At 28.8% G+C, this 72089-nt stretch overlaps 3 protein-coding genes across 6 annotated transcripts; all 3 read left to right on the plus strand.

Moving 5' to 3' along the window:
- Nucleotides 1–15866: 15866 nt before the first annotated feature.
- On the plus strand, nt 15867–29143 carry LOC129964055 (DNA-directed RNA polymerases I, II, and III subunit RPABC2-like). Of its 2 annotated transcripts, none has more exons than XM_056078728.1 (6): nt 15867–15990; nt 18051–18084; nt 20849–20918; nt 23067–23191; nt 26150–26221; nt 28858–29143. In XM_056078728.1, exons 2-6 carry the CDS (start codon nt 18059–18061, stop codon nt 28946–28948), a joined length of 384 nt encoding a protein of 127 aa, XP_055934703.1. In that variant the 5' UTR covers nt 15867–15990; nt 18051–18058; the 3' UTR covers nt 28949–29143. The 2 variants fall into 2 exon arrangements, with proteins under 2 accessions (XP_055934703.1, XP_055934702.1); XM_056078727.1 differs by having other exon boundaries at nt 15922–16058.
- A 131-nt stretch (nt 29144–29274) lies between these two features.
- Nucleotides 29275–57587, plus strand: LOC129964054 (uncharacterized). 3 transcript variants are annotated; one of them, XM_056078725.1, is made up of 6 exons: nt 29275–30191; nt 48505–48657; nt 50402–50631; nt 50716–50859; nt 52853–54289; nt 57219–57587. In XM_056078725.1, exons 2-6 carry the CDS (start codon nt 48557–48559, stop codon nt 57371–57373), a joined length of 2067 nt encoding a protein of 688 aa, XP_055934700.1. In that variant the 5' UTR covers nt 29275–30191; nt 48505–48556; the 3' UTR covers nt 57374–57587. The 3 variants fall into 3 exon arrangements, with proteins under 3 accessions (XP_055934700.1, XP_055934699.1, XP_055934701.1); XM_056078724.1 differs by lacking the exon at nt 29275–30191 and adding an exon at nt 42929–43052; XM_056078726.1 differs by lacking the exon at nt 29275–30191 and adding an exon at nt 48099–48149.
- A 7462-nt stretch (nt 57588–65049) lies between these two features.
- On the plus strand, nt 65050–70096 carry LOC129964176 (monocarboxylate transporter 12-like). The gene is made up of 5 exons (XM_056078889.1): nt 65050–65228; nt 66158–66375; nt 66460–66603; nt 67374–68843; nt 69584–70096. Exons 1-5 carry the CDS (start codon nt 65191–65193, stop codon nt 69727–69729), a joined length of 2016 nt encoding a protein of 671 aa, XP_055934864.1. The 5' UTR covers nt 65050–65190; the 3' UTR covers nt 69730–70096.
- The last annotated feature ends 1993 nt before the right edge of the window (nt 70097–72089 follow it).

Raw genomic sequence — 72089 nt, forward strand, 5'->3', positions numbered from 1 at the left:
CCTTTTAAGAAAACTTTTGAATGCTTGCGAGACTTGCTGTCAGCTCTGTATTTGGCTTTATTCAATAAGGATTTTTGCTTCAATTTTACGGTCATCGCCACAGTATCGACTAGTTGTCTGGCAGACTGAAGCTCAGAATTTGATTTCTGCTTCATCTTTGAAAGTGACTGCCAAAATTGCTGGGAAAAAAAAGGATAGAAATATCTATTAAAAACTGCTCGGTGGAATGACTTGGGCTTGATAATAAGTAACTGACCCTAATCATCCCCGCAAATATTCATTATTGTACAGTTCTAGAGCAGAACAATAAGACTTCTTTTAGAAAATTCAAGATACATAAAGTTACATACTTTAATTTTAGATATTCAAATAATGAATTTACATAAAACATTTTTACTATTAATTTTTAAATGCACAATTACTGTCTACTCCGAAATGCTTAAGAGGAGAGCTCTAAAGTGGTTTGTTATACTCATCTTCAGCTTTAAAAAAAATTGCAATTCAAAGCTCAAAATCACAATACTATCGCATTCATAGTTAGCCACCATATTATTTAAGTAACTATTAGATACTAATTTCAAGCAAAATACTAAAGATTACTGACTTCACAAGTACATTCACTATTTAGTTGAAACAAAATTCATTGAAAAATGTTAATTTCATAAGAATCTCTTAGTCTTACTTTTGACAAGTGCTTGGTAGAATGAGGAGGAGGACATAAAAGAAAAAAACTAATTAAGAAATCGTTATTTGCATTTAAAGAAATTATCTAAAAACAATATGCCAATAAAATATTTTAAATTATTCTGTTAAAGCTTGAATTCCTGAAATTATTTGATTCTGCAATGTACGAAAAATCACTATTATTCTTCCATTTTAACTAATTTGTCCGTACATTTCTGAATTTTAAAAATCATATGTTCACCTTTTGTTTTTTATATTTTTATTTGAAATTGTTTAGCGCAATGTTTTTATTTGAAATTAATCCGCAATGTTTTTTTTTTTTTTTTTCTCGTACTTTTCAACATTTTGAAACTCTAATTTTTGCTTCTCCATTTTATCGACACATTTAGAGCTGGCGTTTTTCTGTATGTTTAAGTTTTATTTTTATGTGTTTTTAAATTTTTCTGCTCCACCACATCTGTTCCAGTTCGTGGAGGGTTTCTTCAACTCCTCAGTCCCCATCGGAATCATCAACGCTCATTTTATCTTTGAGTTTTCAAAATTTTACAAAGAGCCTACGAAATTTTCAACTGTGCCACAGCATTCTGTTGACTTATTTTAAATAAACTTTTATTTTCTATAAAGAATTTCCCATTTGTTTTTAAAGCGCAAAGACATTTTTTTAAAAGCAGTTTTGCTATCGTTATTCAATCACAAGCGATAGTGGCTATGTTTGTTCGTAAGTCAGATTTCAATCCAGATCTGGCAGCTTAGCTCTCTGTTAAATTAATCCAAGAGGGAATGTTGCGAACAAAAGAATGTGAGCCTATAGCATGGGAAAGATGCCTCCCAGATGTTTCCTTACAAAGAGGGCAAGAAATTCCACGAACTGGTTGAAAATGATTGATCGGTCAGTTCTCCACTTCACAACTGATAACATTTTACTATATAATGATCACAATATCTGGAAGACCATGCTTTACTCTGCAGCTTTTTAAATTATTATTTATTTATGTTTTTTTTTTTTTTTTTTGAGAAAACATTTAGATACAAATTATATACTGATTACATGTGAATATTTTTCAATCCTTCCTACATATGAACTGATCATTAACAATAAAAAAAATCATGAGTAAACTTATTTTAACACGTTATTCGAAACAATTTGTTATATTACAGTAGACATCTTACAGTTTATCTATCATTATTTGTATTTTTGAACTTACACAGTTTTACCATGGTGAAATCAGGTTCGAGATGACGTTATATGAACATCGTTAGAATGAGAGCAGATAGAAAAAGTCTCTAATATTTAGTTATAAAAATTGTTTTTTTTTTTTTTTTTACGTAAAATCTCCGTTTTTAAAGAAAGACATATATATTCAAACTATCTTTTCTGGGTAAGGGAGGATTATTAGGATTTTTTTAATTCAAACTTGTCTGTAATAAAATTTGATAGTTTGAAATTAAAAAAAAAGTTGTTAGATTATATATTTTAATCCTGAATTGTTTTTCTCATTCACATTTGTCTATCTTTGTTTATTTTATTTTAAATAGTAATATTTTTGATCAAAGAAGCAATAACAAATTTCTCATTTTTTGAACTCATTAGAAGTGAACTACACTGTTTATTTAAATATCTTTTTGTGCATTTGTTTCATTCAAAGTTTAATAAAACAAAATAAAATGACGATTTGTAAGCTAAAAAAAAGCATTAAAGACTAATTTTTAATAATGAACAACTTTAGTAAATTTTAATAATAAACCATCAAGATTCAGTAACTTTGAATGAAACAAATGCACAAAAAGATTTTTAAATAAACAGTGTAGTTCACTTCTAATGAGTTCAAAAAATGAGAAATTTGTTATTGCTTCTTTGATCAAAAATATTACTATTTAAAATAAAATAAACAAAGATAGACAAATGTGAATGAGAAAAACAATTCAGGATTAAAATATATAATCTAACAACTTTTTTTTAAATTTCAAACTATCAAATTTTATTACAGACAAGTTTGAATTAAAAAAATCCTAGTAATCCTCCCTTACCCAGAAAAGATATGTAGAATTCAATAAATAAATAAACACATATTTCCTAGAATCAAAGGGCAGAAAATTTGTTGAAAAATTATGATAGTTAATACTACATAAATAGAATGTCACTATCAAAATTGATTGTAATAAAAAGATAATGCAAAGCACAGAAGGAAATTTGCACAAGCCCATGTTCTAGCTAAGAAGCAAATATATTAATTAACAGAAAATTATCTCAACATTTTCTATTCAAATTTTTTCTTAGAACCTTAAAAAAACTAACACAAAAAGGAATATACAAATCAGAATAATCAAATTAATGTTCACTTACCTTATTAGACAGTCCCATATCCAGCACTTTCTTGGAATCCAAACGTAAAAATGAACTTTAAAAGTGATTGAAGAAAGTTTGCTATCTGTGATGGCTTATCGCTCCCTACGATACCCACGTGGAAATCTTGTATTTGAGTGATTAGTTCGCTCAGAAAATGTTGGGGCAGTTTGGAAAATTCCAGCTTGTAGGGTCGTTTCCTAGAATACTTGAAGTGAGCTTAATAATTCTTCAGGGACAGCTTCCTTGAAGGGCAAGGAAAACCCACCCCACTAAATGTAAGGATTTTTCAAAGGGCAGTTGAAAATTGCAGTTGGGAGGGGGGGGGGGATTCGAAAGTCGTTCTATTTGTAGACGAAGGTTGGTTCTTCAAGGTCAGCCTAGTCCCGGAAGGGAATTGACAGAACTATCAAAAAAGTTTATTCACAAAAAATTCGCGGGTCTCGCATTTCTAGTTTTGTATTATTGATCACACTTTTGTGAAATATCAAAAATATTGACCTAATCATTGGAGTAATGAATGGGGCAAGGCTGATTTATCAAATAGGCAATTTACTAAAGAATCTCCAAAGGGGACGAGACATCACTTTTTCATTATTATAATTACTTTAAGAGTACTTAAATTCTGTATTCTCGATATGATTTAAAGGAACTCTTGTATCGCTTGAAATTCAAAACATTATTCCGCAAATTATTTTTTATCTTTCAAATTTCCTTGCAGTGACTAGTGTAAATGTTTTTTTTTCTTTCTTTCTTTCTTTCTTTTTTCTTTTTTATTCCCCTCAAATGGTTGAGGTTTCACAAGCTGCAAGCTTTGTAATAGAGTCTTTAGGTTGTGTTAAAAACTTTTGAGATTTTTTTTCTACATTTATTTAAAATCAATTTAAATTTCCAAATAAAATTAATTCTTTTGAAGATAACCCAGAAGAAAGTGTTTTGTTACATCAGATTTTCATAATATTTGTTTCTTAAAGGCTACTTGTCTTAAATTAAACCAATAAAAAAATGGGTTTTGGATTTTGGGGTGATGAAGGAACGTGGTTGAGAATTTAAAGAAAGTGGTTACAAAACCAAGATTACTAAAGGTTGCGCAGATTAATCTTGCTTCCCCCCCCCCTCTGATCCTGGTCTATAAAAGAATATTTTTCTGAGATTTTTTTTTTTTTTTTTTTTTTTTTTCTGCACAGATTTGACCCAGACCTTTTAAGTAAGTATAACAAAAATTATGTTTCAATGAAAAAAAAAAAAACTTTATTGATGAATAGTGTTCATATAAGTATTATTCATAAAAAATGACTAAGTGCATCCCTAAAATAATTAAACTGAAAGCTATAAGAATTTTTAATTTTTTTTAAATTATGCATTTTAATCAGTCACAGAAAACTTATTCTTGTTTATATATATTTTGCACTACACATCATGTCAAACTAACTCTTAAAGGGTCCCTTTTGAGACCGCTCTTTCTGTCCTGCACTTTTGTGAATCCCAATTTCCCTCCGTTCCTACTTTATTTGGTCCAAGGTTGCAAAAATTATACATCACAAAAGTTAAAAAGTTGAAAATAATTAAAATAAGTAGTTTCTACAGTTTGATACACCAATGGAAGTCTATTAAAATCTTGTTTACCGAAATTTATTCAATTTAAATTACTTAATATTCCTTTTTTCATTCATTAGTACCGTCTTGTAATTAATTTAATGAATGTATGTCTTGGAAAAATGTTCAAGTCTTATTCAAATGTTTATCATGTCCATATGTTTGAAAGAAATTTCAGTAGCTGAAAGAAAAAAAAAATCGGACTTACCGATTCAGAGGAGAAGCGTATTGGAAAAAACACATAATATAATATTATATATATATATATATATATCATTCTCTTCATACGTAATCAGTGACTTCCCAAATGTAAATAACATGATGAGTAGGTATTATTTCTTCGCTCTTTCATTATTTTTGGCTTGAATAATATTATTTAATTATGGTTTGAATATTATTATTCTCTTTTAATTTGAATATTATATTGATGGCATGAAATGTTCTGTACTTTGTTTTGTCCCTTAAATGCCCTTAGTCATTACGCCGCTGCACAGGAATGTTATCAGTTTGATACGAGTCTATTATCTGCTTCTAACGTCAAACATACCTTAACACCCAATTTTATTAACAACATGGTATATAATTTTTTAAGCAACCTATACTTAATTAAATTTTTCTGGCTTTTTTAATTCAAAATTTGATTTTTTTTCAGAAGGATTTACTTGTTAAATTTAGAATAAAAACAGAATGTATTAATAGAATATAAGTTCAGTAAAATAAGAATAAACAGAATGTAAGTTTAGTAAAGTAAGATTAAAGTAAATTAGACATATATTTATCTTTACATTCTAGTAAAATTTATGCAGACATGTTTTAAAAATCCACAGACATAAAAAAAAATATTCGTATCTCATGTACAAAAAGTTGCATAAAATAATAATCAATTGCATTTTCCGGAAAGACATTAAATATTGGAGAAATGGTGAATTATCAAGAACAAACTGGTCTTTCAGAATATTACCAATGATTTTCTTTAGTCAATGAACTATCTAGAACAAAATTTGTCTTGTAAAATGTGAATATTACTAATGATGTTCTTTTGTTAATAGCCAGCTATAAGATATTTGAATATTATAGAGACAAATAATTTGTATCCACAAGATCAAGTTAATGAAAAAGAATCCAAAATTGTATAAATATAAAATAAATAAAAATAATATAATGAAGAAATTGTAATACAGTTTACTTCTAAAATAATTTGCTTAATTTATATTACTAATTTACTGAAATTAAAATATTCATTATCCTCAAAAATTAATATAATGTTTCAGCATTTCTCACTATATGCCATATTTTAAAAAACATCACACCAAAATTTTTTATTAAAATCCAATTTAAAAAAAAATACAGTGCATTCATTTATAATTATATTCTGTTGAATTGAATAAAATCATTATTTTTAATATTTTTTTATTAATTAATTAATATTAATTTGAATTATTATTCACAATTAATAATAATTCTTAATTGTATTACTCATACTTTACTATAATAATAAACAGAACATAAATTTACAAAAGTATTATATGCAGCATAATACATAAATTAAATAATAATATTCAATGAATTCATTAGGAAATTTTATCAAGAATTTCTATTAATCTCTTTATAAACTGCGAAATTTTTATTAATTAATAAAAATAACAGACTTTTTGTTTGATGGAATCTCCTTAAAATAACTTTCCGCTCTATTCAGAAAACTGAGAGGTATTTTAAATAAATTTCCTGATATTTTTCAGAATAAATATTTCCAAATAATAAACTCTGCCTGAAATTTTAAAAAATATCACACGTGGAAATAAAAATTAAGAATGTCCTCAAAGAGAAGAGTAAAATACAGCTGGATTTAGAAAAGGACTCTAAAGGAAGAATCCCCCACTCTCTAATAGATAAGCAGGTAAAATTCTTTGAAAAGAGGGGGCATTGCCACTGATGGGGTTGATTTATGATTACGGACGCATCTGGTCACATGGGAAGCATGTATCCGTTATCTACTGACAAAGAAATCACAAGTATTTGAGATAATATTCTTATGAAAAGGTTTAACTTTGAGCTCATTGTATGCTGGAATGTGGTAATGGATCTGCGACGTATTGTTCAACCAGGTGTTCTCCATCTGCTGTAACGGCTTTTCTTTAACAGAAAAGTAGTAATGACTAACCCGGTTGCAACTTGACTGATGGTAAGTGGACTTTCTTAGAGATGTATAATCCACGATTTTTTTTTTTGAATAAAAACTCATTTTGCTATTGTTATTTTTAAATATTTGTTCCAAATATCTGTTATTTCAATCGTATTATTAATTAAAAATTATTAATTAATATTGAATATAAAATTTATTGATTGTAATTAATATTTAATTTACAAATTTAAGTAACGTATGATAGAATTAATTTATCTATTTCAGCTTACTTTTTAAATTTTTTTTTCAAAACTATTTATTTATTAGAGCATACCATTTTCTAAAAAAGTTGAATTAAAAATATATGCTATTTTTTTAAAATGTTTACTTTAGTTCTATATTCTAACAATAGATGGCATCAGCAGGGAACAAAATATATGTAATCAATAAGTCATGTCACAAGCAGTTCAAAATGATCGTTTTGGGATAGTGCATTGTCAAATGCGAATATGGAAAGTCAAGGTCGCTACCATTAAGCGGAGCTTCACATTCCAGTGAAGTCACCGCTGCGATAAATTTCAGTCGTATGCAATTCAATAATAGATAATTCCAAGAATCACCGGTCCGTTCACTTTTCAACCCATTCACAAATTTCTTCTTTTCCCTTTATTTGCGTTAAGGGTATGGGACCCTCAGGATACAAGAGAAGAATGTTTTGTGTTTCTGTGATTTCCTTTCCACCCCCTGGAGCGTCGGGGATCAGCCGAAACCCCTTCTTTTCTTTCAGAGATGTCGGCTCAGGCCGCTCAAGTTTTGATAGCGTAATGTCAATACAAAGAGTTGTTCATTTGCTATTTTAGATTGAAGAGAATCCGCGACTCTTTTTATTCCTTTTCCACTTACAACATATTTGCCTATTGCCGACTTTAAGATTTTATATTAATATCGTACGTAAAATTGAAATCGACTGACTCTTTCGATATCTTGTTGGTATATTCACCTAAGAATGATCGATCGTGTATAAATTTTTAAGCATTATGAATAAAATATTTTTTTCAATATATTTTTCAGTATTTCAAGGTAAAAATATCAATATTTAGGAAACTTGAAATTCATTTTACTTGAATTTGTAATTGCAGCTTTTGATAATTCTATTTCATTTCTGCTGTTTTTGATAACGAAGCATTGTTAGTGTTTATCATGAGGTTTCATGGTATATTAACTTGAGAGCGATTAATTTTATATTAATAAAGTGAAAAGAAAACTTTTTTTTTAAAGTTGATTATTATCCACGTATTATACAACAAAGAGGTCTTATATTCTTTTTTGTTAAATATATTTTGAAAAAAAAAATGTTTTCGTGTATCGTTATGGGCTGAATTTCTCATACAAAATACATATTTTTATGGATGTGATCTCATAGATCTTTGTAAATGAAACCATTCATTTCTTCCATGTAATTAGAGAGAATCATTAGATGAATGAATTATTTTAAGCATAACTAATTTTAAATTCCTTGTATAAGTTTTTTTATTTTTTAGAAAGTATTTTGAAAAAATATAAACTTAGAATATATAAAAATAATATATATAAAGTGCAAAATATATAAAAATATAAAGTGCATATTGAATAATATTAAAACTATAAATTTAATGTGAGGATAAAAGAAATGATGAAAATAAGAGTAACGTTTTACAAACATAGGAACAGGTATTGAAGGATATCAAAATGTTAAAATATCATTTTCCTTGTTTCGTAATGACATCATTTTCATATAACATCAGCCTCAATAAATAAGAGAGAAATATTAATCCTCAAATAGTTTTTGAAGCATTGGACAGAAAATGATCTATCTCCATTCGCATTATAAAATGGCATGAATTTCTGCTGGATTTCAGTTTCGAGGAAACTAAACAAAAAGCAATTAAAGAATTTTCCCTTAAATATTTCATTGCCTTTTGTAATAATTATAGGATTCAGAATTTTTCCTCTTATTTAGAAAAAATAATGTGGTATATTTTTCATTAATTTAAATGACCTTACAATATTGAAAATTATTATATTATTGAATGGAAAACTGACGAAATCGGTTCTGTAGTTAAGGGGGAGGCTGATTACCATTATATATTTATCTCTTTAAATAGAGTTGGGAAATCAGGCGATCATCGATGATTTATCTAGGGATCACTAGCTGTCATACGAAATCAAATTTTCGAAATGGTTCGGTAGTTCTTCTCTGTTTTCTCCTTAAAGAATGTACAATGAAGTAGCATTTATTCGATTTCTTGTAAAAAGGAAGACTATAAAATGGCTTAGAATCAATGATAATACTTTAGAGGTCATGAGCTTTCATTTGAAACAGACAGTGACGAAATCGGACCAGTGTTTAAAATTGGCAGGGTGATTAATTATTTTTTATTATTTTAAATATATAGATTGTTTATTTAATAATATTGTTTTTAAAAAATATTTTTATATCTTAGAAACTTCTGGAATACTATGGATTTTGAAATTATTTAATGATCTGCCTTTTTTTCTCGGTATTTCCGTTAATGCTCATTTCGCCCAACATGTCATTAGTCTCTTTTTATTCATTGATTTTCTTACTTAAAAAAAGAAAAGAAAATACTATTGTGGAAGATTCTACAAACAAGATTGCAATGTAAAAAATTTCAGTCAGTTATTTCAGTCAAAATTTTAATCAGTTGTCACTTTAGCGCTGTGATATTCCCTGAATGCATTTGAGGCTCCTCTGGATTTCGAAACACTAGACAACCGCCTCCAAAGGCTGTGCGAAAAACCGCCACTGGATAGCTACAATGCGTAATTATATAGGGATTTTTTTTTATTTAATGTTATACAATTTTAGCTTTTAAAGTGCATATCTGCATTAAGTTTTGAACCAAATTTGTCAGTGGGCTGACATTTTGACAGTTTGTTCATTTGCATGCATATAAATGCGGTAATTCAAAATTGCAGTGACTAAATAAATGAAATTAAGTATGTGAACCTATAATTAGAAATTATAGATCTGTATCAAGTTTTGGTTTTAGTCTTTCGATAAAAAGGTGTATGAAACGTATACTTGGTTCTTCATAATACTAAGAATAACAAATTGTCCTAGGGATGACTAAAAATAAGAAGAATCTGAACGCTCGTCAAGTTCATTACTTTGCTCAAAATCCAAGATTTTTATGCGGGGTATGATAACATTTTCATTAAAGAGTACGCAAGAAAGTTCTGAAGAGGCATTTCTACTGGTTTTAATCTACTACCCAAATTGAATGGTATAGCTGTAATCGTAGAGATAAATAAATACATCTAAATTAAATCACCTCTCCACCTGTATAACAAATGCATTCTGTTATTGGTAAATTGACAAATTAGTGACTGACAACATGGCGATGTCAGTGAAGAGCAGAATTTCCTGAGAAGAAGAAAAAATGGAACGGAATGCAAGTATTGAAGAAATGATAGGATTTTAATAAAGACGATTGCATTGAAACAACTTTTTTAATTACAGAGCGCCTGTGTTGGTAAATTTTATGCTATGAAGAAGGGAGAAGGCTGGTAAATTTTGATTCATGGCCGTTTTCCAATTTATCAAAATAAACTTGTCTAATATCATGCAGTTCGTGGCAAGTTACATATGTTAACTCATCAGAACAAGCTGTAAAATGCTCTTTTTAATACTGGAATAAATTTGATTTTCAGTGTTTAGACAGTAAAAAAGTCATGATTTTCAGTATTTAAGCAATTAAATGAATGCAACTGATAATATGATATCTATACATTAATATTACTACATTGGAGTATAGCAAAGTTTACGATTATACTTTAGACTTTGGAACATAGTAAATAAACGAGGAAAGAAAAAAGCATATGAATTTTGTATCAGTATATGAACGTGGAAAGAAAAAGACAACTATGAACGTGGAAAATAGAGATTTACAGATCAAATGACACGGGAGATGGAAAGACTTTTGATTATGTGATTATATTTAATATAGTTTCCCATTAGAAATCTTATGATCGTTCACAAGAAGTTTATGATACAAATTAAAACGATCAGAATATTGATAAAAAAGCGGCTGAAAAAGATTCACAATACATTTGGTGTCGAACAATTCTGACTGAGTTTAATTAGAAGTAGCCCGTTACAAATTAAAAATCACACTAATATTGTTGATATAGTTATATCACGCTGATATAATTTATAGTTATATCACGCTGATATAATTTATAGTTATATCACGCTGATATAATTTATAGTTATATCACGCTGATATAGTTTATAGTTATATCACGCTGATATAGTTGATCATGCAGACTTTAGTGTAAGAAATCAGTGAAATTTGACACCAATAATTTGGTGTCAAAGTTTTTTGTCTTAGCATGATCAACTATGAACGAGAAAAGAAAAAGGCATATGAATTAAGTAACAGTATATGAACGAAGAAAGAAAAAGGCAACTAAAGGCATGATTATACTTTAGACATTGGGGTATAGTAAATAAACGAGGAAAGAAAAAGGCATTTAGCAGCACTTATTAGAAAATAGAATTTGTGTTTCAGTGCATTATTCCAACAGACTGAAACCAAATTATAGCACAAACTTATAACTGTTGTCATAAGATCACATAGCACATTTCATATATTTTCATAAAAACAGCTGTTCATAATCATTGCATTTTTGTGTTATCGCTTTTACATGCATGAGGAAGTAAAGACCGACAGAAAAAGCAACCCCCTGATGGATTTGGTTCCAAATTTGATAGGTATATACACTTCAAATCTGTATATCAAATTTTATCCATTTGGTTTTCTTAGTTTTATAACTATCATATTAACTTATATTCTAACAACCAAATAAAGATCTTGTATTTCCTCTGAAAGAATGTCGATCATAATGAGATAGAAATCTATAAATTTAGTGTAAAGACTATATACTAAATTTCATCAGTCCAGCTCGAAACGTTTTAGTTATTTTCGTCACAGACAAATTGATGGACTGTCAGACATAACTTCAAACGAACAGGAATGATCTTCCCAAAACATTTATTCATCTCTTTAATAAAAGTACCCCATCCCCTTCAAAAAATTTCAGGGTTTAAGTACAGCAGAGAATGGCACTGGAACAAATACATTGGTATACAATAGCTCTGAAATAATAACTCTTGATATGAATTTAGCATTTTTAATTACTCTATCTTTGGTTCCTTTGCGATTTTCTTGACGATTAATCTCTGGTATGCAGTTAATAGTAGCCGAGAACTTAATTTATGTTTTAGACTCGCTTTACCCGACCGATTAAAACTAAAATTTGACACAGAAAAACAATTGATATCACATACTGAAGTTAATATATTTAAGTCATTGCGTTTTTGAGCTACCGCATTTATATGTATCTGAATTTACAGATCCTCTGTAGGATTTGACTCAATATTTGATAGATGTCTATACTAAAGATATTAATTCTGTGTACCGAATTTTATCTATCTAGCTCTCTTCGTTTAGTAGTTATTGTGTTAACCTATATTCAAGCAACCAGACAGACAAACTTCCTCTGAAAGGATTTTGCTCAAAAAATTGCAATCAAATTTGGTATAAAGAGAATATAATAAATTTCAGCCCTCTAGCTCAAGGCGTTTTTGATTTATCTTTGTCATAGAGCGATAGACATAAAGACAAAAATATGTTTTTCGAACTCAGGAAAGTCTAAAACATGAAGGTTCGTCAAAAATCTCACTCTCTGTTTTTTTTTTTTTTTTTTTTTTTTACGATTACATTTTTTTTCTATATTTTGTATACAAAAAAGTAAAAACTTTTTTTTTTTTTTTTTCAATTTTGGTATTTGAAGTTGTCGAAAATCTTTTCTGGTTTATGCTGGACGAAAAACAAAGCTTCACTAAAGGTGAGGAATTTCCAAATTGACAAGGCAGGGGAGGAGAGACCGAGAAAAGATCGCAACTAGGTCAATGAAAAAAATATAAAAAATTCTGTGAAAGGTAAAATACAAGGACAATATTAAAAGTACAATTAATCAAGTACAATTTTTCAGATTCCTGCATATTTAATTGCGTTCATTTAGTTATAATAGTACGCATAAAACCTAGTACCTGCTTCATTAATACTGTATACAAATATGATCTGGACTCATAATAGATAAATAATAATAATAATATGTAAATACATATTCATAAAGTTTAAAAAAATAACTTCAAATATCAGTAGCATCTGAAATGAATTAAAATATGAAACTAAATTGTTCATTTTATTTGAAAGGAGACCTTATAATGTTTCTCTGTCCATGGCCGCAAAATACCTAAATTGGCCACTGCTTACCACTGATTATTTTATTCGGAAACAAAATTTGTAAATAACTTAAAATATCAGTAGCATCCGAAATGAATTAAAATATGAAACTAAATTGTTCATTTTATTTGAAAAGGGACCTACCTTATAATGTTTCTCTATCCATGGCCGCAAAATACCTAAATTGACCACTGTTTACCACTGATTATTTTATTCGAAAACAAAATTTGTCCTTCATAAATCCATCAAAAAAAGAAACTCGAATGCATGCGATAAGTATAATTTTCATAAAATAGAGCTTGATGAAGCAGCAATTTGCCTACGAAATAAATATTTTGATAGGTGCTCCAAAAATTATCTCTTTTCCCCCCCATCCCCCTGAAATAGAGATGCATAATCCACGATTTTTTTGAATAACAAATAATTTTGCTATTGTTATTTTTAAATATTTGTTCCAAATATCAGTTATTTCAATCATATTATTAATTAAAAATTATTAGTATTAAATATAAAATTTATTAATTGTAATTAATACTTGACTTACGAATTTAAGTAACGTGTGATTGAATTAATTTATCTATTTCAGCTTACTTTTTAAATTTGATTTTTTAAAAACTATTTTTTTAATTTATTTATTGGAGTAAACTATTTTCTGAAAAATTTCAATTAAATATATATGTCATAACTTTAAAATGTTTACTTTAGTTCTAAATTCTACTAACAGATGGGGCCAGCAGTAAACAGAATATATGCAATCAAAGTCATGTCACAAGCAATTAAAAATGATCTTTATGGAATAGTGTATCATCATGAGAATATCGGAAAGTCAAGGTAACTCCCATGAAGTGCAGAAGCATCTTCACACTTTCCAGTAAAGTCAACGTTCCGATAAATTTCAGCGATATGCAATTCAATGATACGATAATTCCAAGAATAACCGGTCCGTTCACTTTTCAACCCATTCACAGATTTCTCCTTTTCTGTTTTGTTCCAGAGCTTCCATTGGACAGATCGTATCGATTGTTACTTTCTATCGTGATCCAAAACCTGTAATCGAAATATCATCAGTAAGATCGTATCAAGAATTTGAATCATACGTAGGGATGACGAATATTTTACGAGCGGTTATTACGTAACCAATATCAAAAAGTCACAAATACAAGTGACCAAAAATTTTCAAAGACGGGTGTGATTCAAATCCTTGATACGATCTTACTGGTGATATTTCGATTACAGGTTTTGGATCACGATAGAAAGTAACAATCGATACGATATCACTGAAATTTTCCGGAGCGGTGACTTCCCTGGAAAGTAACAATCGATACGATATGTCCAATGAAAGCTCTCGAACATAACAGAAAAGGAGAAATCTGTGAACGGATTGAAAAGTGAACGGACCGGTTATTGGAATCATCGTATCACTGAATTGCATATCACTGAAATTTATCGGAGCCGTGACTTCACTGGAAAGTGTGAAGTCGCCGCTCCATTTCATGAGAGTAACCGGTCTTACTGATATTCGTATTTGTTGATGCACTGTTCCATACAAATCGTTCTTAATTGCTTGTGATTTGACTTTGCATATATTCCATTTACTGCTGGCGCCATCTATTGGTAGAATATAGAACTAAAGTAAACAATTTGAAGAAATGACATTTATATTTCATTCAAATCTTTCAGAAAATGGTTTACTCCAATACAAAAATTAAATAAATAGTTTTGAAAATGAAATTTAAGAAGTAAGCTGAAATAGATAAATTAATTCAATCACACGTTACTTAAATTAGTAAATTAAGTATTAATTACAATTAATAAATTTTATATTTAATATTAAATAATAATTTTAAATTCATAATATGATTGAAATAACAGATATTTGGAACAAATATTTAAAAATAACAAATAATATTGCTATTGTTATTTTTAAATATGCGTTTCAAATATCTGTTATTTCAATCATATTATTAATTAAAAATTATTACTTAATATTAAATATAAAATTTATTAATTGTAATTAATACTTAATTTACTAATTTAATTAACGTGTGATTGAATTAATTTATCTGTTTCAGCTTACTTCTTAAATTTTATTTTTCTTTCTCAAAACTATTTATTTAATTTATTTATTAGAGTGAACCATTTTCTGGAAAAGGTGAGTTAAAAATATATGTAATTTCTTTAAAATGTTTATTTTAGTCCTATATTCTACCAATAGATGGCGCCAGCAGTAAACAGAGTACATGTAATCAAAGTCAATCATGTCACGAGCAGTAAAAAATGATCTGTATGGAATAGTGCATCATCAAATACGAATATCGGTGACTTCGCACTTTCCAGTGAAGCCTCGCACTTTCCGGTGAAATCACCGCTGCGATAAATTTCAGTGATATGCAATTCAATGATACGATACGATAATTCCAATAACCGGTCCGTTCACTTTTCAATCCAATCACAGATTTCTTTCTAGAGCTTCCATTGGACAGATCGTATCGTCACCGCTCCGGCAAATGTCAGTGATATCGTATCGATTGTTAGTTTCTATCGTGATCCAAAACTTGTAATCGAAATATCATCAGTGAGATCGTATGAAGGATTTGAATCACACCCCTCTTTGAAAAGTATTGATCACTTGTATTTGTGACTTTTTGATATTGGTTACGTAATAACCGCTCTGAAAATATTCGTCTTCCCTACTAATCATACCCCTCTTTGAAAAGTATTGATCACTGGTATTTGTGACTTTTTGGTATTGGTTACTTAATAACCGCTTGTAAAATATTCGTCATCCCTACCCCGAAAGGAATTTCGAAAAGTGTTTATCCTATTTTGCGGACTCGCAAACTGGCAACTGCAACATCTGTTGCATCACCACAAATTTCCAAGCAAGCACATGTAGTAGGTCATTGGCCGTCTGTAGTCGATTGCTGGAGGCAAGTTGCTTTATAATCATATTTAATTTCATAATTTAATTATCGGGAAATACTTGAAAGGGAAAGAGGTACCTGATATCCTTTTACTTTCTATTGTGCTTAAATATAAAACGTTGTATATTTTCAACTCGTATTGCAGTTGTAAAATGTTTTTCAGTATGTTTATTGGAATTCGAATTCAAACGAAGTTGCTTCAAATCTTAAGTTTTAATACTTTAATGGAACCCAATTCATTGTTGTTTGTTTTATATTTTTGCCAAAACGTTCAGTAATGTGTTCTGCTAAAAAATATGTAAAAATATAAGAAATTACAATTTTCTGTCTCTCTCTCTCTGGCTTTCTGAACTTTTATACTTAAATATTCATATTTTGGAATGTTATGCATTGCCGTTTCATAAATTGGATTAATGAATAAAATTGTATGTTGATTAAAAGGAATTTGAAAACTTGTGAAATGCAAATATAATTTTTAGTAGTTTTCCAAAATGTCTCATCTTTTTTTTTTTTTTTCCCCCCTCTTTTTCTTTGAGGATTATATAGTTTGGAACATCTTGTGTCCTTAAAATCATTTTTTTTTCAATAACTTTTTCTAACTACTAAAAATGAATGTAAAGCTAAGTCTGCGATTTTATTGTTTAAGTTACTAAATGATATTTTTTTTTATGAAATGGAATTTTTGATGGAAGTGAAAAGTAATGTTGTAGGAAAAACAAACGTCTTCTGTACCTATTCATATATATTTAAAGAATTGTAATATGCTCATTTTCTTTCTTACTTCTTAAATCTTACAATTTTTTCCCATTGAGTTCTTATAAAGTTTTGTTTTTTTACATATTTTTTTTAGAAGTAGAAAAATATTTAAATTGTATATTTGTAAAAAAATAAATTCATTAATATATGCTTGAGTTCTAAAGATTGGCAAATATGAAAATAATTTTTATTGATTTCTTAAAAATATGAAGTAATTTAAAATAAAAATTTCCAAAATACATTCTATAGCTGTATTAATATTACCTAATTAGTTTTGAAATTCAATATTATTTAAAATATTAAGTTAGAGGTTTTCTGACAAATACTGTTCTCTTTTCTTCATATTTTATAAAAAGTTATTTTCTTATCAGATATAAAATTTATTTAATCTGAAATTTTTCGAAGTTTGAGTATTTTATATAGAATTTGAAATGGTCATCATTCTGATTTTTGAGTATGAAAATAACTAATTTTCAGAAACTTTTAAAGCAAAAAAAAAAAAAAAAAAAAAAATGCAATTTTATTTCAAGTTTTTGTTAATTTGATGATATTTTCTGGAGTCTTTCTTTGATATATCATTGGATTGTTGCTAATTAACCTGCATGATTTTTTATCTTAATTCTTTTGTGAAATAAAAACATAATTATAAAATTTTAACTTGGACAGCTGTGCTGTATATTTTGCATTATCTCATTTTTATTTATATATTAAGTATAGAAAATTTATCAATTATTAAATTAAACATATTTTTATTCTGTAAAAGGTCATTAAATTGAAAATTATTATTTAAATTCATGGAGAGATTTTTTATTTCTTACTGAAATTTAGTTTTTAACTTTGTTTTTGTACTTTTTCTTTTGAATAAAAAATTTATCTATGAATATTAAAGTAGAACTTGCAAAATAATCAGGAAATATTATGATAACTACAAGAATTTTGTACAATAAGAAACACATCCTTTTGTATATAAATTCTACTTCTTATATTATTATTATAAGTTATTATTTTTCTATATTTAAAATATATAAATAATTTAAAATAAAGTGTAATCGAAAGTAAAATTAAGAAATGATTATTATTTTTGTTTGAGGATAGAATTTTAATTTTGCATAAATGATTTAAAAACAGATTTCATAAAAATTAAATTTATATACGAAAAAATAACATTTTTGTATATTACAATATAGAATTAAGTAATACAAATGAATCCAATGGAAACTATTGTTGCCTGAAACATGATTTTAAAATATTATGTTTACATTACTCTTTTTGTTTTTCATGTTTCTCTAATTTATTTTTTCCTTCTATAGCTTGAACTATGGCTGATGATTATGAACCTGATGAGTAAGTTTTGCAGTAATTTTTTTCTTTTTTAATAAATTTAAACTTGTTTATTATACTTGTATATGTTTTAAGTGTCTATCAAAACACGCACATGTGTATATAATATATATATAATGTAAACTTGTTATTTGAAATTTACTATTCAGATATATTTTTGATTTAATCAAAATGCCTTTTGAAAAGTAGTGTAAACATGTTTACAGTTAAAATTTTATTTCTTTTATATTGTTTTTTTTTAATATAGCCATTTAAATTTTCCACACATTATATTTAAATATATTCTGCCTAAAATTTATTTTCACTTGTGAATTGTGGGTAATCAGTTATGTTCCATTTAAAAGATATTTTTTATTGTTCCAAATCGTTCATTTTCTTAATTGGGATATTTGAGAAAACGAACTGGAATTTAAAAAAAAAAAAAAGTAGAAATGAATATTCTATGTTAAAAGTTTATCATGTTGTACTTCTTAATCTGTCTGCACATCCTCAGGGTCTTTTTTACCTTTCTCTGTTATTTAGAAATTCTAGAAATTTATAAAAGTTTATACCTGTTACTTCCTATACCTTCATGGGGAACTAGAAGATTAGAATACTAAAAATCAATGAAGCAATGCATCTTACTTTTTATTAGAAGGCCAAGGTCAAATTTACTCCTGCATATCTTAGGTTTCAGGTTCTTTTAATGTTTTGCCTTTGATAGCATATGAACATGAGCAGCTGAGATTCAACAATTTACTTACAAATATGCCTACTGATAGTGAAAATTATGACTCAAAATCTTAAGAAAATACAAATTCTGATTACTCTAAGAAATCTCTTTTACTGCTTATGAAAAATGTTGCAGATCTTTAATAAAATGCATTTTTTTTTTATAATGTGAATTAATAGTCTTGAACTTAATGTTAAAAATTCATTTTATTCTGAATGAAGAATGATAAAAATGGTTTTTGAGTATGTAAATAAAAATGGAAGATAATTTATTGTATGTTTAAACTTCTTTGTCCAAAAAATTTCAAATGTAAACTATATGTAAAGTATAGATTTTTCTTATTTTTTCAATATGTTTTTCTTAAATTATTTTGAAATTAATAAGTTTTATATGAATGAAATGGGAAAAAGAATTGAATATAGAAGTATGAGAAAAAAGGGCTAAGCTCAATTTTGACTTTTTAAATTAAAATTTGTTTTTGTGTCTTAAATGTAACATAATTGCATGAAAAAATATTCATTTACTCTAACCATATATTATTTTTATCCAAATATCCAATAAAAGAAGGAATTGTCTGATAATTTGTAGTCAAAATTACCCTATGTTTAACAAAATGGATTTGTATGCTAAAGAGTTAATGATTGATATTTCTTAACAGTTATAATTTTAAAATATGGTCTTAGTAATAGAATAGCAAGAAAGTTTTAAAATACACCCTTAATGGAAAAATTAAGCTGATATTCATGTACAAAGTTGAGCTTTATCATAGTTTGATTTTTGAAGTTATTTTTAGTTTTTGCCATTCAAATGCTTTTTTTTTATATATATAGAATGAAATGTATAACTAATTAAACTTTCATCTTTATTATCATTAAAAATTCTCCATGAAATCTGTCTTGAATTTGAAATGAAATTTTTAAGTTCCAATACATAACTGTTGAAGTATTAGCATCTAATATTACTAAAATTTCTTTTGATACAATAAATTATATGAATGAATATAATATTTGTGTATTAGTTACAAACCAATGTATTAATTTTAAAAAAAATTGGCAAGCATTGCATTCCTGTAAGTTTTTTCTTAATTGAAATATGACAGTGTTCAATAAAGACATGTGGTTAATATACAAGTACCAATATAAATCTTAACCATCATTTGCTCTTGCTGATTACAAGTTTCATATTCTATTTTAGTGATTTTTATCCTTGCTTTTATAAATACTTGATTTAAATACTTATTTTGAATTATAATAAGTATTGAAATTTTTCTTTCCATAAACCTTTGTTTTTTAAACTGAGTTGTAATTTGAAGTGAACGGGCATAAAGATCATAAATATTTTTGCAGCACTGCATTCTTTTAGACTCTTCAGAACTTGTTAGCATATATAATGCAGCAAGATTTTGTTAAAATTTTCTAAATGATTATTTCTAATTAAATTTACTTTTATTTAAATGTGCAGGGTCTCCATTTTAAATGGTGTACAATAGCTTTCTTTTCTCCACTGACTTTCAATACAAAACTGACTAAACTTTAATATTTTGAATATAATTTTATACAATTTCCTCAAAGAACATCAATCAATTAATGCTATGTTTTCTCCAAGCAGCTATTAATTGCTTTAAAGTAATGAAATTCGAAACTTTATGGTTCAGTTTATTTGATTGTAAACAAATGAAACTTTTGTTAACTGTCTTTTAAATAAAATTTAAAAGCTGGTTTATCATTATTAATGTGTGTTTTGCTAAATATGTTTAATAAGGCTAAAGAACTGCATAAAAAACTTTAGACCTCATAATTGATGTTACATACAATTTTTTTTTTTTAGAAATGGGATTATGAAATTTCCCTTTACCCAGTTTATTCCTATGAATCTTATAAACTGAAAATTTATGTCTGTGACACGTATTCTATTAAATTTTGTGATCATAGATTCAATGAGTTCATAACCATAATTTATTTCATTTAAATTATTCACATTTTTTTATTGTAAATTGAATTTTTAATATATTTGTATTTTGACCTTTAAGTCTTATAATTTATTGCATTTTTCTAGCCCTGTTGGAGATGATTATGATGATGGAGAACCTGAAGATGAAAACTTAGATGAGATTGAACAAAATGAAGTAAATATGATGAAATAACATTTTTCTTATAAATTTGTGAATTAAATTTATATTAAATCATTGTTTACAAATTTTGAAATTGTTTTATAACTATGTAACTAATCATGATAATATTACTTGTAGCTTTATTAGTTCTTTTTCTCTTTTTTTAAACAAGTTTTTTTGTACACAACTACTGTATTTAAATATAGCAAATAATTGTTAGATGCATTTGAGAATTTCTTTTAAGATCATAGGATTCCACTTTCTGATATTTGTGAAATGTTCTTTTAAATAACTAAAATTTAAAAAAAGACTAAAGAACTGCCAACATTTCTAATAAATTCTTAGAAAGAGTTTATTAACCTTATGAAAGAAAGTATAAACCTTTTAATAAAATAAATATGTAATGTTTGTGTAAAGTCAAATATTTCTAAGTGCTTGAAAAAAAAAAGACCCCTTTTATTTATAACTGTATCATTTGGCATATTTTTTTAAAATATTTGCTTAAAAAAAACTGAAATGAAGTATTTCTGCAAATGCTTGCATTTGCTTTTGTAATGGAGAATTGTAACAAAGCATGCATTGCTTTTGGCTTCTATAAAAAGCATTTGCCATATTTTTTTTGAAAGAAAAATATTAATTACTTAAAATCATCCATTTACTTGGGCACGGTGGAATTTTGTAGCTTCACTAACACATTGAAGTAATCATTCATTTTTTAAAGTCTAATGCTATGCCAAAAATATGATGAAAAAAGAAGCTGTTTCACTTTGATGACAGATATGCACTGTATAGTATTATAATAAAAAAGTCGGCACCTGAAAAAATTTTAGAGCAATTTTTTTCCCCTCATATTAAATAGTTGCTGCTGACATTGCCATTCTACTAATATGAAATTATATCGTAAGAGTACTGGCTTAAAATGTTTGGTAAGAATGTAAGTTCTAGCAGATGAAATTTAAAATATTGTGTAATCTTTATGAAAATGTTTAATATTGGTAACTATTTACAGGACATTCTGTTTGAAATAATATGCTTGATATTGCATTTTAATTATGTATTATTAAATAACTACTACTGGATTTAATTTACATCAAAATATATTTAGTAATTGAAGTTTCGGTGTTTATATATCAATACCTGTTCCTGTCCTGTTAGGTTTGTGTAACAAATTTCGTTAAGGAAAATAAATTCTGGATTCTTTTATTTTCATTATTCATTTTATCTTTTTTTAGTTTCATGCAAAGGTGTGGTACAATAACTCTGTATGTCGAAAATCAGATGCAAAAGAATATTTCAGAAGCTTCCTTTTCTTTCATATATTATTCATAATATTATATAATATTATTATTCAGGAAATTTATAGATATTTCATTATATTGAAAATTTCTCCAATCTCAGATGATATTATTCCCATAACTTCTTTTCTTTATGTGAAAAAAAAACATATTTAAGAATATCTCGGATATCAAATTTGACTAACAAATCCTACTTATTAAGATATGATGGCTGCATTAAAATACAGGATATCCAGGATTCTTATGTTTTTATCATTAATATACTTAAAAGCATCACATTTTATTGAGATGCACAAAATCAGACTTCTTTTTTAAGACTCGCATTATCATTGTCAATTACATGTAAAATTTCTATGAATAGAGTTAAAGTTTTTTTTTAACTATAACTAGCAATTTTTATATCCAAGATTTTATCAATTTATAATCAGATGGTAGTTTCTAAAGTCTGGGGCATCTGTTGCACCATTTTATTAATGATTTTATATTAATTCACTTGTATTTCTATGGCCCTAATAGTAAACCTGCTTTTTAATTCCACTCGACTAGAAAAAAAAACATGATGATTTTTCCATGATGTTCAAATTATCTCTTAAAGAAAATTAATCAGTGCAATTATTTGGTGATTATTAAGAAATAAAAATGAAGACATCTTGTATATTTTGATATAATAGTACTGTAATGTACTAAGAATACTAAAAATTATACAAATATTGTCCTTGATAAAAGAAATGAAGATAAAGTATGAAGAAGTTTGCTGCAGATATTGAAATTTAAGAGGTTATCTCATTGTTTAAATTGTATAGTTAAGGGTAATTGATACTATAAGCATTTTTTGGTTTCAATTTTATAATTATAAATATCTTTTTAGGAAGAAAACTTTGAAGTGCTTCCATCATCTGAGCAACCACAGATGAATCAAAAGCGTATCACTACAGCAATATTGACAAAATATGAGAGAGCTCGAGTGCTGGGAACGCGAGCATTGCAAATAGCGTAAGAATGAGATTTATTATTTTTAATAACCAGATACATTAATTTTAAAATTTAGCGATCAATTTTTAAATAGGTAATTATTTATTTAAACATTATTGCATAACATACTTACTCAAATAAAAAATACTAGAAATTAAATATATTTAGTACTATTTTCTTAATTTAAATTTCTCTAAACTGCCATTGCTGGTTTATAGTATATTAACTCCTAATATATTCTTATTTGTGACATTTTCCTTATATATTTCTGAAATTACTGACTTCAGTTAAGTAATTTTTTTTAAAAAAAATAGGCAATAAAATAAAATTTTATTTTAGTAATTGAAATAGATGTAATATTCATATTTAAATATATATTTACTGTACATTTTATACAAATTTCTAATACATATTTTTTAGAAAGCTGATAATCAAATACATAAATGACATAAAATCTCCCTACCCCCTTTCAGTATATAATGTAAAATGCATTTGCTCATTAGTATATCCTTAATTTTTGAGTGAATTATTTTGAAATAAGTGTTTTATTGTAAAAATTCAATTTCATAAAGATAATACTTAATAAAATGATCTTTCTTTAACAAATTCATCTGTATTTATTCTGTTCACATTCTGTGATACATGTTTGTAATTTTTACTTTGTTAAAGGCATATGATTGAATGGATTACTGAAACATTGAAATTAATTTGCATTTCATCATAATATTAAAAACATCATTATAACTTGTATATCAAATCAAATTAAAAATATTATAAAATGTATTGGTTTATACATAAAGATATATTATAGGAGACAAATGTAAATATGACAGTAATTGTTGGAGCTTACTGTAATTTCCTGTAGGGAAATTAATACTTCTATAATGATAAATTTGTTTAATGCATTAGTTGAGGTGGTTAGCTGTGCTTTTTCCTAATGATCCCTCACTGGAATTTTGATGACTTATTGATTACATGTTTGCTTTTGGATAAAACAATATATTTGAAAATATCTATATCTAATAATCAAACTAAATATGGCTGTCAATGTGTTAAGCAGTATGGTTCTGCAAATAAAATTCAGAAAATCATTAAATATTAGTTAAGTTCATTACAGAACCAATCAAACTGAAAATTTATATGTGTAAATTGTAATTAAAGGCAAACCTAAAGATGCTTAATTGATATATATATGATAAATCTGTTTTAAGAAGTAAATTGGTTTGTCTGAAATAAGTGTCATTTGCATGTCTCAGGCTGCATAAGTAGTCAGCATTTCCTCCTTTGATTTATCTATTTTTATGTATGTTTCTTTTCATTATATAGATTTTTATTGTTATTAATATGATAATAAATGCAATTCATATCTGATAGTCTTATTATTTTTAAGTTTTGGATATTATATAAAATCAGTTTTATTGATTTTTATTAATATTAAACAAACATTTATATGGACCAATTAATTATATTAAAAATAACACACACACATACACACATATAATTCATCCAAATAATCAAAATGAAGTATGTACTTGTTTAAGAGCTTTAATAATTATTATTGGTGGCAGGCAGCAGGCAATTGTCCATTTGGATTGTAATTCTGTAACATTTCCTGACATTGTTTTAAGAACTTGCATTTTCCTTTTTAATCATGTTTGTAAAATTTTTTGCACTGGAACTTGGTTAGTAGAAACAAAAATATTAATAAGTAAAAGGAAGAATAAGAAAAAAATTATCAATAAGTAAGTAAAATGCACGGTAAGACTGCAAGTCAAATAGCATTGAAGACTTCAAAATTTGTTCACTGTACTTAGCAAAGGGATACACAGGAGATGGGGGAATCCCTCTCCTTGAAACTTAATAGCTACTGAGCTAATAATTTTTTTCAGCTTTAGATTGGTATTTGAATAACTCTTTTGACCACTTCCTACCTTTACTCTCGTATACTTTTGTTTTTGCTTTCATATTTTTTAAAATTTAGTTTTAATTTCATATACATTTATAAAATTATATTATTTTAATATATTTCTTTTTATTAGAAGCCTATTATTAAAGAAAATATATTTATATTTTTTAATTACAATTTAGGTAATTGTAATTAATGATTTTGAACTATTTATAGTTAAAATCATTGCTTTTAAAATTATATTTCATTTAAATCCTCTGGAGAAATATTTTTTTGCAGCATTGCTGTTTTCTAAAATATCCAACTGCAATTTGTTATTAGTTATGACTGGATGCAGAATAGCTATGAGAAGATTAAAAAAAAAAAAAAAAAAAAACCCTGTTCCAAATTAATATATTTGGTACTAGAAGTGCTACAATATATACATTCTGTACGGCACTTCAATTTTATTTGAATTATGAAATTATTTTATGATATTACATTTTAATGAATATTTAACTTTAAAAAAATATTACTGAAGAAAGCATTCTTTCTGCAATATTAGCTATGTTAAAATTCTGTTATCTTGGTATAATTTTTAAATCAGTGTATCTTTTATCTTAATAATTTAACATAAAAATAACTGTTTACATTCATTGATATGTTGCTATTACTTATTTTCTTTTAAAATCAATTTCGCATTAGATGCGCAAGTGTTATATATGCACTTTTTTGTTAAAGCAAAATTACATTAGCATTATTTTTAATTTGTAAGCTTAGATTATTCGATTTTTGCAAAAATTTCTTATAGATAGTTATTGCGACTATTTCCTTTATTATTAGTCATATAATTAATTTTGATTTCTTCTAGAATCAACTGTTAATTTTATGTATTGCATAAGAATTTCTTACATTTCCTTTGTTGAAGGAATTTTATGAAGCTTGGTAAGAACCTTTTTAAATTAAAATTATCGTAGAAACAATTGAATGTTTTGATTAATAACATTTTTTAGTTAAATAAGTTGACAGAACATTTTTTTATAAAATTAAAAAAATGCTTAATATATTAAATTTTTATTTCTTTCTCTATACAGAATGAATGCTCCTGTTATGGTAGAACTTGAAGGTGAAACGGATCCTTTGCAAATAGCCATGAAAGAGCTAAAGTAAGTAAATTGTTTCTATTGTGTATAGTATATTATACTACAGTTCCCTTAATAATTGACATTCTAATCATTCAGTGATTTATTTTATAGTTAAAATAGCTTTGCCATTGATCCTTTTTCCTTTTATCAATGTAAAGATTTAAAAAATAATAAAAAATGAGTGTAATTTCAACAAACTATTTAACAATATATTTCTTAATTATAATTTTACTGTCTGTCAAAGTTACCTCATTAAGCTTTATAATTAAGTGAAGGTTCTAAATCTATATCATAATTAATAAAATTTCTGTTTAAGTTATAAATAATTTTTATATAAATTGAAATGCTTTCAGATTTTCCACATTTTTAGTCTGAAAAAGTAATCTATTTTAGCTTGATTAATATATGTTTAACTGAAAAAATAACAGTGGCATGTCATTTTAGAATTTTAAAATTATTTGTTATTTCATGAAGAAATATTAGTATTGTATCCATAAGTGTACACAGTATTTTGCCAAAAATTTGAATTTTAGAAAAATACTCTTACTAAATTATTTACTGATTCAGTTAATGAATAATTATAAAATGTCACTGGCATTGTCTTTCTTTGTAGCTGTATTTACCTATAACCTTGCATAAAGCAAAGTGCTGTATAATTTGAAGAACAGAACTTTTTTTCTTAATTATCTGAGAATTCCTTTATTAAATTTATCCAATGTTGATTTGTTATTTTTAAATATTTATATTTATATATTAATATTATATAATTTATGAATGAAAAGTTTCATTAATTTTTATACTTGAGTGGTGTATATTATTTTTAGTATTACATTGGAACAGACACTCGAGTGCTTTTTTGAGAAGCACGGCATTTTAATTTTGTGCATCACATGGCAGTTGCAATTTTCATAATTAAATTCCGCAAATATTAGCAATCATTTTTGAAAATTTATTTTTAATTTCAAGTAATTGAAATCTGCATCTGTAAAAGAATTAAGTTTGAACTATCGTAATGTGAATAACATTAATATGAAATTTAGACAAGAAAAATATTTCTCTGGTGTTAGAAAATTTTGAAATATATCCAAAATATGAACATAGATGACCTAAAATTTTAATAAACTCTTTTTCACTCTTCAAATCTGAAAAATAATGCGCTTTGTTAAATTATATATTATTACCAAAACAATAAACTAAAAGTTCATTCCCTTCCATTTTATTTAAGACATTCATGCTCTTCTGCTAATATTCAACAAAAGTTTTGCATTCTTCATAGATTCTTAAATAGATAAATTCCACACTTATAGAAAGTAACTAATTTCTGAGCAAAATTGACTATTAAAATCTCCATAAATAATGAGACTTTATTCTCAAATATGAATGATTATGAACCTAATTATTTTGATTGTGAAATTTTAATTGTATTAATTACCACCACAATATGAATGATAAACTCTTTGGAAATTGATATTCTAATTCATTGACTAAAAAATGCAGATTAAAAAGATTTACAATTCAGCATAAATTTTCTACTATACTAAAGTATGAATCGTTATTGAAACATTTATCAAATAACTAAGTTCACTATGTTACAAACAGTTAAGCTCACTGTGATTTGTTGAAGTAGCATATTTTCAAAGTAAGCACCAAAGTTTTATATAAATATTCCCATTTATGATCAATGTTAAAAAGATTATCAACATTTGCATTAGGTATAATTAAATTCATGATTGAGAGGCTTCAGTACATTTAGAGTATCTTTCAAATTCCAAATTCTGTTGACATCACTTGCTATATTGTTAACAATTTATACCCTTTGATCATACTTCAACAAAATGTATTCCACTTTAACTCTTCTTGTACGATTTTTATATACAGCTGTTTTAAATTTAAGACTAAGAGCATAGACATTTTGCCCCAAATTTTTTGCTCTCCTTGAAATTTTTTCTCTTGAATTTTATCTATATATATTGCATGTTTAAAAAAAAATTTTGGTTATTTTTCAGCTTTATTCAGAGACATTACCATTAATAGTTTGTGTCTATTTTTTTTAAAAGTAAATTTAATTTATTTTATGCTTTGAAAATTGAGTTTTTATATATATTTCATTTGTTTTGTGATGTGCTAGAGTTTTGAAATTTTGGGCAAACTCCAGACAAATGTGTATTATCTATAGTAATACAATATATTATTATCTGGACTTAAAATTTTATTTAATAGATTAGTTTAATTTGAATCCATGTAAGTGGTTCCATAATATACCACATTTGAAGGAAGAAATAAAATTTAAAGATTTAACACTATTATATGCTATTGATTTATAAAAAAAATATTGAAGATGATTAAAATTTTTACTTTTTAGTATAATAAGTGTTTTTAAAAATTAGTTTTCAAAAATAGGTTTAATGATGTACCCACTTTGAACTGTGTGAATAATGCAAAGCATACAATTCTGTCTTTTCTGCTGTTCATATTCCAACCAGTAAGAAGATAGCAATAATTATTTCTAATTTGTCTCAAACTCTAAGGCAATATACAAATCTTATATTTCTAAAGATTAATTCATGTTTTAGTATCATAATAGCAAAATTACAATTTAATAACTATGCATACTACATTTTTATTAAAAAACTAGTATTTTTTTTATTATTTTTCAGAGCACGTAAGATACCAATAATAATCAGAAGATATTTGCCTGATCGCAGTTATGAAGATTGGGGTGTTGATGAGCTGATTATCACTGAATAATACTATATTGTTATTGTAATTTTTATCGAAATGATGAATTATGAAATATTTTGGTATATCAGGGTATTATAGGTGTAGATTTCCTAATATTTATTATTTATATAAAGTTAAGGGAATTGTTATGCAACTGTCTGTTCTATTTATATTTCATAAAGGTTTGTGATATTTTTCAATAAAAGCGGTTGAATTTTTGTCTTTTCACTTTCATATCTTGGAAGAATATGCTTAAACATTCCTTTGAAAAAGCTATTGAACAATCCATTTCTGTTGATAGTTTCTCCTATAATGTGAAAGCAAATGTGCAAAGGTTCAGATATATATATTGTGCTATGTCTAAGCTGTTTTTATAATTTTTTTAGATGGGTGAACTGTAGATCTTTTATAATTATTTGATTTTAGATATAAAACATTAATATTTTTTTAAATGTAGAGAAATACCCAGTAGGAAAGTTTCTTTAAAATAAAAATTTAATTCAATGACTAATTTAATTAATGTAATCCTTGTATTTATTTATGATATTACTGAAAATCATTGAGTGTATTAGCTTGAATATATTTATTTGCCTGCAGTATTGGCTATCCATTTTATTAGGTTATTGATACAGAAACCGTATATCTGTTAAATGTTTCTCTTTTATTTTAAATGACTAAAATGTATCAATTTAATGAAAATTGAAATTTCAGAGAGGGGTTGTATTTATTTCAAATCATATTTTTAAAATGAAAACATTTTTATTATTTCTGAGTTAAATATCAGTTCATGGTAAAATTTAACAGCTAAAGTATTAAAAAGTTGAGAAAGTTGTGAAGATTTATGTCATCATATATTTTGAATAAAAGAAATATGATGTTTGGGGAGGAAACAAAATAATCTGATGTAATTTCAGCAATTCTGCCCATGAGGTTATTTTTTCGCAAAAAAACTTGTACAAGAACTAAACATAAGAATTTTTTAAAATATTAAACATTGTTGAATGTAATTTTCTTAAATATAATTTCTTGTTTATAATGTCTTAAAGAAACAAAAAGAAATCTGCAAAATTAAAATGGAACTAAAAGCCTGTAATTAGAATTTAAAAAAATACATATCAAATGAAATAAAATTTACTTCATTCAATGAATTTTTTTATATTTTTTTAGAAACTATGTGTTCTTTTAGAAATACATATTTTTAAAAGTGAATATCTTCCATCTGCAGGGAGAAGAAATCTGGCAGAAAGATGTAGCTAATGTAAGAAAGAAGGTAAACTTTTAAACTATACTTTTAATAAAGAAAAAAATATAAAATAAGTTGATAAAATTAAATTTAACTTCATTTTTGGCAATGAAAAGTATTGTTGCAAATCTCGTATCTCTTTTATAATTGAGATAAAGAAAACTTCGTTGAATTTGATTTAAAATCTGAATTAATAAAATGCTAAAATTACTTTCTAGGGGAGAAAAAAAACAAAAAACACCAGGGAATGGTTGTAAGATTTCAACTTATTCTTTCAATATGTAGCATTAGAAATATGATAAATTCACAATTTGCATCTTCTAAATAATTAATAGATTTTTGCAATTTTATTGTATTTTCATTATTGTTTTTTATTGTAGTTTTCTATGATGAAATTACAATAAAATAAGCTACAAAAGTGCATTCAAAGAGAAATTACTCTTAAAAACACTGAGCATTAAAATTTTTTTTAAAAAAATTCTAATATTTTGCTTTGTGAAACAAAATTTATCCTATACTTAGTGCTTTTTTAGGGATGAACATTATTTACAAATCCTTTTCTTTTATATAACAATAAATTCTCATTTGCATAATTCACAAACATTTTATTTCTCTTATTGCATTCCTTTTTAATAAAACAATTAAAGCAGAGTGACATTCTAAAAATAATGGATCATTTATATTATTTAAAGGCAAAATTTAAAAATCTGCTGAAATTCCATAAACTGAAAATAAAAATCTGGTAGACTGATTAATTTTATTGTAAAATTTCTTTGAACTAATTATTCTTTTATTCAAATATTTTTCTTTTAACTAAAATCTATTTATTTCAAATTCTGAGACTGAATTGAGTAGAATTCAAAACGAGTTTCACAACATTCCATTATTTTTTTACAATGAAATTTAATTTTTTTTTTTATTAACTTTAATTTGAGCATTAACAGTTAATTCATAGTAAGAAATATTGTTTTTTGTGCTTTTTAAAGTCTCGCAATCTCAAGTCAAATTTATAAATCTGCTGATAATTGCTACAGAAAAAATACCTTTCCTTACTCAGTATGCTGATGAACTCTTTCCTTGTAAAAAAAAAAGTATTCCTTAATGCAAAAATGGTAGTCAAATCAGAATTTATGTGTGACCTAATTTTGTCATGCTCCATTTATTTGCGAGAGTGGAAATTCTGAAATTTGTGAATAATTCACTTTGTCGAAGCCCTCTAGGAAATTTTGTCTTGTGAAGTTTTAGAAGAAAGTATCTCCTTTCAGTGTGGTACTTTTTATTTAAATGTGCAATGAGCATTGGAAAAAATATGATTATTCCTCCTCCTCCTCCTTGATTGCACAAGAAAAAAAAACAGAATACATATAAATTTACAAAACTTTAAAAGAACATTCTTATCAATGCATTAAAAAGGATTTTTAAAAAATTAAAATCAATGTTAATAAAAAGTAATAATTGAAAACTATAATGCCATATCGAATACTATAAGAAACAAAATTAGGAACAGATTTCATTATATAATAATTAAAATTCCTTATAAAGGTGTTTATGATTCCAATTTATTTGGAGGTGGTGTTCTTTTTTTAACTGTCATGCCTTTACTATTTTTATTTCGATCTTTTGAATTTTCATAAATTATTCAAATATATTAATAAAAGCGTTTATTTAAAATTATTTTTTTCTTTAATATATTCATCAATTTCTACTTATTAAAGATGACGAACTTAGAATAAGCGCTTATCTCGCAATCGGAAAATTTTGAGAAGCTACGATTATCGTTTTAAGGAAAAAAGACAAAGATGCTGAAGTGAGGAAAATTATTGTCAGTTGTATTTTTTTATTGCTTGAAAGAAAACCAAAGAAAATTTGGGCAAAGCAAAGTTTTTTTTTTTATTGCAAAAAGAATATTAGAAAGTAGGAAACATTTTGCCGCCATTTCTTGTTCCCGATAATAATTCGTTCACTAAGAACATGAAACTTAAATTGGTGACAAAATGGCGAATGCAGGCCAATATTTTAAGGGGCGATGTTTCGTTGCATTATTATGGCTTATTCTGAAAAGCAGTTTGATGTTGAAATCGCCTATGGGTTGAATGTATCAGAAGTCCAAATTTCGTTGCAGTAGGTTATATAATGACGAAAACGTAATTTTATCACTGTATAAAAGTTTCGCGAACAACATTTAGTACACAACATCTTATCAATATATTTATTTCATGTCCAAATCATTAAAATAGTAACCCTATTTTAATGAACTTTCAATTTAATCAATATGCTAGTGAATTATTTTAGGCTAATTTTATATTTAGTAATTTTGTTAAAACGTATACACTTTTATTTATTTATCATGGTGCACTAATCCGTGGCATCCATGTTGTGCGCAATAGTATTTAAGTATACACTTGATATTTATAAATACTGTAATAATAAGTGATTTTAAGATAACATATAAAAACCTGATCATTTAAATTTTATTATCTAATGATTTTATTGTTTATAAAGTTTGTATTTTTACAAATTTAATCATTTGACAACTAAATTAATAATATTTAAAAAGATCTGCTTGTGTCTCTCTCTTCGACTCAGTGACCAAGGAAGGTGCATAGTCTTGAATCAGCCATCGGTTTCAATTCTTTAAATAATTCGTCATATACATAGGATTAGAGGGGAAAAAAATTGGATATAAATTAACTGTTTGGAGAATGCAATGTCTTCTCGGATATTGTCTTTGTTATTTGATCGAGGTTTTGCCCCAAAATAATTTACAATTTCAAAGTGTACGTTAATCTAACAAATAAATCGAGCAACCTGCAATTTTCTTTATCCTACAATTCTAAAATGGGACGTTGACTATAAAAATGAAATGAAATCAGGTTTTTTGTTCTCGGCGTGTTCTTCAGAAAACTTATTTGTCAGTTAATGAATGATTTTCTTAATAGATAATGTTTGTTTTCGATTCAAGATGAACGAAGGAAATCCCTCAAGATGCATTTCACTCTTGCAGTCAAAAACATATCAAAACGCACCATCAAATTTAAGATGAGCTCGCTTTTATAAAAACAAGATTTTTCGAAAATTAAGAGAATCAAGTTGCGTGCCCCCCCCCCCCCCTCCTTCCCTATTAAAAAAACTATAGAATCACATATAAAGTTATATTTACATCCATCTGAAAATGCAATTTACCATTCTCAATTTAGAGAAAATTCAGAACAGCCAATTCTCCTGATTTTATTGACTCCGACATCATTTTAAACTGCTTCCTTTGGGCGGTAAAATGAGTGGGACACATATCATCAGACTTTCTGTTATAGCAGTCAATCTCGTGAAGTCTGCGCAGTTCGTATTTCAGTGAATCTGAAACAATTATCTTGTAATCGTTTTCATAACTTCTCCGAATTTACAATCCTGTGAAGAAAACCTTGAATGCAGTTGTTTTTAGCATCTGTTCGCCAAGTTTCAATTATTCGTTACTTTAAAAACGTTTCCGAGTTTACGCTATATTTCGGATATTTTCGTATGTCATTCGATATCTATATGTGTTTAACTACTCCCTGCCCTTTAATTTAAATAATTACCACCATTTTTAATCTTAGCTTTTAATTAGGCCTCTTGAGTTTTAAACAATGAATGTTGATAAACTGTCAGAGGTCATATTAACTTCAAACAGCAATTCACACTGAAATTCCAAAATATATCTATTGCATAAGAAGTTGTTAGCCAACCAATTTTCATGTTTCAGATGCTAACGTATGGAGAGCAGCCCACTTCTGAAATCTGTTTATGTGCATGACATACATACACACCAATAATCTATTATGTTTTGATTTAAACCTTCATTTTCAGATTATCTAATAATAACCACAAAGTATAAATAAAACAAGGACGAATAGTGTATTAACTGTAGAGTGGAGCTTGAAATTCTGATATCTGTTCAAATATCAAAAACGGCATTTCAATCTTTGGGAGTTTTACGCTTCCAAAGTCTGGAAGTTTAATTCAGGAAAATAAATTACTACTCTTTAGGTCTAATAAGTATAAACCTGCTATTACAATTTAAAAAAATTCCTCTCGACATGATGGAAGACAAAAGGAGATTCTTTTACATCTGAGTTACTATTTGGCAACATAAATTGTTGACATTACGGCGTAAAAATCACTTCTCAACCCCTAACTTCTAAAATATTGCAGTGATCAAAAAACGTTAAATACAAAAGTCGTTCGTCTTAATGAGGTGCTAATTTGGCTAATTTTATTTTCAATATTGAGAAAACTATAACGAAATGAAAATTTCAACTCCCCCCCCCCCCACCACCACCACCACCATTTCCACTTCCTTTGAGCTAGATGGCCCATTTACGAACTCGTTCAAGATATATGCATTACTAACAACATATTCCATGTCGGGTAAAATCCAAGTAAAATAACTCTAATTATTCTGTTTACAAGATAACATGAGCAAAGCGTTCACGCATATATATAATGTATAAACTTTTAAGCTGATGTCTTGGCATAGAGATAGCAAGTCTTCCCCGTCATCTGGGCGTCCCGGTTCGGGCATGGTTGTTCTGTGAGGTGTGTGAATGTGCCTCCCTATAAAAAGGGGCTGTGCAAGCGAATGTGACGCATGAAGTAGCTAAGTCGTACTCATGGTCCTAGTTGGCTCTACTGAAAAATCAAGAGACACCCACTCGGCTTAAATCGCTGACAGATCTGTCAGGCGGCTTGTGAAGTGCCATAAGTAACAGCAACATAAACTTTTGAATGAAGAGGTCTAGAGGCTTTGAATTTTAGGGACCATAATCGGTAAAGAATTGAAAGAAATTTTCCAGCAGTTTTGTCATGAGAACCATTGCAGTAGGCAGTCTTCCTATAAGAATCTAATACGTTCCCCGGAAAATTTAACTTTGCTTCCGAAAGTAACCAAAGTGATTAATATAACTAATGTGTGTGCAATAACAAGACATATGGAATATATTAAAGTTTACTCTTGATTATCTAACAGCGATAACGTATCCTCAAGAAAAAGGCATTTAATGTACCTTTAACAATATGGCATATGAGTTAATGGCATCGAATAATGCTTTTCGATGCCATTAACTCATAGTGTTGAGTTAATAATGTGCATGAATGACCTATTAATTCAACAATGGAAAACACTGTAAAAATATTATAAACATTTTTACAAAAATTATTAAAAATTATTCATTTAAGGAAATCAACATTATATATATATACACACTCAAGAGCCAAAACATTATGACCACCCCTACATTTTGCAATGAACTCGCCTGGATGACGTGCAAGGCACGTGATCAGGTGGAAGTGGTATTTAACTGCTGCTGGAGAGTCTGAAGAATCATTCTTTCACTTACTTCTGTGTGTGATGGGAAAGGCTGCGGATCTAAGCGACTTTGATAGAGGGCAGGTTGTAATGGCTCGAAGGCTCGGAACAAGTATTTCCGAAACTGCACGACTCGTGGGTTGTGCGCGATCTACAGTTGTTAGTACTTATGCAAAGGGGGTAAATGACGGTGAAAGCAACAGTAGACGACATGGTGTTGGACGTCCACACGCTATCAAAGAAAAAAGTCGTCGGAGACTGTCTCGCATGGTGAAGCAAAACCGGAGCCAGACAGTGGCTCAGCTGACAGCCCAATACAATGCAGGGCCAAGTAGAATAGTATCGGAGCACACTGTTCAGCGGATACTCTTGGATATGGGGCTACGCAGCAAACGTCCCACTCGTGTGCCTTTGCTGACCAAGCGTCATCGCCAACTGCGCCTGCGCTGGGTCCGGGAACATCGCGACTGGTCCATGGATAAGTGGGAGAGAGTTGCCTGGTCAGATGAATCACGGTTTGTCATGCATCACGCCAATGGCCGTGTCAGGATACGCCGTCTTCCAGGCGAACAGTTGCTCCCTCAATGTACAGTAGATCATACACAGGCCTTTGGTGGCGGTATTATGCTTTGGGGGACGTTCTCTTGGGCGTCTCTGGGACCCGTGGTTGTGGTAGAGCATACCATGAATGCTACATGGTATCTGAACATCATTGCGGACCAGTTGCACCCTTACATGGCCTCTGTTTTTCCAGCTGGAAATGGAATGTTCCAACAGGACAACGCCCCGTGTCACAAAGCTAAAATTGTGTTGGAGTGGTTCCAGGAACATGATGCTGCATTCCAGTTAATGTCCTGGCCGCCTAACTCACTGGGTCTTAATCCAATAGAACACCTTTGGGATGACATGGGACGGCAGCTCAGAGTTCAAAGACCACCAATTCGCAATATCTCGGATTTGCGTGACCGTTGCTTAAACATTTGGTACAATCTGTCTCCGGCCATCTACCAAGGACTTGTGGCATCCATGCCAAGGCGAGTTGAAGCTGTGTTGCGCGCCAAAGTTGGGCCAACTCGTTATTTACAGGTGGTCATAATGTTTTGGCTCTTGAGTGTATATATATATATATATATATATTTAAAGATTTGTAAAAATAGTTTCTGTTCAATAATATGCTCCAAAATCGGAGAGAAAAATAATTATAAGTTTAATTTTTTAAAATTCTGATATTTTGAAAATCTTTTTTCACGAGCACTTATTACTTCAGAAGTAGTTAAGTGCCAAATTTGGTCATTCTAGGTTCACCGGTATGCTCCAGTGTCGACAGCGTTTTGAATGGTGTTTTCATCTTGCAGTCACACAATTTATAGACAACATGTGAAATCTCAGGTTAAAATATCTAAATAATAATTAAATATATACTGCGCAGCAGAAAGCTCTCATGTTAAGCATCTTTAGAGAGAAATTGACTTATAATTTTTTTCGTTTCATGCGTGCATCATTGCTGTAAGTCTAAATGCAATACTTTTTTCTAAATATAATATTACAAATAAAATTTTTGATAATAATTGTAAAAAAGAACTAAATTAGCTTAAAGATTTGAGACTACATAAATAAATTTAAAAAAAATCGTTTTCTCAAAAATGAAAAGAAATAGGAACTAATTAAATGTATGTACCTTATTTTGAGTCAATCATTTCCTTTAAACTATCAGTAGGGTCAAATGCAACAAAACGTGCCTCGGATTCTTATTTCCCTGGTTTTTATCAGAAAATTCTTGTTTTGAAAGTTTGTTGAGAGGTCAGATTGTATTTGACTTCCGATAAAAATCTTACACAACAAAAGGAAATCCCATTTTGATATATATACACACAGAATATCATTGCTACGACAGAAGTATTTTGATAAATACATGCAGAAGAGGGGTTTTCCAGTCATACGATCACTTTTTAAATAATGCTTGCAGTCAATTTTGTTGTTGATTGTTCTATCTCTATATATTGTAAGAAATCAGCTTCTTTTAAATTCCTTTCAGATAACATGGAAAATTCTATATACTAGTACTGTATTACTTAATCTATGCGTTTAACTAAACGCATACATTATGCAATACTTTAATAGACTAACTAAATAAAAATTAAATTAATATAAAATATTGATGTAACGGAAATCTGCAGCTTTGAGAATTTATTAAATTAAAAAAAATTACTATTTAAAAACTAATAATCAAGCTGGAAATTTTAAATAATTTATTTTGAAGCTTTATTAGGGCTATAATATCTTAATCCTGACCGATCAAATAAGAGAGTAGCCTAACAAAACAATTTTTTTATTTTCAGCCTTAAATATGTACACAAAAACAACTTGTTCTCATCTAGGTAAATATTATTTACAAAATTCACGCAGCAGTTGAAAGTTTAATCATGAAATAGTTCCTCGATCAAATCGGAGAATAGACATAAAAAAAAAACTGCTACTACGGGACTGCTCCAGAAATCCACCGATCTTTATCGGGTGGATCCTAGCACAGAAACGCGAATCACACTTAGATTTTCACAAAATCAGGAACAACTTCGAACACCGACGTCCCTCCGACTTCTCCTTCGACACCTCTCACTGCTCTCCTCTCTTTTATCTTTTTTTTTTTTTTTTTGTAAACAAAAATGTCGCAGTTTATTTCCATCAGATCTCCGCTTTTGATTTTCTTATTGATGAACTTGAGTTCCCTATCAACCAATAGCTGCTCAGCAATGCTTCTTCAATGATCTTCAGTCGATAGTGGGAATCTCTGTTCAGAATCCATCTTTGTAGTTGACCCTTCAATTCACAGCTAACGTCGGCTAAAGTCCACCTGACTTCAACACTTAATGACAACGGTTGTTGGTGATTGATCGTTTCTTGAAGATTGGAGGTGTCCCTTCATAAAGGAAAAAAAAGTTCAGAATCTGGATGTTTTGACGTTCCTCTCCCTTGAAGACATGATGGATTTATTTGAAACGACGAGACACCCATCTGTGGGTTTCCACCTGAATACAAAAAATTATCAGTCACAAAGAAAGACTCCACTAGTAAAAATGATCCACATTTGGCGGTCCGTAGGCGCTTAACTATGTATGGGAAAACGGGTGACGTTACATCTAGCCAATTATCATGTGATGAAAAAGTGGAAACGTTACAGGGTAAATTTTGGATGAATCTTGTGTCAAATGAGGAATCTAATCGTTTAAGTTTTTTCTTATTCTTTTCTTGAGTAACCTAAACGATAATTCAGTAAAATTCCTCAGATTCCTAAAATTTACTTATACTTACTGCATTAGAGCATGCAGTTTAATTTTCGAGGATTGAAATTCGTAAGTGAATAACCCCGATATGTTTGATTATGTGCAATTTACGACGTATTTTAGTCATCATTTTATATATTAGTTAAAAGGGGGTTATTTAGCTATACTAAACTTTGAAACATTAAAGCTTAATGCAACCAGCTAAACGTTATATTTGTTTCAATATACACTGAGGTAACAAAAGTCATGGGATAGCAATATGCAAATATACAAATAGCAGTAGTATCACATACAAAATATATAAATAGGTAGTGCATTAGCTGGGCTTCATTTGTATTCGAGTGATTCATATGGAAAGGTTCCTGACGTGATTAGGGCCACAATACGGAAATTAATACACTTTGAGCGTGGAATAATAGTTGGAACTAGACGCACGAGATATTCCTTTTCGGAAATCGTTAGAGAATTAATTCATCCTTCCGAGATCTACAAGGTCAAGAGTGTGCTAAGAATACCTAATATCAAGCATAACTTTTCACCATGGACAACGCAGTGGCCGACCACCTGTACTTTATGACCGAAACAATCGGCATGTGCTTAGAATTGTCAGTGGTAACAGACAAACAACACTGCATGAAATAGCCGTAGGAAACAATAAGGGACGTGCAATGGATTTGTTCGCTAAGACAGTGCGGCGAAATTTGGCTTTAATGGGCTATGGTAGCAGCAGAAATACTCGGGTGCCTTTATTAACAGCATGGTATTCATTGCAGCGTCTCTCCTGGGCTCGTGACCACATCGGTTGGCCCCTAAACGATTGGAAAACCGTGACTTAGCTAGATAAGTCACGATTGGAGTTGGTAAAAGTTGATGGTGGGATTCGAGTGTGGCACAGAGCCAAGGAAGCTATGGATGGCCAAGTTGTCTACAAGGCACTGTGTAAGCTGTTGGTGGCTCCATAATGGTGGGGTTGTTTTTTCCATGGAATCGACTAGTCCTCTGGTCCAACTGAACCAATCATTGACTAGAAATGGTTATGTTATGTTTAGTTACGGATACCACTTTATAAATTTTAAGCATGGTACATTGATACATCACTTCATTGAGTTCTCATTTTTAAAGCAATTGCTACAATCTGTGACATAATTTCTACAATTTATGGCAAATAAATTTTCAATAAAAAGGGATCATAAAGTTAAGGAAAACTGGCGAACCTTTGATATTTGATCTTACTAAGACTCTTTTTTCCTAAAAGTTTCTATAAAATGAAATTTTAGGCAGCAACAGCAGCAAATATTAATAAACTTATTTATTAATCTTCATTTTACTATTTAGTTAGATATATTTAAAGTGAATAAATGAACATAATTAAAAAATATAATTACTTGATAATGAAACTAATATAGATCTGCTAGTATGATCTTAGTTGAGGTCCATGAGGTAAATAAAACATATTTTATAGAAGTAACAAGTATAATGGTTGATAAGCTGAATTCTTGAGCTGTTTAAAAAATTCTTATTTTATTATGATATAATTAGGCGTTTCGAAGAAAAATTCACAAAATGCATGTGTAGATGCGAGATTTTAAAATGTCTCAGGATTTTTCAATAAAAATGATTTTTTAATGGCGTTTTTTTACACTAATTAAATGCATGGCAGTCATGATGTCGAGTTTTAGACTGATGTATTATATAAAGGCATCGTTTTAAAGCTACATGGTGATTTTGGAGGACCAGAGCTTGTATTTTAGTAAGATAAGGACTATGCCTATGATGGCACCTACCTTTCCAAATTTCCATGCCATATCAATATGAAAGCGTTTGACCACATCTGAAAATTTAACGTGCATTAGACCCATATATATGTATTTTGTTGGAATCGAGTCCTGAACTTATGATAACCCAGCTTGAACCCAAGATCTTTCCATTAGGCCATGATGGTTCAGATTATAATTCCGAATACAAACATTTAATCAGAACTTTTCTCTTAGTAATTTTTATGTCTGAAGGAGTTCATTCGTTAATTTCTTTATAATATTGCGAAAATACTTTTGGCGGAACCATTTTTTTTAAGGATTTTTATTTATTTTATTTTACCATTTGTTTTCTTGATAAAATTTTTTTTATCCTTGAAGGCATTAAATACAGTAGAATTTTCGTTACCGAAACATTTTTAGATTTCTTTCTGGGGAACATTTTACGAAGTTTCGTATTTAACAATTTTTTTTATATAAAATTTTGATTTTGAAAGATATTTGATCTTGCTCTCTATATCACAAAAAAAAATTTTTTTTAGGACCAAGTTTCTCGTTATTTTGAAAACATTCTGAAGGATTTTTCTTACCTTGCAACATTTTGAACCATTTTCCTTATGAAAATTTCAGCAGCTCATTCTAAACCGGCCGCCATTAAAAATGACAGCTTCTGACTTAATATGAAAACTATTGAAGAAGGTTAAAACTGACCCCATATTTTCACGTTGAGAAAGGAATTATAATTACTGAATGTCATTCGAGTACGACATATAATAAAATGTAATGAGACATAATGTGTAATGAAGAGGTTTATAAAGAATAAAATGTAAACAGCATTTGAAACAATACGAGAAGAATTGAAGTTTCAAGAAAATGTTGCATATAATTTGTTCCAACCTTTAGGAAAGATTGAAAGTTTTTCTAAAAAAGGTCTTCTGCCTAATAAATATGTACAAAGCAGAATTATAATTTCAATCAAAATCAAGCAGTCATTTTTATTTTCTCGTATACGTAATATAGAGAAAATATTGTAATCGTCAAAAAATTCCAACTCGAGATTTTGACGAATTTCCACGTTTCAGACCCCATTGAGTTCGAAAAACACGTTTTTGGAAAATGTTCGTCTATTTGTGAGAAAGCTAACTCAAAAACGGTTTGAGCTAGGCGTATGAAATTTGGTTCACACCGAATTTGCGGATTTCCATCAAAGTTAATACGATAACTATAAAACGAATAGAGCCAGCTTGATAAAATTCTGTACATAGATTTAACGTGTATACTGTAGACATGTAGCAAATTTTGAGTCAAATCAAACAAAGGGGGGTTGATCGTCTGTTGGTCTATACTTTCAGAAATATATAAACGCAATAATTCAAAAATTCAATGACACAAATATATCAAATTTGGTTGTGATTTTGTGACTACAATTGTAGATCTATGACACATTTTGGTTTAATTCGAATTGGGAAAAACGCATCTAAAGCACAAATTCTATTTTTGGGTACTATTAACTGCTTGTCAGGGTTTAATCATCAGAAAACTTGCCTAGGACCACACTATATATCCAGTAAAACTATATATTCAGTTCCACAGTATATATTCATACACATAATATCCACACTATATTTTCAATTCACTCAGTAAAAATGCTTAATTCACAGCAAAGATTCATATTTTGTAACTTTTGTACACCAATACCCTGCTAGGCTTTCCTTCTATTAAAGAGTATGCCAGAAAGTTTTGGGAAGACCATTCTCGCTGGTTCAATAAATTTTACTCTTTGTTATTTAGATTGTTTTTCTTCCCTTTTCCCTAATTTAGTTTATAAATTTCTATGAGGAGAATTTTGTTTACAACGAAATTTTTTAAAGGAATGACTTGTTTAAGTCGATGTTTGAATGATTTTATTCAACTTTTTGTATAATGAACGGAAAAGATCCTTTGATTGGCAATTATAATTGAATTACAACATTACCTACTAATACTTAATATTTTTAAGTACATGTATACTGAAGAGACAATTTATTTTCAATTAAAATTATGAAACAATTTTTTCACCAGAAAAAATTTAGTCCAAAAAGATTCTCTAATTTCATGCATAGTGATATTATCTGCTTAGCTACCATGGTTTAATTTATTGTTAAATTTCAAAATATTATTTTGTGAAGGTAAAATATTTAACGAAAGACAACATGCCTGAAATAGAATGATGTTTACAGATAACTCGAAAGTGGGTACACATGATTACAAAAATTGTCAACAGTTAGAAAAGCCTGGACACAGTCTAGAGATCACTGTGGCTAATCGTAGCAACTGCTGATTTTTGGACCCTTACTAGACTGACCTGTACGTTCGTATCAATAAATATCGTCAAGACACTCATTTGATTCCAGTTTCTTATTCATCTGAGATCTTCAAACAACACTTCCCAGTCTTTTGAAGTGGTATTTTGTTTATTAAGATTGCTTTTTACTAAAAAGAAGGCGTCTTTGAACATTTGAGCTGAAGTCAGGTCAGTTGTGAAATTCCAAATTTCAATAAATTGTGGAATGTATTTGTACTGAATGTTGTCCGTATTTTTATGCTGCATCAGAGCTTTGGTCAATTTGTATATTCGAATTTATAAGAATAAGAATATTTTTTTTATAATAAAGCATTAATGATGGAGTTTAAAATATCAAAAATCTATAAATTAAGAGCGGTTGTGACGGAGTACATTTGTTTGGAAATTTGGAAAAATAGATATAATAAATAAATTTGATATTTATAGACAAACAGTATTTAACATTATTAATTGTTTTAAACAGAAAAATATCAGAAGCGTTTTGAAAAATGATGTGAAGAATTAAAAGAAATAAAGAAAAATGCACGTGATATTCTAAAATACTGAGATATGTTCTAATTTAATATAAATAATTTCAATGCAAATATTTGTATTTATAATATAAATATTCTTGTAATACAATTTTTATTATAAATATTTATTAAATGTATTTATCTATATTTGTTTATAAAGTTTTTTTTAGTAATTAAATATTTTATTGAGTTAAACTATACTATAAATTCATTCTTCAATAATAAATTTATGAGAATATAATACAAATTGTTTAAATAAAAAAAAAGTACAACTAAAATTGAATGATAAGAGTAACGTATTTGGATTATAGTACTTAAAGCTAACATGAGTTTAAATTTTTAATCTTCCATCGAAGGAAATGCTTACATTCATTATATTACAAGTTTGTATCTTTGCTTCTGAAAAGCATTTTTAATCGAATGTCGGAAATAGAATGACTATATATTTGACAAAAAATAAGCATACAATAATGTATTCAATACAAATACTATATCATTCACTTACATTCTAACTATTTCTATTATTTTTAATCAAATAAAACTGTAGTAATAAAAATCGAACTGATATGTTTAATATTATTTTACAATAAAATGCAAAGGAGATTTAGATCTATATTTTTTAAAATTATTTTTAACTTTTTGGTAAATTATTTCCCCTTCTGCATTGTTACAAACATAAATAAATGAAAATATTAATCTTAATAGAATTTGGATATCCAGAAAAAGAAATTCATCCATTTATATCCTTAAACATAATTAAGATTCGTAAAAACTTTCTCCTATTTTAATTTGTAGAATATTTTGATTGTTAGCAACATAAAAATGAATTTGAAATTTATTCGTATTAATTTAATATCTCAATTATAAAAATATAATTAAATTTCATGAAATCATTTACTGTCAGATCTTTCAAAAGATATAGCTGAATTCTGTGTTATATAGACTCGATCCTAAGAAAAGAAAGTTTTCATTTTGTTAAAATGCTCTATTAAAAGGAATTTTATATTTTAAATAATTAATTATAAACAAATTTAACACAATTATTGTTATACAAATCTCAACTTCTAACAACACTAGAAATCGCGTCAGTAGTCAATGCGAAAATTAACTATTGTAACCATGCAGCATGATTTTTTGATTAACCATGGCATGATTAGTTCTATCCTATCAGAAAGTAAATCCAACAAAACACTTTTACTTCAGTACTGTTTACCTAAAAATAACCAAGTTGTACGACATAAAGAAATGTACTTTTATTTTTGTGAAGCAAAGTGTATAAGGTATTCTCTCCTTCACAATCTAATGTCATGTCTTCATTTTGTTTTTAGATCTAATTAAAATATTTGAAGTTAAAATATTTTACACCATACGTCTATCCTATCAGAAAGTAAATCCAACAAAACACTTTTACTTCAGTACTGTTTACCTAAAAATAACCAAGTTGTACGACATAAAGAAATGTACTTTTATTTTTGTGAAGCAAACTGTATAAGGTATTCTCTCCCATACAATCTAATGTCATGTCTTCATAACCTGACTTTTTATAAAAATGCAGAATTTTGTTTTTAGATCTAATTAAAATATTTGAAGTTAAAATATTTTACACCATAATATACTAAATTGTAACTTAAAGCACGTCAGATTCTTTGACATATTCATTATACATTAAAAAATAAAACTCAAATACATAAAAATATGAAAAAAAAGGAAATTTTGCATTGGAAACTCTAAAAACATCTTAAAATACTGTTAGAAAGGTTTCTAAAATGAACTAGAAATCCATTCTATTATATAAAAGAAGCTAAGAACTTAAGCCATAAACTAAAATATTTATTTCAAAAAATCTATGAACATTTTTTAACCATTTATGAAATAAATATAATATTCATATGGTACATTATTATCTCGTCTGAATAATCTAATGCATTAAAATTTCAAGTGAATATTTCGTAAAAATTTTAAAAAGTATAAAAGTACTATACGGCTGGCTATACTACTAAAGTAAGCAGCAGAACTTATCAATTCGATTTTTGTAGAAAATTGCACGCTAAAAGTCCGTAATTTCACAATATTTCTATATATTTTTTTAATTTCCTTTACTTTTGGCTTAAAATAAATAGATTTTGTTTCTTCCATAATTAATTTTTTTTACAGAGTTTGTTCTTAGCAACAGAGCAAACTTTAGCTAAGTAACAAAAAAAAAATATCTTTCTTTTAAAAAGCTTATGCTTAAACAAAACATTTGTTACTTTCTTATCAACAAATGAACTATTTCGAAATTACTATTCTTAGCTTTACTATAATTAGCCATATATTTAAGAATTTCCGATTAGAATAGTTCAAAAGTCAAAGTGGCGAAATCAGAATTCCGTTGCCATAAGTCACCTAATGAAATAACAAATAACAGAAAATTTTATCAATGTCTAATTATCTCAAATAATATCTATGGCATCTTGTAAGGAAGTTTATTTTTTATGGCATTCTAATATTTCGTCTCCAAATTAGAATTTTTTTACAGCTTTTCACGAATTAAAATTGTTTTTACATCCACTTCGATCTTTTTATAAAATATATTTTGAAGTAGTATTCATAAATCCCAATCCTAAATGGCATTCTTAGTTCCTAAAATTTCTAAATTTTGTTTAACTTTTTATATATTTTATATAAGAATATTTAAAGGAAGTTTTTATTATGAGATTTATGCAGAATTACCTCAATTCACTTATTCAATCATATTTGCTGATGTATTTTAGTTTCAAACACTTTCTTTCTAGTTTTTTTTTTTTTTTTTTCTATACTGAAAATTTATCAAATACTAATTTAAAATTATAGTTTGAAAATTAAATATATTTATAATTTTCTATGCATAGCAAAAATATGTACGAAATGTAAATATATATATATATATATATATATATATATATATATATATATAAAATTATTCTTTGAAATCAATCAATTAACAAGCGAGTAAAATGAAAAACAAATAATCTGCATTTCAGATTTAATTTTTTACTGCAATATATTATATGTTTCTATGAAATAATAGAAGATAATATGACTTCTAGATTGTGAATTTTTTCTGAATTTGTGTAGTGATTTAAATCAAGTTAATACACGGGATGTCCACTCTTATCGTGGCCCAGCAGCTAATTTCTGAATAGCTAAACATAGAAATATGGTTCCAGGTGGAAAGAGTTCTAAATGACAAGAAGAATTATATTCAATGCTGTTTGAATCAATAAATATATTTTTCAAAAATTACGAATTCTAACTTATTATACAGTTCCCCGCTCCGATCAATAATTATTTAGTAAAATATTCTTGAGATTATAGCATTTTAAGCAAAAAAAAAAAAAAAAAACTCTTCTGTGACTAAAATTACTCACATTTTGAAAGAATGAAAATCTTTATTTTAAATAAATTTTTAGCTAAATTCGGGATTTTAACTGTTTATTTGCAAATTAATATATATAATGCTATCTTACTTTGCCCTTATATTACATTTGCATGCGAGCCTACATTTAAGTTATATAGCCATAACATTGTCAATTTTAGTGATAAAACAATTGAACTTTCTTATGACATGCTTTAGGCGATTTATTTCTATTTCTAAATACGATTGATAGAACGGGAGGATCATATAAAAAAGAATTCGAAACTTTTTTCAGAATTACATTTATTGACGCAAACAACATAAAATATAATATTTTTCCTGATATAAACCATTTTTCATCTGGAACTGAAGGTCTGTATCTAATGGTTTAGAACTTAGCAGTTGAGAACATTAAAAACGAACACCATGTATATTAAATAAAATGAGTATTCATTTAATGAAAATTATCAAATTCCATCCAAATTATAATCATTTTAGTATTTCTTGGTGACAAATTATGAGTCTTTGATATAAGAGATATGTTTTGCATTTAATATAAATCATTTTTCTTTTTCTAAAATGGTCCCAATCCTCTTTTTCTCTAGAGACATGTTTATTAATAGTTACTATTTTAAATTTTCCATTGTATTACTGCTTTAGAGTCGATTTTTTTAAAAAAAAATACTTAGCTTTATAAAAATCAAACTAATTTTATCTAATAATTTTGTCTGAAAAATGAACTATATCTTATAACATGATGTTCATTCTGTCGATATTGGAAAAATTGGCATTGTTTGCAGAAATGGTGGTAAGATTTTTTAATTAAAATTATATTGAAGTTAGAAATATAATTGAATTGTGTATAATTGTATTTATTCTCTGTTAGATTTTTTTTGTTGTTAATCTCTTATTTTTATCTGAAAAATAAATTGTTACACATTTTGACACTTTTTTTATAGCTACACTTAAATAAGATTTCAATGCAATAAGGCATAATATAATATAATATAAATTTTATATTTGCAAGAATTTAAGCTAATCATGATTATAATTATCAAAAGAAGCAAAAAGTCCTAAGCAAGGAAGAAAATTAAAATTAACTCACTTTCAGTCAGCAGCATTTCTATCCCAAAACACTCCTTGTCAGGCTATTGAAACAAATAAAAGAAGACATGTTTTAGATTTCTCCATTTAAGATTTTATCACCTAGATTCTTATTTTGAAAGTGTGTCTGTTGAAAGGTCAGTTTCGTGTTTGACGACATGTAGTCTGACGAAAGGTCAAATTAGACACAACAAGAATTTGACAATCTAGTATGTGTTACACCTTATCGAAGTAAATGCATCTTATGTTGAATTGCAGTCGAATAAAATGAAAGTAATTACTTTTAAATAGAATTTTACGGTTAAAATAATCAGATTCTAACTATAAATTTATCAATAAAAATTCAAATTAGAAAGCTCATGTATGATATACATATTTCAATTCAAAACTCTTTCGTAAATTTAAAAAGCTTATTTTCCTTATATAATTTGCATGTTTTATAAGAAATGTTTGATTAAAAGATGTTAGAAAAAAATTTAGATATCTAATGTTTGGGGATTTTAAAATTTAGACAATACAAAAAGAGGTGAATTACTCCCTCAGTTACGATATAAAAGAAAATCACTAAAACACCTGTTTTCTCCGAATAAATAGCTCATACTGTACATTTTTTTCTTATATTTTACAGATTTTAACTGTTCATCAATTAAACAGACTCGAATGTGTTCCTCTGCCAAACAATGACGTCAGCTAACAGAAGATATTCCCCAGAGATGGTGGCATATCCTAACCGTTTCACTGAGAGTGAACCTCTTCTTAGAACTCGTGTACATCAAACTGAGTAAGATTTTTTTTCTCTTCAAAATATACTGTTATGGCTGGCCTTTTTGCGAAGTGGCTGGGAATCCTTGACCAAAGCCCGATGTGATAATGGTAGATTCACCGGTAGGCGGCATATTAAACAGAATACTTAAAAATAAGTAAAATGTACTCATTCTCCAGTACCTCAGGTTGTTATAATAGCTCCGAGTACAATAGACTGAAGTTTGAGAAATGCATGTACTCACTTTTTGAATACGTACAGGGATTTGATTATGAGTATGTGTTTTTCCAAATATGCAGAAATTATGCAAACCTAAAATTTGCAAAACAAAATCTCGACTAACACGGTTGGATCAAGAGGGATTCGAACACAAACCGTTCGATCTGCAGCCCAATGCGCTGGCAAGTAGGTTAACTCGCGCAATAGCGGTGTATTCCAAGAAAGGTTTTAAGCATGATCGTCAGTCTTTTTATGCCTCATAAACCAAATGCTAAATTTTCCAGATTACATTCTCTTCCGAAATATCAATTCATAAAATACGATTTTTTTTACAAGGGGAAAAAAAACAATATTAAGAGTAAATTAAAATAACTAAAATAACATTTATGTATAAAATAATAAATAAAGACATGTTGTAGGTGAAATTCGACAGCTGGCGCCAACAAAGAAATGTCTTTAAATAATATTAACAAGGAAACTATTTTTCCTTCATATTTGTTTTAATTGGCCCTTATATTTGCCTTTGCAAAAAATTTCATATTTTTTGAAGTGATATTTCGGAAGACAATGTGATCTGGGATCTTTAACATTAGGTCTGTGGGGTAGAAAAAGACTAAGGAACATCCCTAAAGGTAGTTGACAAATTGAGTACTCAATCTGCCTTTCTATTCATACACGATACGCAACTCATTTGCTCAAGATATAATTCGTCATTTTGAAGGGCACAATCTAATCTTCTTCACGCTATCACGTTGTTACAGCATATACGTTCACTGAATAATTTCTATTATGGCTTTACTATGAGAACAGAATAACACGAGATCATGTTTTTATATATTAAAAGCTTATTTTTAGCTCAGAGGTGTCACTTATATTTGAACTCGTTTCTGAAATAATTGCACTTAAAAAAAACAGTACACAAAAGTACTCATTTTTAAATATTTCATTTTTCATTTCATTCATCATAATAGTGTGTAAAACAGTCTGCTCTTTATTTCTTTCTTCCTACTTTGGCCGATCGTCCCAAGCTACTTCGCGAATTGGCCGGCCAAAGCCCGAAATCAAGAAAAGATCGAACATTGGCCGGTAAGTTTACAGCAACGTTGGCCAACACGCGAATTGGCTGATTTCGGACTTTGGCCATTATATATATAAGTGAATATATTGATCAGTGGCTGCTCATTTAGCGCCAAATTTGTTTGTCAAATCTAAACAGCCACAACAATATCAAGCTACTATGTTATTACACATAGAAATATTGCATCTAGTTACATTTTTTTAATCTACGAGATGGAAAAATTTCTACAAGTCTTGTAAATAATTTAAAAGAATACTTTAAATATTATTTGATAATTGAATGATTCTTAGCATAAATAAATTATAATCAATTACGATTATTAAGAAAGAAATTAAATGAATATTTCTAAGTAAATTGATGCCTGACGCATCATTAAATATTCTATTGTTTTTTATTGTAGAAGCGTTCAAAAAATATTTCAATTGAAGCTTTCTGATTTAAGCTTTGTAAATTTTTTCCCAATAGATGTGAAGGATACGATATTAATACGAAGATATGTGGATTACATTTGGACGGACCGGATAGTATCCGTGCATACTGGGTAGCTTTCTCCGCATTTTTCATCAGCTTTATTACAGCTGGCATCGGAAGAGTTTCCGGAATTTTGTTACCGCATTTATTGACGGAATTTGGCATCGATAGGGAGATGGCTTCTGTACCATTTTCAGTACAGTTGGCACTGAGGAATTTATTAGGTGAGCAGATGTTAAAATGTTTGGAATATAACCTAGCAAGAAAAGACAATGATATACTATTAATTTTTTATCATTGATTTTCAGGACCGATTGTCGGTGTATTGGGTCACAAGTTTGGAGTCAGAAAGATCACGCTCCTTGGAGTAGTCATTTTAGCATTCAGTACAGCTTTATGCTGTAGTACTCATAATTATTTTTGGGTCATCGTTTATTGGGGTTATTTTTCTGGTAAGTAATACGATTATTACATAAATAAAGTTTTTTATGATCTAACATAAAAGTATTGATTATTTTGCCCACTATTATATGAGCGTTTCTTCCTAATGCTCCGTATAAAATTATTATTATTTGCAAAATAGGAAAAAAAAATTTTTGTTCAGAATTCATTCAAGAAATTATATAAAGAACATTCAAAGGGCAATTATAATCCTATTAAATCTCAGTTAAAAAATGTGTGATAATTTTCTTAATGATTCTTGACAGAATATACAAATGAGTGTCTTTATATTAAAAACAATTCGAAAAACTAAAGAAACAATCCTTCAGTTCCAACCACAGGTCTTGTTTCGCAAACTTTTTATTTCATATGAAAGCTTTTTACCACTAGATACATCATAAACGGTCGCCATGTTTCCCATCATTCTGTTTTCGAGAAATATATAAAATAATACTTCACAATATATTTTCCATATTGAAAAACGTCGTCTACAGATACTATAATGATTTTATTAATTTTTATTTGGCATGAAAGTTTGTATTCCTTGTATACGTCATTAGTTGACATCTGCCCTAATCCCGTTGTCCATTTTTAGAAAGAATTATGAGGAACAAAGCAATCCAACAGGATACTGCAATACAGCGACTGTACCAATACAGCAATACAGCGACTGTACCAATTTTGGTAATTGTTATTTCATATGAAAGCTAATTATTTTTAGATACATCATCAACAGTCGCCTGCTCGCTCCATTTTCCCCAAACTGCAAAATAAAATCTTGATAGAGGCTTCTGCTTCAGCAATCAGATTAATTTCGCCAATTTTATTCTTCAACTGATATTTACGATTTTTTGGTGCATAGCAAACCAGTCATTTCTTTTTTTGTGTTAAGATTTGGGCTGATTAATTTCGCCAATTTTGTTCTCCAATTAATATTTACGATTTTTTGGTGCATAGCAAACCAGTCAATAATTTCTATTTTTATTGCACAAGTATGGTTTAAAAAAGCATTTACTTTTTGTGTGTGTGTGTGTTAAGGTTTCGGGCAATTTAAAAATCAAACTTGGCTAACATCAATAAATTAATATTTTTAACATGTAGGAGAAAAACAGGTCATCGAAGGAGGCTAATCAATTATAAAAGACAGATTAATAATACAATGAAATTTAATGAATTCTTTGGAAAAAGAAAAGAAATAAACGTGGCTATAAATTGATAAAAATGTTATCTATTTCTCATCTTTAAATTTTCTTTTTTCTTTTTTCAACTTTGGTAAATCAAAGTTTTTAACAATTTTTGAGGGTTATTCCTCGGTAGCAATGATCCTTCACTTAACTGATCGCAGTATTAAGCTATTAAAATGATAATAATGTTTACAAACTATGTTTTCCTATAATCGAAGGACTCAATTCATTAATTTTATTTAATAATAATATTGTTTATTACTTCTTATTAAGAAGATTGAAAGCTTCTGATATCACTGCATATTAATATTTCTTAATTCCTGTTACTTTTTCAAGTATATTAAAAAAGAATATAAATAAGATACCCAATTCAAAATTCCTAAAATTTCCAAATTCGACATAAATCTTCATCATATTATGATTTATTACTTAACGTTCAGGCATTTTATAGAATGCTTATTTTTTTATGACTAAACTTAAACTTTTTCTCATTCTCATGAATGCCTTATTATTTCTTTCAAATATAATAATATAATATGCCTTCCCTGTCTTTCTAATTTTACAATAGTAATGCTTTGTAAATATTATGCACATTAAATTTCACATTAAAAATTGGCATGAATATAATGGCTATGTAAATTTAGAACTTCCCTTCCCAATATAATTTAATTGAATGATTTCGTTATAAATTGGCATAAATATAATGACTATTTAAATTTTGAAGTTCCTTCCATATTTTTGAATTATATATAAAGCAGTTTTTCATGTTTCTTTTAACTTATTCATTACAGAATTTTAAACTGCTTTTATACTTTTTTAGGTGTTGGTATTGCTTTGTGTACCAGTTTGCTTCAGCTTACAGTTGGTCAGTATTTTGAGAGAAATAAAGCAACAGCTATGGGATTTAGTTTAGCAGGTGGTTGTCTTGGATCTATTACTTTACCGTCAATTGTAGAACTCCTGCTTCAGCTTTTTCCTTTAAAATATGTTTTCTTATGTATGGGAATAATGATCTCTACAACTGTATTTTTTGCCTGGTCCTTAAAGGAGCCCCCTTGGCTCAATGCACAGAATCAACCCTCAGAAAATTATGACCAGTTGGACACAGTACGAGCAATGGTTTCTTTGGAAAATTCCCTTCAGATGCTTCAAGTTAAGGATTTTAGCCAGCAAAGTCATTCAGCCGGACTAGGTATAATAAAAACCTTTGTCATAAATATGCCAAATATTACATTTCTTAGGAAACATAAAGAGCTTATTATCAAGTTGCTAAGAAGAGGAACGCAGAAAACGTTCGAAAAGGACAAATATCGTTTAGAAACCTCCATACGAAATAGCATGGAAGATTTGTTTCAATATATAGATAGATTCTTAAAAAACCTCACAGAAAAGAATTTTATGAATCAATCAATCTTTGTCTCAAGCGAAACCAATCCAGCAGTGACTGGACAAGAAATATCTTTAATAGATATTGTAGATAGCTCCAACAAAAGCACAAGAAATTCTATAACAATGAAATTGGAAAAAATCAGTCTTATGACTCTTTCAGAAATAATGGCTTTATGTCCTAATGAAAACAAACATGATATTTTAAAAATATCTAAAGAAATTAGAAATCTATGCAGTATAGCTACTCGATTGGAAAAACAGGAAAATGGTCTATTATTATCTAAAAGCACTGTGCAAGATATACAAATCCAAAATGAAGAACCAAACATTTTTAATTCAAAATGTCATCATCTCAGTCTACTGCGCATTTTTTTAATTCAATGCGTTTGGAATCATTTGAAACCAGTGATCATTTTATACAGAAATCCTTTATTTTTACTCATTTCCATTTGTAGATTAATTCACTTCATTATATTTGTTCCGGTTTTGGTTATCATCGTAGATTTCATGATGGAAAAGGGCTTACCAGAATTAGATGGCCAGTACGGAATCATATCATTGTCTGTCGGTGATTTTATTGGACGAATGTTTACAGGTTGGGTGACGGACAAAGGTTTTCTAAGTCTACCAAATTTCATGGCAATTATAATGTTGCTGCAGTGTGCCAGCACTGTTACTTTACCACTCATATATAACAGAAACATGATGCTTGTAGCACTTAGCATTTTTGGTTTACTTCAGGGTTCCAATTTCGTTCGACATCCAGTCCTAATTTCAAATTACATGGATAAAGAAGAACAGCCCTTTGCAATGGGATGCTTAAGTTTTTTTTCTGGAATTTTCGCATGTATATTACCATATTATGTTGGTAAGTATTTTCATTTCATCTGCTATTCAAAAACATTTTACTTAACTCTTTGATGGAATTTTTCAAAATTTTTTTTCACCTCATTTTTTATGAAAATAGATTCCAAATAGGACAATTTTTTTCCCTCAATGTTTGTTTTTTTTCTCCCTTTTTTTTTAAGTTGCTGGGATATAATAATTCCATACCAAGAATGCTTTGTTTTTCTGTATAAAACCTAATTATTTTTAGTTATAATGAAATTTTATTTATATATTACCAATACCTACTTTATATTTTTTTTTTTGTAAAAAAAAAGTGTAATGCTTACCAATAAATCAAAACTGGCGAAAATATACTTATAGGAGACTTCAAAAACAATGGTTTTTTTTGGAAGCAATAAGATTCTATCTATAAGATTAAATATAAAAGGAGTGCGCCTGTATTTTCTCATCAATGAGTTTCAAAGTAATTCTTAAAATGTGAATGGAACAAATAGGCTCATTAGTGATCAGACATTAAAATTTTCTTTAAAAATATTTTAAGTCAACTACAGTATCCGTATTAAAATTTAAAATAAAATATCGTTATTCTGGCTGTAATATAGTATGTTCTTTACTCAAAAAAAAAAAAAAAAGAAGACCAAATTCAGCTAAATTTAGCAATCTTATTAAAACAATAAACAGTTATTTTCTGTAGATGTAAAATAAGATATAGATAATTTTATAGATAAGATATAGATAATTTTATAGATAAGATATAGATAATTTTATAGATAAGATATAGATAATTTTATAGATAAGATATAATTAATTTTATAGACGTATTTTATATAAAATTAAATGAAAATTCATTAATTAGCTATAAACCAAAATTTCTGTTTCGTTTCTCTTTTTTGATTTTGGAGCAAATTATTCTTCGGGTATTTTTTTTTTCTTCTCATTTTTTATTAATTTTTCAAAGTTTAATGAATAGTTGAATCGATACAAACGTATCTGAAATAAAGAAATTTATTGATACTCCGTTGCTAGACAACTTATTTTCTTTCATTTTTTTATATACATTTTTATTTTTAAATATTTTTAGCAACTTTTTTTTTAAACCAGTTTTGAAAGATTTATAAATCTTATTAATAGAATTAAAAGTTATTCTCATTAAAATTTCCTGTCATCTTATCTGTTTTGACTTTTGAAGAAACTATCACTTGAAAATTAATACATTAAAAATGCTTTTCCATTTGGTAAAAAATTACTAGGAAAGAAAATTGTACTAATTCAAATGGAAATTTCTTCATAAAGTGGAGTTTGGTTTGGTTTGGTTATATTAACGTCCCGTTTGAAGCAACACTTGGGCTATTTTGGGACGGACCTCGTAATTTTGAACCACGGTCAGATGACGATCATACAGTGGAGAATTTAGTGACTAATATGTGTACACGGAAATTCAATCTCGCGTACGCATGCAATCTACAGAAAACTTTTCTCGTTCGAATAAAATTGATGATGATTCCTTTATAGATATTTAAAAGAGTAAATGATTAGTTTTTGCAAAGTTCGATAAATATGAAATTAATTAAACTATATTTAAAATGGATATAAAACCATTTACAATTTACCCAATTTCACTTGAATATTTTACAGCTTTGCTCTGACGTGCTGTCTGATATATTGTAAAAATTCTGCTACGTATTCAACACTAAACACTACAACTGAATTAGAGTTACATTTACAGACCATTTACTACTACTGAATTACATTTACATTTACAGATACTGAATTACATAATTACATTTCTAATATCAGATGACTCTATTTTGACGCACTTAGAGTCAACTGATGAGCTAGAAGACAGAATGAATCAAAATTTGGCAGATCTGGCTGCCTTTCTTTCTTTCATAACAAACGAATAAATATACATATATCAATAGTAAGAACAAGGAAAATATATGTGCCTTGTTCAACACAACCATATTTTTTTACAATCCTATTTTTTGTTTACTATATACTGGGTGTTCATTAATTATTGTCGGGGTTTCTGTACCTCACAACTTTCAAATAAAAAAATATTACGCAAAAACCGATTACGTATTCGTAAATTACAACTCAAAGAATTTTATTAATGATATTAAAAAGATTAATGAATTTGCACATGGCTGCCCTTCGTGGCTCGTAACACATCGAGACGAAATTCGATTTCCCTCCACGTGTTCTCCAGCATTTGTGGGGTAACATTTTGAATCGCAGTAACAATTCTGCGCTTCTTCTCATCAAGGGAGGGCACAGGGGTCTTGTACACAATGTTCTTGACAAACCCCCATAGAAAGAAGTCCAGCGGTGTTATATCTGGTGCTCGGTCTTCCCGCTCCCTTTCGGTGTAGAACGCTACCAGTTTCCTGAAATTGTGTTAACCAGCGTCTGATAGAATTATCCGAAGGAGGATCTTTCTTGTACGTGGTCCTGAAGCGACATAGAGTAGTTATGACTGATTTAGTTTCGAAAAACCACAATACACACATTGCGTTTTCTTGCACGATCGCTTTTATTTATGACGTCATAATTACCCAAACTGCAAATGCGCTAAGATCGCATTGTTGCCACGTAAAATTCTTTGAGTTGTAATTTACGAATACGTAATCGGTTTTTGCGTAATATTTTTTATTCGAAAGTTATGAAGTACGGAAATCCCGACAATAATTAATGAACACCCTGTATTATCCATTTCATATTTTCTTTTTTCACAGCCAATACACTCGCCTCTCTACGGTGAAAAGTCAATCGCAACTCGTCAGATTCATACTCTACCAATTTCCTGAATATTTCTTTGCCTTTTATTTCATTTTTGAGTATGAATTTATTCAGATATTTTTTTCTGCTGCTGTTCTACCACATTCTGTTCTACTATTGAATATTTATTTATAAAATGATGAATAATTTAATCTTGTCTTTCTTTTCAGGACTTTCCAAGGACACTTTGGGAACATATGATTTCCTGTTTTATTTAAGTGGACCAATTGGAGCTTGTACTGGTTTTATTTGGTTCCTTGTACCAAAATTTGAGCGTTTCTACTGTACAGAAAAAACTACAACAGAGTTGGATGAACCGGTTTGACCATTCTTAAAACAACCATTTTGATGCTTGTTTATAAAATCAAGTCCAGTTCATTGGATTGGGAGATTCGAAAATTCTGAATAATCATAAAAAATTAGAGAAATGTTATTTAAAGAATAAATTTATATAACAAGGATTTTAAGAGAAAAAAAGAATGAAATTATTCGTGTAAGCATTTGAGATTATCATAATATTGAGATCCCAAGAAATTTTAATTTCGGGGGAACGTTCTGTTACAGAATTCAACAATTTCTTGAATTCTAAAAAAAAATGTCTTTAAGAATTTATGACTTTTATGCCCTACGTTATTAAACTTTAATTATCCCTAATTATTTTAACTGAAATAAAAAGAAATTAATTTAATTTGTTTTAATTTTAAAAAAGTATAAACTACAGACAAGTGAAAAATTTTTAAAAATTAACATCATTATTCTTATAAAACGTCAGTAAACATAAATTTATCTTTTTTATGTTAAGTAGTCATCATATAAGAAAACATAATTACCAAAATATGCTTAGATTAATATATATTTCGGAAAAAAAAAAACTAAAATTTCTTCAAATACTTTATAAGTTTTCCAGGTCATATTTGTCTTTTCTGCTATTCTTATTCATTTCATAATGGATATAGGGGGGACTTCTTCTTCTTGCGTACAGCCGACCACCCCGCCACCACTGAACGTAGCAGTATCGACAGGATTTGTTGTGGCCGACTGCTATCTTGAGTATTGCCCATCCTTGCATTGACCGATTTGTCAAACTGACATTCTCCTTGAGGTAATTGGCCACAAAGTGGTCAATTATTGTCCTTCTTCCTTATCTACAAACTCTCAAATAGTTGGTAAAAAACTGACAATTTTTGACATCATGTCCTTCAGAGTTTTAAGATTACCTGGTACCATCAGTACTGTACTTAAGTCATTATTTATAATTTTCAGATTTTTTCTTAACTCCGAGATTTCAATACATTCCTTTAAATAGTGGTAAACAGAACCGATTCCTCCACAAATGCATTTATTGTCCTGCATTCTTCCAAATCTTTGGAAATATGCAGGAAATCTCCCATGTCCTGATATAATTTGAATTATCAGTGGATGGTATCTTCTTATTTTTATTTCTGGATTAGGAATAAAATCGAAAGTTACTCTTCCGTTTTTGGACATATACCATCTGTCAAACCATTGCAGCTTTATTTCTTCTCTTAATTCCCATTTTAAGACACCATTTGATTTGGGGACAACCATATCAACACCCTCTTTCTGTGCCGCCAACTTTGCATATTGATCCGCCTTTTCATTACCATATATCCCAATATGGGCCTTAACCCAATTCAACTCTATCCACTTGTTAGTTTTTACACTTTTTATCTTTTCTTTTATATATAGGGGGGACTATCATACCTTGGACAAACATTGTATTTTGAATCATAAATGTTGATTTGGGCTGCCATCTAGTGGCAAACAAATGAACTGTCTCTAGCGGTACTAATAAGTACTTAGAAGAAACTGTTGTTGTTTATTATTATTTTTATGTAAAAATAATATTGAAGAATTGTATTTTTTATTTATAAGCTTTGAAACGATTTGAAGATTTCTTTATATAAGATTTGAACTATATATATAGATAAATAAAATATAAATTGTTAGTTTTTATTTCTTTAACAGGAAAATGACTTCGTAGTACAAGGGTCCCTCTTATACATATAAATAATAACTTATAAGGAAATTCTACCAACTGATATGAATAGTTAAGTCAAAAAACTTTTAACAAATTTTAATGCTTTTTTGATGTAAACTTTCCAAGCATTTTTATGTGTTTCTTTTAGAAGCAAAAATACACCATTCTTGTATGATTTATTTAGAGTAAAGATATGGTGAAAATCTCAGAGAATACTTTAATTCTTTAGATATTTAATTATATAACACGTTTTGCTTCCGGAACGTAAGTTTAACTGATTTAACTAAGAATCCATAGAATACTTGAAATGCTTATGTGGTGTGTGTAATTTTTTAATATGATTATAGTTCATTGAATGATTTAATTTTAGTTTATAAGTTTAAAAAGTGATAACATGATGCTCGTTTAACGCACTGAACGACCAAGAAGTTAACTTTTGTAAAATTAATTACTTTTAATTTGCGATTGAAAAATAAAAAAAAAATTGGAAACCCTTTACAGAATTTTAAATAATTTGTATTTATTTTTTTATTTCAGTAATAGATTTTTTTTTTTTTTTTGTTCCATTACCTTAATCGCGTTTTTTTAAAAATTGCCTTTTTAATGTAGCATTCTGTTCAATAGCATTTTCTTAATAAATATAATGTTGAGATTATATCATGATCATATATATATATATATAATTTTCTTTTGCATGAAAATACTTTGATTTTTCTTTTTTGCATTTACTGTACTTTTATTATTTATTAATTTTCGGTGAAAATTTTAATATTGTTCAAAAAACTGATGAACTTTAATTGTACTAAAATATTCCCTATTATTTTTATTCAATTTTCTTGCAAATAAAGTTTAACTATCTTTGTAATTTTCTTTCTTTTTCATCAAAAATATAAAGCTAATGTTTCTGGTGTTACTAGTAATTCTCAACAAAAAGTGCGATTTTCATTGGTGAAGATCTCTGTAACTGAGACCTGCACTTATTTAATAAGAAAACTTAACATAACTGTCTTAAAAAATAATATATAAAAAATTTGATTAAAAATCAAGCATGCAGAATTTACATAAAAATTTGGATTTCAAATAATTAAAAATATAGAAAACCTTATTTGTAATTTTTAATATTTCAGTCAACTGCTTGTAATTGATCTGCTTTATTCACAATTAGAATTATTGTTAAAAAATCTCTGTTAATAATAAAAGAGAATGTCTGTGTGTTGGCATGTACAGAGCAGGCAATCTGGCATAGAGTTAATAATTTTGCCACAAACATACTTTGGAAAGTGGAAATCCAAAAAAAATCTTTAATTTTTTTTAATTAATTAAAATTACAAAAAGGTATTTTTCAGCAAAAAAAAAATTATATATATATATATATATATATATATATATATATATATACGTAACATATTATCACACACATATGATTTTTATGCTATTTAAAACTTTGAAAATTCATCTATTTAGTGCTACTAATTTTGACAATTTTTAAATTTTTAAAAACATTTTTCAATTTAATATTCATTTAACAATAATTTCCTCATTGCACTGAAATTCCAATTGCTTTCATTATTTCATCAAATATTTAAACACGTAATTTTTTTCTTCTTATGCTGTTGAAAACTGTGGAAGAAAGATTATATTAATTTTTTGCTGAGTTTGCATACCGAAGCGAATAGTGATGTTCCTGTACCACGAAAGACAGTGTTGAATTAAAATACATGTATTACCCAAACATATTTCAATGGTTACTGTAATATCATCGAATTTGATTGATCAGGAATCTTTATAAACACAATAAATAAAGGTGCAAGACTGTTAAAATAATATAGCTTTAAAATCTATTACATTTTGATATTTGTTGATGTTGTTGTCTCTAATGGCACTTGTCATAGACAAGCCCGCTGACGAATTGTCAGCAATTTTAAGTCGCGAGAACATGTCTTGTTTCAGTAGCGCCATCTAGAGTACGACTTGCCTACTCATGCGTCTCAACCCTTTTTACGGGACGGACTTCACTCATGCATTTCATTCATTCATCCACAGATCGTAATTTAGAACTGAATCAGAGAGCGATCATCTCTGAAACGGTACCTCCAGTGGTATTGTCTCTACAAGGAAGATTTCGTGGCAAAGACAGATTTATACGTGCACCAGCCACCACATACACGGGGAGTCTTCGACGGCAGGGTTCGAACTCACAACCCAAGGGATGCGAATCCAACTCCCTACCAACCAGGCTATTCCAGCGCACAATTTTGAAGTTTAAAACTCTTTATTGGGGAATCTGGAACATCAAACTAATCGAACTCTGCATTAGAGATTTATTTGAAACTAAACACAGCCAATATTCCTTGTGAACCATCTAATCAATAAAGACGAATAACATTTTCGAATATTTTAAAAAAATAGGAATGATTCTACATATGACAGGCTGGAAGATATCATTTCATTCATTATCAATAATTCAAATGACAATCATGTTAATTTCCCACTTCTATAATAAATGTTAAAGTACATAAAAAATTTCACTTATATTTAATTTTTTAAGCAAAATAATCTTATTTATTCCTTTATAAGAATTAAAACTTGTAACAGTGGTTTTTTTTTCGACAAATTAAATATGAATATGACAATTCAATAAAATAATTTTTATTAGATATCTAAAATAAAACGAAACTGATGTACTCTTTTGGCTGGATTCAACACATAAGAGTTAAGTAATAAATAAATAATGAATATTCAATTTGATGTCTCAGCATAAAACGAAACAATTTATTTGGATTTAATTAAAATATACAGAAAATGAAACAAATCACTTTCCATCATATCATACTTCGATTAACAATGACTTTTGTTTTTTCGAAAATATTGCTGGACTTTAAAACTTGGACAATAGCTATTTAACATTAAAAATAAGCATTATTCAAAAATAAAATATGTCAAATTAATGTCTATTTCTGTAGGTATGAGCATCCCTTTAATAGTTCCGAATTTTACACCGTAACCAGATAATAGATGAGATAACCCTAAGAGCAATACCTTCTCCCGTGATAGCACTAGTTTAGTTATATTAATGTCCCATTGTAAAGCAACACTAGGGCTATTTTGGGACTTACCTCGTAATTTTGAACCACGGTCAGATGACGAGGACGACACCTGGGCTGGCACACCCCTCTCCATGCCACACCACAGCAGCAGGAGGACGTTCAGCATGACGGATTTAACGCGCAACAGACCCCCTTACACGACGGTTCTTCGGTGAAATCGGGTCTCGAACCTGAAACCCTACGACTCACAAGCCGAGACCTTACCACCAGGCCACCGCTGCCCTTACGTGATAGCATGAAACACTCATAGAAGGTGAAACTTGGCTAATTGCTCATTGCGACTTTCATTAACATCGAATTGCGTGTTTTAGAGGATGAAAATAAAATAAAAATATTTTAACTTAATAATATTATGAACTGACATGCTATATGAAAATTGCATTATGCTACATTCATGATAAAAGAAAATCATTCAAAACGCTCTGTTGGTCTGATTGTTTGACAATCATATTTGGCATGTAGTTCTTGTATTATAGATATTCATTTTCAAGGTTTTTCTTTTAAAAAAATTAATTAGATTTTCAGAAAAAAAATTAATTAAGTTTTACATTTTCATCCAATAATTTTAGAGCAGATTATTATTGATTAAATTAGTGAGAAATTCAGTGATAATATCTCATTTTCATACAATTTCCTATAGCGAAATTCAACAAATTTTTAAGAATATTTTTAAAAATATTTAACAGTTATGCTTTTCTGTTTTATTTCTGAATTTATGCTCACAAACTTTAAGACGTTCATCGCTGATTTATATCGCTATTATACAATTAACCCTTTGTACTCGGATGGTGGTTCTCACTCACCACTCAAGTCGGTGCATCATTTTTTTTTTAAATTTTAATTGTTAAAAACACCCACAGAATGGTAAGATGTAGATTAATTTTTCTGAGGTATTCGATTTAAAACAGATATGCATATTTATTTTTCAGAGCGATAAACAAATTTTTGTGTTAGGTTAATAATTATGCATCGAATTACTTTTCCCAGTGCAAAAGTCTAAAAGTAAATTTTAAAAATGGCATACTGACAGATGAATCAGACGTAAAACCCAGTGCGCATACTGTAACTACGTAATGTAATTAAAATTATCCTGTTATAATGTTTCAGGCAAAAATTTTGAATTTCCTTTAAATTTTTCTTCAGAATTGAAACTTTTATTTAATTTCAATCGTCTTCTTTTAGCAAAAATGGAATTTTGCAATCCATTTTAATTCTTTAAATTTCTCTTAATTACTTACTTAGTTCTGTATTTTTGAATTAAATTAAATAATTGGTAAAAAGTAAATCAAATTAAATTAAATTTCGTATTTTTATCTATGATAATGTGTTATTTTAATGTTTTTTTGAACTACATTTCCAATCAATTAATTTAAATAAATAAATTTTGAGCTTATGCAAGTGAAGTCAAATAGAAGTGAGTTTCAAAAAAAAATTGCTTCGAGATTCTATACTATTTATAATAGCGAAATAGAAATTAAAGATTAAAATAGAAGAAAATATTTAAAATTAACTATTTTTATATTTTATTATACTAATAAAAATGTACATTTATTATGTAATATACACTGATAAAATTGGTTTTTTAAAAACTTGATTCATAGATATATTCATTACTAACACAGTTAAATGAATTAAATATTAATATTAAATCAAGAAAAAGTAGCAAATTACCGTTGAATATTCTTTCTTCCAAATATATCACAAAATGAATTTCCATTTTGTGTCTCATTTTCATTGGATTTTCGAATCCAAATCCTAAACACCACACTTTTATTTTTTTCTCACCTTACTTGCTAAGAAACCCTAAATGTTCATGTATATTTATCTTGTTTGGTGCATTTTTAGTATGGCCTGATCAAGGATCCTAAAATTTGTGAAGTAAATTCTTTGAATCAGCAATTTTTAAACTAATCCTACATTGCAAGTTCCAGTTTTTATTATCAATTATTTTTAATAATCCGAGTATATAAACAGTTGATTTGATTAAATTCGAAAACTATGCTCAAATGAATGCAAATTTGGGGCTATACACATGGCATAAAATTACTTTAGAAAATGTGTTCAAAAATCGAATAGATGGGTAAAATGAACTTTAATTTCTAAGCTATGTACACATTAAAGCTGAAAATATTGAAATATATTAATAAGTTTTAAAACTTAATATTCGACATTATTTAGTACCATCTTTAGCTTCTTTTGAACTTTAAGCACTAATGTGGTGAAAATGCAGAGAGGAGTTTATCTCGGGCACAGCCTACATCTTCTGGTAATTAAAAGTAAAAATCTTGATTTAATTAGGTGTTAAAATAACTAAACTAAAATAATTAAACTTTGAAGCTAAGTTAAGGTAAATCTCATGTACAAAATAGATCTTTTGTGAACCAAGGGCTTGACTTATTAAACTGGCCATTGCTCTGTTGGGGTGGCATGAAGTCACTCGCATCCGAGGGTGTTCTCACTAAATCTGATCAAAATTAAATTAACTTGAATCTTTACTGAAACCACAGCGATTTGAAACAAACACAAACAATTTGAATTTATAATACTTTCTGAACATTCAAGAATTTAAAAAAAAAAACAAATTTTATAGGACTTTCGATCAATTGAAATTTTAAAAGATATCTATACCTCTATACACAATATATTTCTACATCCTATTATTAATTCCTTATAAAATGCTTCAGTTCTGTTGTAAAGTAATAACGATAAATATTTAAGTGCCATAAAATAATCTTCAGTGTTATAATTACTTAACTTTTTAATTTTGAAAAATATTAAAATATCGATATAAGTATGAAAGTTACATTTCCTGTGACGTCAGGCTCTATTGATTTGCTAATAATGATGACAAAATCTGTATAAAAGGCGTTGTCAGGTAGCTACTCTTCAATCAAGTGTCTCCTTTGAAGACTTCGTAAGCATTCCTTGTCCTTTTGGATTAAGAATCTTAAATAGTGCTGTTTTATAAAGATATGCGAATTACCTCTTCCTTTATTTTAATTCTTACTCAAAGTTTTGAAAAGTGTGTGAATAATGGCAGCAATTGGTTGTTCAGAAAATGGACACGGAGAGTAAGTATGACTTTTATTTTCTTGTATTTCGTGATTACTTAATAAACTGAACTTCAATGTTATTAATTTTTAAAAAAATGACTTCTTACTTTAATGGGTTAACATTTAAAATGCTTCGTCTTGAGTATCGTGAAACCTAACAACTTTAAATTCCTATCTCTTAATGCTGTCCACGCTATAAAATTTTATATAACCCAAATACGAATTTCTTAATTTAATTTCAGTAAGTGTTTTTGATCATCTGTCTTACAAAACCTAATCGTAGGATTGTTTGTAACTACAACAGAATAGTCTTGGGTTAGAGGCAAGATAATGCTTAGTCCGGTGCTGTATGAACAAAGTGTTCTGGAATAAGTCGGCATTTACAACTTCTTGCCTGCCGTTATGGCAAAACTTTGCAGTACTCCAAAATGAGTTTAATAACTTCATTCCATTGATAGTCTTAACATTTTCTGTAACTTTCAAATTGAATAGTGAAGTTTATACTTTTCAGTAAGATGCTTCTATTGGGGGGGGGGGGGAGGAACGCTATTGTCTGCATATGCACCTTCCATTTCGGGGAAGATGGTGATAAAAGTTGTCAATGATGGTTCCTACATAACATTAGTTTAAAAAAAGCTTAGCTTCTAAAAACTCCAAGGCTTAAAGCTACTCTTGTACAATATCTTTAAATTAGAAAACTAATGTTGGTGCTTGTAGTAAATGCATCTTCATCTGGTATGATTCATAAACTAGCAAGATAAGTTCGTTCTCTTGGATTAAAATTTTGCTATTGATCTTCCAACTTATGTCGTCTACAATGATAAAAGGTAGCTTCTTTTGTAGCTTGTTTATGAGAAGGCAACACCTTACAAATATCGGCTTTAAAGTTATCTAAATTAGCAGAATAATCCATACGGCTAACGTTCCTCTTGTTTTGCTGTCTCCAGGATGGTTGGAGTTAGCGGTAAGAAACGGAAGGTGGAAGGACCCGACAATGGATATGCCTGGATAGTTGCTGTCGCCGCCTGCGTCATCAACTTTATTATGGCTGGATTGGGCAGGATGTCGGGCATCCTCTTCGTTGCCTTCATTGAGCTGTTTGGAGTGGACCGAAGGAGTGCATCGATGCCCTCCAGTGTGCGATCATCGGCAAGAAACTTGTTAGGTCAGTTCACTAGATATTTCGTTATTTGCAGACTTGCTCTGTCCTGGATCTTCCCAAATAATGGTTATCATTTTCTATTTTCAGGACCTATCGTTGGTATCTTGGGCCAGAAATATGGTGTCCGATCTATTACAATGATTGGAGGAATTGTGGCAAGTACAAGTGCTATATCGTGTTTCTTCGTTAATGAAATTACCTGGATAACTGTTCTGTGGGGAGGATTGAATGGTAAGATTGTTTCCTCGTATTAATTTTGGTAATTACCTTCAGTGCTAGGTGGCATGTCAGTTTCAATCGTATTGTGAAATTGGAATTTGGGTCTAATCAAATTACTACCTTAAACTATAATTGTAACACCTGAATGGTTGGCTATCCTCCTAAAATGCCGAGATAAATTGGCGAAATCTTTCCGCTTGTTAAAAGTAGATTCGGTCGGTTTGATATCCCGAAAAAAGTTACGGGGCAGATGAGGACTGTTACACTAAGGATCGTATATTTTTCTTCAAATAAAATTCCTAATCATGTCAATGGTTAAGCTTAGAGGGTAGTTCTAACTATTGGTTTTGCTAGTTGTCCGTGCTATCCAAGAGTAAATTTCTCTAACGCAGAATTTCTTTGGCTGGTCGAAGTAAAATTGCGTCTTTTAATACTTAGGGGCATCCAATACTTAATGCTACGCAACAGTTTTCGACATTCTTGCAGGAAACACAATTGCCCATCTTTAAATTGACCCAACACTTAATGAATACTCGTTAGTAGAATTCATAAAACGGCTGCTTTTTATATAAGCCATGCCTTTGTATCGTGACTCGCCGAAATGGCCACAATACTTAAAGAATAGTATAGCAGATTGAATAACCTTTCTGAAATCCCTTCTCGATTTCTGTGGGTTCTGAATTGATGACTAATACTGAAGATGACAAAAGTTATAGGATATTCTCTTCAAAATATGAAATTGTTTCCCTACAAGATCTTAAAGCTTACTCTCATTATTACAGGTATGGGAAATGCACTCACTGTCACTCTGCCTCAAGTGATAATTGGACAATATTTTGATAAGTACAGAACTACTGCTTCCGGAATGGCTTTCTCTGGCGGATGTCTTGGGTCTTTTCTCTTTCCTGTGCTTCTGGAGAATTTGATCCACAGCTTTGGAATTGAAGGAACTTTTCTAATCATTGGCGGTATAATAATGCACACCATTCCCGCTGCTATGATTTTAACGAAGCCATCTTGGCTCAAGAGTAAAAAGCAAGCGAAAGACATTGAAAATGCAGATAAACCGAAATTTGTGATCTCGACAGAATCTTCAGTTTCCGATGAAGTAGCAGAAAGAGCTGTAAAGAGGCGATTGGCCAAGCAAGAATCGATGAAGAACTTCTTGAAAAATGGGCCAAGTCTTAGGATTCTACGTCAAAATAGTGATATAGTTGCAAAAATCTTATCGAACGCTGCACCAGACGTGCAAACTAGTGTTTTAGATATGGATAGCGAAAAGGCTGCACTATATATGGAATCTTGCTTGTGTTCAGAAATGGAAATACTCCTGCAGTCAATTGAGACCTCTCTTGGAATTCGAAGCAGTCAGCAGAATTTAAACTTGACGAGTGTCAATCTTGCTATTCCTGAAAAAGAACCTCTGAAAATGATGCGTAGTATGAAAGGACCTTATCTTGCTGTGGAACAACCATTAGGTTCATGTGGGATAAAGAAGTCGAAATCCGTTCCTGATCTATTTAAAATGTCTAATGAACCTTGCGTGAATGTTCTATCGAAGCTGAAGGTACTGCTTGGTATGAAAATCTCGCAAATTACTTCTGTCTGTCCTGGTGAGAGCAAACGAAGAATATTGAAGGTATCCAAAGAACTAAAAAAACTGTACCATGTTTCGGCTAAATTGGACATCAATGGAAATGGCGTCTCTTCGGTACACAGCGCGAAATATTTGGTTTCAACCAATGGTACAGACCATAGCTCCAATTCCTTTTGGGATCATATAAAAACTGCAATTAAATTACATGTTAATCCTATGTTCCTACTCATCTGCCTCTGCAGAGCAGTTCACTTCATTGTATTCATCCCAGTTATGACTATTGTTGTAGACTTCGTAATGGATAAAGGACTTTTGGAGCAAGATGGGAAATATGCCATCGCAGTTTTGTCTCTAGGTGATCTCGCTGGACGATTATGCTTTGGTTGGGTAACAGATAAAGGCTTTTTATCTTTACCTAAGTACATGATGCTTGTAATGATTGCCCATGGTGCCAGCACTGCTTTCCTGCCGCTGATGCAGACCCAACTGACTATTTTCATAGTACTAGGAATCTTTGGTTTGCTCCAGGGCTCGTTGTTCGTCCGACATCCCGTTTTGGTTTCGAAGTATATGGGAAAACATGAACAATCCATCGCCATGGGATGTGTTAATTTCTTCTCCGGTATTCTTGGTTTTGGTCTGCCAACTTATATAGGTAAGCCAGTCTTGATGTCTTTCTAATTGTTATGCATTAATCAATAGCCTTAAGTGACATGCGATCATGTTCAAATGATTAAATTTCAAAATTTATGAATTGGCCATTAAAATTGGATACCCTGAATTAAAGCATTTTTTTACCTTGTATTCACGTCCTTCAGGTCTTTCAAATATTGATCTTGCCACTAAATTCAACTCTAAATTGAAAGATGATACAACCGAATCTGTCCTAGGATTAACTATTTTATTCGACCATAATCAAAGCAGCCGATTTATTCTGGCTTGTACTAGACTAACTTTAGCCCCCCTCCCCTTTTTTTGGTGGCTAGATAGCATCACTACTTGCTCTATAAACGACTATAAATCATTTGAAGCAAATGTTTAAACCTCTTACAGTCGGTAAAGTAATACGATGGATAATTTGCCAGTCATAAAGAATTTTTTGGCTCCGGAAAGCAATATATAATTGTCTTGAGTTGTAGCGTAATTTTTCGGCGATAATTATCTTGCTATTCTGTAGGTATTAAGAATAAAAACAAACGTCTTTGATGCTTATCTTGAATAGAGACTGAGAGAAGTCATCTAAATTCATAGGATTAAATCTATGAAATTGAGAGACGACTGAACTCTGTTTCGCTGTTGGTTATTGAATTGTAGCTCCAATTTTTTTTTTTTTTTTTTGAATACTTGCGTTAGTCACTAAATTATGTCGATAACTGCAAGCTTTCTTATTTTCAGGCTTCTTCAGGGACACACTTGACAGCTATGACTATATCTTCTTCATTAACGGAGCTGGTGGTGCCCTTGTGGGATTATTATGGGCTCTAGAACCTTATTTACTCCGCCGCTCTACAAGAATTTCGGACAAATCTGGATCGGTATAACCGTTATGCAGGTGACTTTTGTTGACATCGTCTAAAAAAAAAACTGGACATCTAGCTTCCTGATCGTAGACTTCTAGAATATTTCTCCCTGAGGAAAGTGACAGAAAAACAGCTGGACTGTTTAAACGACCTATGGCTCTGGTTTTTAACTTGCCTCAGGAAGCTTATCTTTAATGTAAATATTGTACTATGTAGATTGCTGAGCAACTGACGAAATTGTATATTGTATGCACAATTTTAGACTCCGAGATATCTCTTAGTTTCAAAAACGCATGCTGCATATCTCGGTGAAAATGAAACATTATCTGTAATTTTAAATTATGATACCAATGTATTTCTTGAATAAATATATTTTTAAATACCTTTAGTTTCTCTCGTATTCTTACTTAATGTTTCCACATTATTGTAGCTCGAGAATAAATATTTTAGGAACGGTTTACTTTGCTAGTTAGCGGGGTTTTATTTAACATTGGCTTCTAAATTGTAAGAATATCGCATCTGTCTGAAATTCCATTTCTACTGCCAATTGACAGCATTTCAAGTCGAAGTAAACGTGCATTTAAGTGAAGTGCGGCTCTAATCCAGAAAGATCTGGAAAAGGTTAGTTTTGGGTTGAATATTGTACCGTAATTAGTCTTCAAAAAATTTAGAAGCATAACTTGCTGTGAAGTGCAGAAAATTCCATTTTTATTTATTCGGCCAAAATTTAAAATTTTGGCATCCATTTTAAAATCTGGCATGAAAGACGTATCGATTTAAAATGCCACATATAACAGCTCAATAAAATGAAATGGTCTCTTCAGTAGCAAATATTAGTTAGATTATTCTAATTGTGTTCTCGCATCTACAGAAAAATAGCTTTGCTGTTCTCATTCTTAATGTCTAATCTGTTATCGAATGAGATTGACTATTTATTGTTTTATGAGTTGAAACATATATTACTCTATTGGTTAATGGGCATTCGTAAGTCATAACTAGACACGAGAATCGTAACGAAATTTTGAATTTAATTCCTAAAATTGATGTGACCGAAAATGTTTAATATTTTACCGTCTTTCAATGATATTCGGAATAAATTCATAACCATTAAAATTTTATATTTAACAGCAACTCGTGTCTTGTTAGATTCAGCTCGCCTTTTTTAAAACAAACTTTTCGGATTTTTCATGGAAACATTCTCTGCAGACGATCGGAATTGTTAGAAAACGTTTCGCTTTTGATAATTACGGCAAGTTTCTTCTAAATGAGATTTCAAATGAACTGTTGGGCAGAATATTTACTGCGTTTAGTGTAAAATCTCAATTCTTAAATTTGGAAATTAAAGAAAATTGGACTTCATACGGAGAAAAAAATAAGTCGACTAATCGGCATGAATATCGAATGCAAGCAGGATACGGTTTTCTAAACATCTAGTTGGAAAGGAAGCTAAATCGTAATTGCTCCTTTAAAATAAAACATTAACAAGTCTCTTGGTGTCAAATTACCCAGAAAAACATTGAGTTTTGGTACTTATATAACCAGGTTACTCATCTTATACTACTTTTCCATCGGATACAATTTCTAAAAAAGCTACGATTATCAAGCTCTGAAGAAATGCAATGAATAAGACGCTAAAAATGGGAACTTCTTACCCACGTTTAAATCTTATTTCGTTTTGAGACCCGGAAGATCTTGAGCTGAGAAGAGGCGGGAAAAGTCGTTTATCACAATTGGCTTGTAATACGACTCTGCAAGATTTATTATAACAAGTTATATTTTATTGCTTATTCGGCTATGCATACATTTTAAAACGATTCAAACAGGTTCATTTCATTAAATTTAATTGCATTAAATTTATAATTTTAGAATTAAAATAACTCCAGAATTTTCTATCGTATATTTTAAAATGATGAAATCAACTTAGGTAGCTAAGCGATTTACGGCATTTGGCCAAGGTTCGAAATTACGAGATCCGTCCAAAATAGTCTTTGTGATGTTTGTAACGGGACGTTAGTTTTATAAACTAAACTAATATAATTAAACTATTCAGTAATCTTTTCGCTGAGAAAAGATAATCGTGCTAGAAACCTGCTAATAAGTTTCCTAACTTATGCCATTGTAGATAAGATCTATAACTTTCAAAAATAGTTGGATGACGTTTAATTTATTTTTAAAAATATTTTTTATGATGCAGAAGTTTCGGAAAGCTGCACGTTATCACAGCACAAGTATCATCTGCGTTATTTGACCGTGGTTCAAACTTACGAGGTCAGTCTCAAAATGGCGTTAGCATTGTTTTTAAACGATGCGTTAATAAAATTAAATTACACTAAATTGTTTATGGCAACTAATACTCATTAAACTAATTTTTTTTTAAGTTT

Source organism: Argiope bruennichi, chromosome 3 (assembly GCF_947563725.1).
Source record: "Argiope bruennichi chromosome 3, qqArgBrue1.1, whole genome shotgun sequence".
Classification (NCBI taxonomy): domain Eukaryota; kingdom Metazoa; phylum Arthropoda; class Arachnida; order Araneae; family Araneidae; genus Argiope; species Argiope bruennichi.

Bases quoted from the DNA above. Each gene is read 5' to 3' on its own strand.
- LOC129964055 (XM_056078728.1), top strand. From the start codon at position 18,059: ATGGCTGATGATTATGAACCTGATGA. The intron at 20,919-23,066 runs GTAAATATGATG...ATATCTTTTTAG, and splicing joins ATGAGATTGAACAAAATGAA to GAAGAAAACTTTGAAGTGCT. The intron at 26,222-28,857 runs GTAAGTAAATTG...ATTATTTTTCAG, and splicing joins ATAGCCATGAAAGAGCTAAA to AGCACGTAAGATACCAATAA.
- LOC129964054 (XM_056078725.1), top strand. From the start codon at position 48,557: ATGACGTCAGCTAACAGAAGATATTCCCCAGAGATGGTGGCATATCCT. The intron at 48,658-50,401 runs GTAAGATTTTTT...TTTTCCCAATAG, and splicing joins ACTCGTGTACATCAAACTGA to ATGTGAAGGATACGATATTA. The intron at 50,632-50,715 runs GTGAGCAGATGT...ATTGATTTTCAG, and splicing joins GGCACTGAGGAATTTATTAG to GACCGATTGTCGGTGTATTG.
- LOC129964176 (XM_056078889.1), top strand. From the start codon at position 65,191: ATGGCAGCAATTGGTTGTTCAGAAAATGGACACGGAGA. The intron at 66,376-66,459 runs GTCAGTTCACTA...TTCTATTTTCAG, and splicing joins ATCGGCAAGAAACTTGTTAG to GACCTATCGTTGGTATCTTG. The intron at 68,844-69,583 runs GTAAGCCAGTCT...TCTTATTTTCAG, and splicing joins TGGTCTGCCAACTTATATAG to GCTTCTTCAGGGACACACTT.